Below are 72,089 nucleotides of genomic sequence, written 5' to 3'. Positions count from 1 at the left end.
TGAAAGAATTGAGGTCCTTAAAGTACTCATTCAACCCTACAATGTATTACCTACTTTCGCATCATTAGAAAAAGAAATCTCAGAAAAAATTGCCAAGAACACGGACTTTCTAATTAAGAAGAAACAAGGCAAACTACAAAGGGATTATGATTTTTACAAGTTTGGCATAACTAAGGGAAGGAGAAAGAAAGGCCAGGGGCCACAACGGAATGAAGATCCTACATCAAAATCCCACTCCGACATAGAGAGGAACAGAAAAGATGAGACAACACACGATAGACAAGATCAATCAACAACACGGAAAAATGGCGAAAGAAGCAGACACCATTTCAATCAGAGAAATAGATACAAACAATCAAACAGAAATGAACAGGAACAACGAAGATACCATCACCATTATGAACCACGAAGATACCCTCACCATTATGAACCAAATAGAAGGAATGAAAGAGAAAGATACACGGGTAGAACCTATAGAGAAGAGGAACAACAACAAAGAAATCATCATGTTTATGGAATAAACCAATGGAATCAAATGGAAAGAAACACTAGAAGAACGTATAGAGGAAGAGATCCTGACAATAAGGATAATAGAAGAACTGAACACAATACAGAAAACAGAGGATGAAGACACAACAGAATTGAACACCAATTCAAATCGACCTACAGAGATGATCATGAACAAGATGCCACTAGAAGAAGAAGATCCAGGACAAGAACGCATAGGGACTATTATCAAAGAAGAGAAGAAGAGAAGAATGATCATCAAAACAAAGCAACATCTCCTCACAGAGAAAAAAGAACATTGAGAACCAACGACAGTTGACTGAATGAAAAACCCTCAACATCAAACGTTAAAAACCCCACAACACTGACTTTTGAACAGAATCGTCATAAACAAAAAGGATGTCTAAAGAAGAGAGGACGTAGAGGGGGAAAGAAACAGAGAAAAGCCATTCCCAAAAAAAAGAATACCACTCAATCGAATATCACACAGACCAATACGTCTAATCATATATACAATCTGAGTAGACGCAAACTTACAGACCAAGAAACAAAAATTCTTCACAAAGGTTTGAAATATGCCCCCACCACATATATGGACGAATTTGAAAAATTTGTGGATATACAAAAATTCATCAGAAAAATCACTCTGAAAAAGTATTTCGCAACACACGGAAAAGAGAAAAGTTGCGTCTCTGGAGCAAACCAAACAACAGAACAAATACAAGAAGAAGACTCCACAGACACCCCTAAGAAAAGAAAGAAAAAATCCACATTTTACCCCACATACGTTAAGGGCAACTTTGTTGAAACTTTTGCAAAAGTAGTAACGGAAGAAATCAGTCTATTAAAGAAACCAAAAATCAAATTTAATCTAACTAAGGTAGAACGAAAGGTAATAAAAGATTTGAGTAATGACGAAAGTATTGTCATAAAACCTTGTGACAAAGGAGGGGGAATAGCCATCCTGAATCGAGAAGACTATATAGAGGAAATCAACAAACAGCTATCAGATACCAACACCTATCAAAAGTTGAAGACCGACCCATCAAATAGAATAAAAGAAAACTTTCTTAAACTGATCAACAAACACTTACAAACAGGGGGTCTGAAAAAGGACGAATATGACTATGTCAATATTGAACATTCCATTACTCCGACAATATACATTTTACCAAAGATTCACAAAAGTGCCACCAATCCCCCCGGCCGACCAATCATAGCAGGAACAGATAGCCTAACATCTAACTTGTCTTCACTAATTGACTCCATCCTTCAACCATTAGTAACTTCGAACAAGGCCTATCTTAAAGACACAGGAGATGCAATTATGAAACTGGAAAAAGTTGATTGGAAAGAAGGTATGTGCATGGCCTCGGCCGATGTCACATCTTTATACACATGTATTCACCATGATCAAGGTTTACAAGCCATCACTTGGTTTCTGGACAAAACAGAATATGATACAGAAAGAAAGAATTTCATACTAGAAGCTATCCAATTCATTTTGGCAAACAACTACTTTTTCTTCAACGGTGAATTCTTCATACAAAAAACAGGTACCGCTATGGGTACGAAATTTGCTCCGAGCTACGCAAATTTATTTATGAGCTATTGGGAGGAAAAGGAAATATTCAACAGCGTAGCTTGGGGAAACTCGCTCGTAAACTGGTACAGGTACATCGATGACGTTCTCATCATCTGGTCATCCACCGAAGAAGAACTTGCAACTTTTTTCACTCATCTCAACAATAACAATATGAACATTAAATTCACTTTATCCAGCAGCCTAATCGAAATTAATTTTCTCGACGTAACAATTTATTCAGAGAACCAAAAGTTAAACACCAAAATCTATCAAAAACCAACCGATGTCAACACATACATACCAGTGGACAGCCAACATCATGCATTATGGCTCAAAGGAGTTCCTAAAAGTCAATTCTTAAGAATAAAAAGAAATTGTAGCAATGAGGAGACCTCCAAAACCATGATACACCAAATGAAAAATGATTTCCTTGAAAAGGGATACAAAGAAGAAGATCTAGATAAAATCATAGCAAACACAGAACAAGTGGAAAGACAAGACCTGTTCAAATCCAAAACCAAAAATAACAAAAAGAATAATGAAAAAACCCAATGGGCACTAATTACACAATATGATTCACAACATAGACAAGTGGAAAAATAAATAAGAGAAACTGGCACTTACTAACCAGGGATCCGATACTACAAAACATCATTCCAGACAAACCTACTTTCATCTACCGAAAATCCAAAAATCTTAAAAATCAATTAGTGAGAAGCGCTCTACCCATGCCTGCAAAAAATATGATACGCACAAAGGGTTTCCACAGATGTGGACTCTGCGCTGGGTGTAAAAACATCCATGATACAACAAGTAAACATACTGACACAAACGTCAATGGAGTAAATTTCAAAATTAAAGATTTCATTACGTGCCATACTTCAAATGTCATATACCTAGTAGAATGCAAATGTGGACTATGCTACATTGGTCGAACTTCAAGACCATTGAAAATAAGAATTGCAGAACATTTAAGAAATATCAAAAAAGGCTTAGAAACACATCATCTATCAAACCACTTCAAATCCAAACATAATTGTTCAACTCAGGACATCAAAAGATTTATGGGATTAAAACATGTGAAATCCACGTGGCGAGATAAAAATATAGAAATAAATCTTGCCAAGACAGAAATGAGAATCATTTTTTCTCTAAAAACACTGATTCCAACTGGTCTGAATCAGGACTTTGAACTTAAGTGGTTTTTATAGTATTTTTTCTTTCTGTTTAATGCACAATGCACTCTCTTTTCTTGATAAAGTAAAACATAATCCTATCACCAGTCTTTCACTCATAAGGATAAATGTTTATAATTGCATTGATCATCATTTCCAAATAACCTTCTCTTTTTGTATGCAATACATCTGAAAACTACATTTCCCTATATCCCTAGAGTTCATCATCATGAGATCACTTCCTGGGAAACTTCTCCATATACTTAGAACTACAAGATCCATCTTCCCTAGCGGCGATATGACGACTTCCGGTCGCGGCAATGTGAATTCACGGCCACTTCCGGTCGCAACTACAGTGACGTTATTCTTAAGGAAGAACTTGGACTACATTGACCATCATCCCTAGCGCCGACCTTACCACTTCCGGTCCGGACACCATATCGGCGCTCACTTCCGGTCACGGAGACCGCAACTAACTCAGGATCCTTTAAAAACAGATTGACCAAGTTGAGACAGTATGCCAATACAACCAAGATCTCGTTCATACATAAGTTTGTTTATGTTTGAGAGACAGACAGATTTCAAAAGAACCCGGAACCGGAAGTGACATCATCATCAGTGATCACATATAAGGAACTCACATTCTCATACCCTCATGCCTTGAAAAAGAGTTTTTACTCGAAACGCGTTGGCTAAGGAGGCCTTGGTGCAGGTGGACTCTATGTGCTCCTCTGAGAAGGTAAGACCCCATTTTAAATTCATTTAAAATTCGACCCAGAGCAAGGAACCGGAACTTTGCTCTCCAAACAGAGGGTCCCCCTGTCAGATCTGCACACCTCCCCTGCTCAATGCTGGAATTTTTTACACATTTTTAATATCTTTTACTTGCTTGTATAATAAAATTTTTTGCTGGTTTTTTTATCGTGTTACCGGTGTGGTTGATGCAAAGATACCATGATATGAGGATCCACATACGTTCCACTGTGAGTAATGGTACACCTTATTACATATGACAAAGAAACCGCTATATACATCTACCGTCCTCTCACTGAGTAAGTGAGGTACGCTGTAATTAGCAGCCATATTCATATTGTTTACAACAGAGAAAGAATTATACCTTGATGTGCTTCCACTATTGAGATAAAGAAACTGCTATATGCATTTAATTTTCCTCTCACTGAGTAAGTGAGGTACACTGTGGTTGGACATCATATTTACACTTTTTCATATGAAAGATTGAATGTGCTACATAAAAGATACCTTGATGTGCTTCTACTCATTCCTCACTGTGTAAGTGAGGTACGCACATATTCCACCGCCGTCATCAGATAGATCTCCTAACCTAAAAATTACTCCAAAAATAGTTCCCAGAATTTATTCACGTTTTGTATAAGCTGAAAAGTGTTACCTTAAATTTATACACAAAGAACATCAATCAAAAACAATTCTACACATGTGTTTTCCCTTCATTTTTTCCATGTGTCTCATATCCATGTGTACATACCCTAAGATATAGAGAAGGAGCCACATCTGGGAAGAAAACCCCCCAGTTATAGAGATAAATATACCTCTGGGTTCCTCTTTCCACCATTTTTTCCATCCTCACAGACACAGTAGCGCCATCTTTTTCACAACTTCCATATTTTTCACTAGAATCATTTTTTACTAAATTGGGATAAGTCAAATCGTGAAGTAAAGAGGCTGCCACCGTGTCAATTGAAGCGCCAGTAATATTCCAAAACAAACCATTTTCCAGTTGTAATTTATCCCTACGGAAATTTATAGGCTGCATCATGTTTCACCATCGTGAGGAAAGAACAGCAAAAACAGAAGAAGTGTTCAAGATAAACTTTACAGAAGACAACATAGAAATGACAGAAGAAAATCTAGAAACGGCAATGGACCGCCTTGGGGAATGGTTACTTAAGGAGAATAGACTATGGTGGGAAATCGCCACTCTAGAAAAATATTCCAAAGAAGAAATTATACCTAAAGGACTGCGAATGAACAAACCCCCATCATTCCAAGACGGAACAGAAGAATTCCACAATAGATGGGAAAACATACTAGAAACATGTTCCTTCGCTTTAATGGCTCTCATCATTAAGGAAAGAAAAGAAAAACTTAAAGAAGTAAATGAAAGAATTGAGGTCCTTAAAGTACTCATTCAACCCTACAATGTATTACCTACTTTCGCATCATTAGAAAAAGAAATCTCAGAAAAAATTGCCAAGAACACGGACTTTCTAATTAAGAAGAAACAAGGCAAACTACAAAGGGATTATGATTTTTACAAGTTTGGCATAACTAAGGGAAGGAGAAAGAAAGGCCAGGGGCCACAACGGAATGAAGATCCTACATCAAAATCCCACTCCGACATAGAGAGGAACAGAAAAGATGAGACAACACACGATAGACAAGATCAATCAACAACACGGAAAAATGGCGAAAGAAGCAGACACCATTTCAATCAGAGAAATAGATGCAAACAATCAAACAGAAATGAACAGGAACAACGAAGATACCATCACCATTATGAACCACGAAGATACCCTCACCATTATGAACCAAATAGAAGGAATGAAAGAGAAAGATACACGGGTAGAACCTATAGAGAAGAGGAACAACAACAAAGAAATCATCATGTTTATGGAATAAACCAATGGAACCAAATGGAAAGAAACACTAGAAGAACGTATAGAGGAAGAGATCCTGACAATAAGGATAATAGAAGAACTGAACACAATACAGAAAACAGAGGATGGAGACACAACAGAATTGAACACCAATTCAAATCGACCTACAGAGATGATCATGAACAAGATGCCACTAGAAGAAGAAGATCCAGGACAAGAACGCATAGGGACTATTATCAAAGAAGAGAAGAAGAGAAGAATGATCATCAAAACAAAGCAACATCTCCTCACAGAGAAAAAAGAACATTGAGAACCAACGACAGTTGACTGAATGAAAAACCCTCAACATCAAACGTTAAAAACCCCACAACACTGACTTTTGAACAGAATCGTCATAAACAAAAAGGATGTCTAAAGAAGAGAGGACGTAGAGGGGGAAAGAAACAGAGAAAAGCCATTCCCAAAAAAAAGAATACCACTCAATCGAATATCACACAGACCAATACGTCTAATCATATATACAATCTGAGTAGACGCAAACTTACAGACCAAGAAACAAAAATTCTTCACAAAGGTTTGAAATATGCCCCCACCACATATATGGACGAATTTGAAAAATTTGTGGATATACAAAAATTCATCAGAAAAATCACTCTGAAAAAGTATTTCGCAACACACGGAAAAGAGAAAAGTTGCGTCTCTGGAGCAAACCAAACAACAGAACAAATACAAGAAGAAGACTCCACAGACACCCCTAAGAAAAGAAAGAAAAAATCCACATTTTACCCCACATACGTTAAGGGCAACTTTGTTGAAACTTTTGCAAAAGTAGTAACGGAAGAAATCAGTCTATTAAAGAAACCAAAAATCAAATTTAATCTAACTAAGGTAGAACGAAAGGTAATAAAAGATTTGAGTAATGACGAAAGTATTGTCATAAAACCTTGTGACAAAGGAGGGGGAATAGCCATCCTGAATCGAGAAGACTATATAGAGGAAATCAACAAACAGCTATCAGATACCAACACCTATCAAAAGTTGAAGACCGACCCATCAAATAGAATAAAAGAAAACTTTCTTAAACTGATCAACAAACACTTACAAACAGGGGGTCTGAAAAAGGACGAATATGACTATGTCAATATTGAACATTCCATTACTCCGACAATATACATTTTACCAAAGATTCACAAAAGTGCCACCAATCCCCCCGGCCGACCAATCATAGCAGGAACAGATAGCCTAACATCTAACTTGTCTTCACTAATTGACTCCATCCTTCAACCATTAGTAACTTCGAACAAGGCCTATCTTAAAGACACAGGAGATGCAATTATGAAACTGGAAAAAGTTGATTGGAAAGAAGGTATGTGCATGGCCTCGGCCGATGTCACATCTTTATACACATGTATTCACCATGATCAAGGTTTACAAGCCATCACTTGGTTTCTGGACAAAACAGAATATGATACAGAAAGAAAGAATTTCATACTAGAAGCTATCCAATTCATTTTGGCAAACAACTACTTTTTCTTCAACGGTGAATTCTTCATACAAAAAACAGGTACCGCTATGGGTACGAAATTTGCTCCGAGCTACGCAAATTTATTTATGAGCTATTGGGAGGAAAAGGAAATATTCAACAGCGTAGCTTGGGGAAACTCGCTCGTAAACTGGTACAGGTACATCGATGACGTTCTCATCATCTGGTCATCCACCGAAGAAGAACTTGCAACTTTTTTCACTCATCTCAACAATAACAATATGAACATTAAATTCACTTTATCCAGCAGCCTAATCGAAATTAATTTTCTCGACGTAACAATTTATTCAGAGAACCAAAAGTTAAACACCAAAATCTATCAAAAACCAACCGATGTCAACACATACATACCAGTGGACAGCCAACATCATGCATTATGGCTCAAAGGAGTTCCTAAAAGTCAATTCTTAAGAATAAAAAGAAATTGTAGCAATGAGGAGACCTCCAAAACCATGATACACCAAATGAAAAATGATTTCCTTGAAAAGGGATACAAAGAAGAAGATCTAGATAAAATCATAGCAAACACAGAACAAGTGGAAAGACAAGACCTGTTCAAATCCAAAACCAAAAATAACAAAAAGAATAATGAAAAAACCCAATGGGCACTAATTACACAATATGATTCACAACATAGACAAGTGGAAAAAATAATCAAGAGAAACTGGCACTTACTAACCAGGGATCCGATACTACAAAACATCATTCCAGACAAACCTACTTTCATCTACCGAAAATCCAAAAATCTTAAAAATCAATTAGTGAGAAGCGCTCTACCCATGCCTGCAAAAAATATGATACGCACAAAGGGTTTCCACAGATGTGGACTCTGCGCTGGGTGTAAAAACATCCATGATACAACAAGTAAACATACCGACACAAACGTCAATGGAGTAAATTTCAAAATTAAAGATTTCATTACGTGCCATACTTCAAATGTCATATACCTAGTAGAATGCAAATGTGGACTATGCTACATTGGTCGAACTTCAAGACCATTGAAAATAAGAATTGCAGAACATTTAAGAAATATCAAAAAAGGCTTAGAAACACATCATCTATCAAACCACTTCAAATCCAAACATAATTGTTCAACTCAGGACATCAAAAGATTTATGGGATTAAAACATGTGAAATCCACATGGCGAGATAAAAATATAGAAATAAATCTTGCCAAGACAGAAATGAGAATCATTTTTTCTCTAAAAACACTGATTCCAACTGGTCTGAATCAGGACTTTGAACTTAAGTGGTTTTTATAGTATTTTTTCTTTCTGTTTAATGCACAATGCACTCTCTTTTCTTGATAAAGTAAAACATAATCCTATCACCAGCTTTTCACTCATAAGGATAAATGTTTATAATTGCATTGATCATCATTTCCAAATAACCTTCTCTTTTTGTATGCAATACATCTGAAAACTACATTTCCCTATATCCCTAGAGTTCATCATCATGAGATCACTTCCTGGGAAACTTCTCCATATACTCAGAACTACAAGATCCATCTTCCCTAGCGGCGATATGACGACTTCCGGTCGCGGCAATGTGAATTCACGGCCACTTCCGGTCGCAACTACAGTGACGTTATTCTTAAGGAAGAACTTGGACTACATTGACCATCATCCCTAGCGCCGACCTTACCACTTCCGGTCCGGACACCATATCGGCGCTCACTTCCGGTCACGGAGACCGCAACTAACTCAGGATCCTTTAAAAACAGATTGACCAAGTTGAGACAGTATGCCAATACAACCAAGATCTCGTTCATACATAAGTTTGTTTATGTTTGAGAGACAGACAGATTTCAAAAGAACCCGGAACCGGAAGTGACATCATCATCAGTGATCACATATAAGGAACTCACATTCTCATACCCTCATGCCTTGAAAAAGAGTTTTTACTCGAAACGCGTTGGCTAAGGAGGCCTTGGTGCAGGTGGACTCTATGGGGTAAATTTACTAAGATTCGTAATTTCCGAAAAAAGGTCAAAGTTCAATCACGAATGACATCGACAGTGTAAAACTGCAACTTTTTGAATTGATTACGATGGATTTACTAAGCTGTCGTATTCGGGTTTTTCTTTTCTTCCGATGTCGATGTCATTCGTGGTTTTTTACCTATTTTTACGGCAGTGATTAGCAAAACACTGCCGACTTTTTTTACAATCAATCTCGGCCGGATCTGTGTGATCCGTGCTGGGGTTCTTATTTTTTTTTTTTTTAATTAAACAATGCAAAATCCCCCAAAAAAATGCGTGGGGTCCCCCCTCCTAAGCATAACCAGCCTCGGGCTCTTTGAGCCGATCCTGGTTGCAGAAATATGGGGGGGAAAATGACAGGGGTTCCCCCATATTTAAGCAACCAGCATCGGGCTCTGCGCCTGGTCCTGGTCCCAAAAATACGGTGGACAAAAAGAGTAGGGGTCCCCCGTATTTTTAAAACCAGCACCGGGCTCCACTAGCTGGACAGATAATGCCACAGCCGGGGGTCACTTTTATATAGTGCCCTGCGGCCGTGGCATCAAAAATCCAACTAGTCACCCCTGGCCGGGGTACCCTGGGGGAGTGGGGACCCCTTCAATCAAGGGGTCCCCCCCCCCAGCCACCCAAGGGCCAGGGGTGAAGCCCGAGGCTGTCCCCCCCCATCCAATGGGCTGCGGATGGGGAGGCTGATAGCCTTTGTTGTAAAAGAAAAGATATTGTTTTTAGTAGCAGTACTACAAGGCCCAGCAAGCCTCCCCCGCATGCTGGTACTTGGAGAACCACAAGTACCAGCATGCGACGGAAAAACGGGCCCGCTGGTACCTGTAGTACTACTACTAAAAAAATACCCAAAAAAAGACAAGACACACACACCGTGAAAGTATAATTTTATTACATACATACACACATACATACATACTTACCTTAAGTTCCCACGCAGGTCGGTCCTCTTCTCCAGTAGAATCCAAGGGGTACCTGTTGAAGAAATTATACTCACGAGATCCAGGGGTCCAGGCTCCTCGGGAAATCCAGGGGTAATCCACGTACTTGACAAAAAAAAACAAAACGGTGTCCCGACCACGAACTGAAAGGGGACCCATGTTTGCACATGGGTCACCTTTCCACGAATGCCAGAAAGCCACTTTGACTTCTGTCTAAGTGGGTTTCTTCAGCCAATCAGGGAGTGCCACGTTGTAGCACTCTCCTGATCAGCTGTGTGCTCCTGTCCTCACTGACAGGCGGCACACGGCAGTGTTACAATGTAGCGCCTATGCGCTACATTGTAACCAATGATGGGAACTTTCTGCCCTGCGGTTGACCTAAAGTGACGTCACCGCTGAGCTGAAAGTTCCCATCATTGGTTACAATGTAGCGCATAGGCGCTACATTGTAACACTGCCGTGTGCTGCCTGTCAGTGAGGACAGGACCACAAAGCTGATCAGGAGAGTGCTACAACGTGGCACTCCCTGATTGGCTGAAGAAACCCACTTAGCCAGAAGGCAAAGTGGGTTTCTTGCATTCGGGGAAAGGTGACCCATGTGCAAACATGGGTCCCCTTTCAGTTCGTGGTCGGGACACCGTTTTTTTATTTTTGGCAAGTACGTGGATTAACCCTGGATTTGCCGAGGAGCCTGGACCCCTGGATCTCGTGAGTATAATTTATTCAACAGGTACCCTTGGATTCTACTGGACAAGAGGACCGACCTGCGTGGGGCCATAGGTAAGTATGTATGTATGTGTGTATGTAAGTAATAAAATTATACTTTCACGGTGTGTGTGTCTTGTCTTTTTTTGGGTATTTTTTTAGTGGTAGTACTACAGGTACCAGCGGGCCCGTTTTTCCGCCGCATGCTGGTACTTGTGGTTCTCCAAGTACCAGCATGCGGGGGAGGCTTGCTGGGACTTGTAGTACTGCTACTAAAAACAATATCTTTTATTTTACAACAAAGGCTATCAGCCCTCCCATCCGCAGCCCATTGGATGGGGGGGGACAGCCTCGGGCTTCACCCCTGGCCCTTGGGTGGCTGGGGGGGGGACCCCTTGATTGAAGGGGTCCCCACTCCCCCAGGGTACCCCGGCCAGGGGTGACTAGTTGGATTTTTGATGCCACGGCCGCAGGGCGCTGTATAAAAGTGACCCCCGGCTGTGGCATTATCTGTCCAGCTAGTGGAGCCCGGTGCTGGTTTTAAAAATACGGGGGACCCCTACTCTTTTTGTCCCCCGTATTTTTGGGACCAGGACCAGGCGCAGAGCCCGATGCTGGTTGCTTAAATATGGGGGAACCCCTGTCATTTTTTTGCCCATATTTCTGCAACCAGGATCGGCTCAAAGAGCCCGAGGCTGGTTATGCTTAGGAGGGGGGACCCCACGCAATTTTTTTAGCAAAAATAAGCACTTTCACACCCCTTCCCACTGATATACATGCACGGATCTCATGGATCCCTGCATGCATCTCAAATCACGGATAAAAAAAGCAGGTCTGTTTTTTTTTAGGACTTTTTTACGAGTTGTAATTTTTCACGGCAGTGTTTTGTGTTTTTTTGCTTTGCACTTCTTAGTAAATGACCGAGATTCATACTTAAACAGCCGCGTTTTGACCGATGGTGTATTCATTCGTAATTTTTTACCTGAACTAGCAAAAAATTACGAATGCCCTCATCACTGCCGTGATTAGTGTTTAGTAAATGACCGAGATTTACCGAGATGACACTTTGATGAAAAAACGGCATCTCGGTCAAAATCGGGAGCTTAGTAAATATACCCCTATGTGCTCCTCTGAGAAGGTAAGACCCCATTTTAAATTCATTTAAAATTCGACCCAGAGCAAGGAACCGGAACTTTGCTCTCCAAACAGAGGGTCCCCCTGTCAGATCTGCACACCTCCCCTGCTCAATGCTGGAATTTTTTACACATTTTTAATATCTTTTACTTGCTTGTATAATAAATTTTTTTGCTGGTTTTAATATCGTGTTACCGGTGTGGTTGATGCAAAGATACCATGATATGAGGATCCACATACATTCCACTGTGAGTAATGGTACGCCTTATTACATATGACAAAGAAACCGCTATATACATCTACCGTCCTCTCACTGAGTAAGTGAGGTACGCTGTAATTAGCAGCCATATTCATATTGTTTACAACAGAGAAAGAATTATACCTTGATGTGCTTCCACTATTGAGATAAAGAAACTGCTATATGCATTTAATTTTCCTCTCACTGAGTAAGTGAGGTACGCTGTGGTTGGACATCATATTCACACTTTTTCATATGAAAGATTGAATGTGCTACATAAAAGATACCTTGATGTGCTTCTACTCATTCCTCACTGTGTAAGTGAGGTACGCACATATTCCACCGCCGTCATCAGATAGATCTCCTAACCTAAAAATTACTCCAAAAATAGTTCCCAGAATTTATTCACGTTTTGTATAAGCTGAAAAGTGTTACCTTAAATTTATACACAAAGAACATCAATCAAAAACAATTCTACACATGTGTTTTCCCTTCATTTTTTCCATGTGTCTCATATCCATGTGAACATACCCTAAGATCCAGAGAAGGAGCCACATCTGGGAAGAAAAAACCCCAGTTATAGAGATAAGTATACCTCTGGGTTCCTCTTTCCACCATTTTTTCCATCCTCACAGACACAGTAGCGCCATCTTCTTCACAACTTCCATATTTTTCACTAGAATCATTTTTGACTAAATTGGGATAAGTTAAATCGTGAAGTAAAGAGGCTGCCACCGTGTCAATTGAAGCGCCAGTAATATTCCAAAACAAACCATTTTCCAGAATGAAGGGCTCCATCCACAAGTCCTATATACTTTGCTGAATCACTCTGTCTTAGCGCCTCCTTCAATTTCTCTAGCTGCTTCTGCAAAATCCTGATGAGGGGAATGACCTGACTCAAGCTGGCAGTGTCTGAACTGACTTCACGTGTGGCAAGTTCGAAGTGTTGGAGAACCTTGAACAAGACGGAAATCATTCTCCACTGCGCTTGAGTCAGGTGCATTCTCAATTCTTTGCCTATATCGTAGATGGATGTATAGGCTTGAATGGACTTTTGCTGCTCCTCCATCCTCTGAAACATATAAAGTGTTAAATTCCACCTCGTTACCACCTCTTGCTTCAGCTGATGGCAGGGCAGGTTCAGGAGTGTTTGATGGTGCTCCAGTCTTCGGCACGCGGTGGCTGAATGTCGAAAGTGACCCACACTTTTTCGGGCCACCGACAGCATCTCCTGCATGCCCCTGTAATTTTTCAGAAAATTCTGCACCACCAAATTAATTGTATGTGCAAAACATGAGACGTGCTGGAATTTGCCCAGATGTAATACACACACAATATTGGTGGCGTTGTCTGATATCACAAATCCCCAGGAGAGTTTAATTGGGGTAAGCCATTGTGCGATGATGTCCCTCAGTTTCCATAAGAGGTTGTCAGCGGTGTGCCTCTTATGGAAAGCGGTGATACATAGTGTAGCCTGCCTAGGAACGAGTTGGCGTTTTCGAGATGCTGCTACTGGTGCCACTGCTGTTGTTGATCCGGGAGGCAATACATCTACCCAGTGGGCTGTCACAATCATATAGTCCTTAGTCTGCCCTGTTCCACTTGTCCACATGTCCGTGGTTAAGTTGATAGTGGGTACAACTGCATTTTTGAGGACACCGAGGACACTTTTTCTGACGTCTCTGTACATTCTCAGTATCGCCTCCCTAGTGAAGTGGAATCTAGATGGGATTTGGAAGTAGTACAAGTGATACGGCAGTACCACTGGAATTATACGACACTATCACTGGAATTATATGGCAGTACCACTGGAATTATATGGCAGCATCACTGGAATTATACGGCAGTACCACTGGATTTATACGGCAGTATCACTGGACATATACGGCAGTATCACTGGAATAATATGGCAGTATCACTGGACATATACGGCAGTATCACTGGAATTATACGGCAGTACCACTGGATTTATACGCAGTACCACTGGATTTATACGGCAGTACCACTGGACTGGATTTATATGGCAGTATCACTGGACTTATACGGCATTATCACTGGAATTATACGTCAGTATCACTGGAATTATATGGCAGTGCCACTTGACTGGATTTATATGGCAGTACCACTGGACTTATACACTAGTACCCCTGGAATTATACGGCAGTACCACTGGACTTATACAGCAGTACCACTGGACTGGATTTATACGGCAGTATCACTGTATTTATATGCCAGTACCACTGGAATTATACAGAAGTATCACTGGAATTATATGGCAGTACCACTGAACTTATACAGCTGTACCACTGGACTGGAGTTATACGGCATTATCAGTGGATTTATATGCCAGTACCACTGGACATATACGGCAGTATCACTGGAATTATACAGCAGTACCACTGTACTTATACAGCAGTACTACTGGACTGGATTTATATGGCAGTATCACTTGACTTATACACCAGTACCACTGGAATTATACGGCAGTATCATTGGAATTATACGCAATTACCATTGGACTTACACGGAAGTACCACTGGACTGGATTTATACGGCAGTATCACTGGAATTATACTGCAGTATCACTGGAATTATACGGCAGTACCACTGGACTTATACACCAGCTCACTGGATTTATATGGCAGTACCACTGGACATACACGGAAGTATGACTGGAATTATATGGCAGTACCACTGGACATATACGGCAGTATCACTGGATTTATACGGCAGTACCAATGGACATATACGCCAGTATCACTGGAATTATATGGCAGTACCACTGGACATATACACCAGTATCACTGGATTTATACGGCAGTACCACTAGACTTATACAGCAGCACAGGGACACCACCACTGGACTGATGCAGGACAACACAGCACCACTGCAATGGACTGGACTTATACAGCAGCACTGGACATATGGCAGCAGAGGACACCACCACTGTGACTGGACTGATGCAGCACAACACACCACCACTGGACTGATGCAGCACAACACAGCACCACTGGACTGGACTTATACAGCAGCACTGGACATATGGCAGCAGAGGACACCACCACTGTGACTTGACTGATGCAGCACAAGACACCACCACTGGAGTGATACAGCACAACACAGCACCACTGGACTGGACTTATACAGCAGCGCTGGACATATGGCAGCAGAGGACATCACCACTGTGACTGGACTGATGCAGCACAATACACTACCAGTGAGGACACTGAGGATGGAGAAACGTCCTCTCTCTACACTCTCCAATGCCAGATGGCGGGGACGCGCGGCTCCTTATATGGAATCCAAACCATGCAAGAATCTGTCAGCGGGATGATGACGTCTTGCCTCGTTCTGGTTTCCGAGTCAGGCGGTAAAACCCGAGCCTGACTCGGATCCGGACTCGGGTAGTGAAGTTCGTGGGGGTTCGGTTCTCTGAGAACCGAACACGCTCATCTCTAGCAGTAAGACTCTCGGCTCAAACTTTCCATTTAAAGGAAGAAAAAAAATAACAATATGAGATTACTTCTGTAAAGCAGGAATCAAGTAAACCCACCTAAAAGCTATGTATCCCCATTGAAATCCAAAATGATAATCTCTTATACCCCTTTCACACCAGCCTATTTTCCCGGGTTGACCCAGGGAACAACCCAGGTGTAGCGCTGGTGTGAATGGGTCCAGGGCCAAAATCCCGGGAACCATGCCCCGGCATTTCAACCCTGCTATGTAGTAGGGTTGCTCTCGGGATCTTTCCGGGGGTCCTTGACAGTGTGAACGGTGCAGGGACATGTCCCACCTTCCCAGGTTGCCTCTGCTGATGTTGATTGGCTATGCAGGGCAGCTTCCTGGTGTTGTGATTTTTCAGAGCCATGCAGAGGCGTCACACAGCATGGAGGCAGGTACTTGTAAGTTCTGTGGCACAGCAGAACCCTGCAGCACTTTTTAACCCCTGCAATGTCTTGAACAAATGAGGAGGTGAGGGAGATTTTAAGCATTAGAGGGGAAGAGGAGATCCGGCGCCAGATCACAGGCACTGTAAAGGATGCCCAGATATAACACAACATAGCGAAGATCCTGGCCTCACGGGGCATCATCCGTAGCAAACAACAAGTGGTGAATACGCTGAAAGGGCTCAAAAACAGTTTAACCGCATCCATGACCACAACCAGAACAAAAGTGGGTCTGCAAGGCACGACTGGATATTTTATGAGCAATGTGCATCAGTTTTTGACAACACTGCACTCAGTGACCCCATCAGTCTGCCACTCCCTCACCCTTTGTGGTTGCTGCTGAGAGTGAGTCCAGCATGGAAAGTACCCAATGTGGGCCATCAACATCATCCCAGATGACCCTATCCACCCCGATCTGGTCTCATCCGCTAACCCGATTGATGACAGTATACCCACCAACAGTGTGGACGCTGTGACTGTTCAAGAAACAGATGTGGGCACGGCACTCCAGGCAAATCCCCCTGTGATGTGCACCAATAGTAAGTATTTGTCTTTGCTTAGCATAATTTCTGTTCAAAACACCTGCATTCCAATAAACATGAATTCTGCACTATACGCAACCATAACCGCCCGCCATAAAGTTTACTGTCGCAGAGTGTATCTAGTGCAGGTAGGAGGAGACCACAAACATGTACGATCACACCACTGCTTTTTCTTATATGTCCTTTTTTCCTTCTTTTACTCCCCTTGCAGTATATACAGTTCCCAAGAGGAAACGCAAAGTCACCAAAGTGGAGCTTGCTGCACGGGCAATGACCAATGTGCTGGTTGAAGAACTGCACGACATGGACAACAACATGCTGCCACAAGAGGATGCCCGCCAACTCCGTTTTATAGAGGCGGAAAGAGAGCTGCAGCAATCCTATATAACGCAGATAATGGGACACCAAGAACGCATCTTGTGTGACTACCAAGACCGGCAATTTCAGTTCTTGGAACGCATCTCGCCCCGCATTCAGGGTACCCATATGTACCTAGCTATCCAGGCTCCCCCTGTTCCTGAGCACAGTTACCCCCCCGTATTCCAGAGGTCCCTACTATGACCCCCCTAACCCTAATCCATCATCTCCTGATTACAAAGTATATAGGCGATTGCCATAGGCAGTCTTTGCCTTGGACTGTGTATTTAACTTTGATAGTTTTGGGCTGTTATAAGGTCACAATTTTCATGTTTGTGGGGGGGAGGTTGGGTTTGTTTTTTTTGTGTTTTATATTAATATGTTTGCTATGTGTTCCCCGCATGTTATCACTGTCTGCCAAGTTTTACTCTATATATGCCTGTGCAGTTAGCAGGTTAGTTTTGTACAATTAAAACAAACGATAAAACAGTGCAAACTTTTTGTTTATGTAAAATTGTTACCATTAATAATCATTTAACATCTCACTAACGTGGGTACAAATTGTTTCCCTAATGAGTTTGGCACTAGAGGAATGTTGCCCATCAAAGGCCTCTGAATGTACACTAGAGTGTGTCACTTCAGAGTCCTGCACAGTCCACTCCTCTGGAAACTGTTCCTTCTGCAGCTCACATATGTTGTGAAGAATACAGCAGGCCACTACTACATGGGGCATAAATTTGAGGTCAACATCATTCCTCTTCATGAGGCAGTGCCAGCGTCCTTTTAGGTGGCCAAAGGCATTCTCCACCACCATCCTTGCCGAACTCAGAGTGTGGGTGTATGCCACTTCGATGCGAGACAGCTGCAAATGCTGGGTGTACCCCTTTATTAGCGAGTGCCGCAAATGGTAGGCTGCATCCCCGAAAATGTGGACACAGATGTACACTAGAGATGAGCGGATTCGGTTTTACTCGGTTTTACTCGGTTCTCAAAACCGAATCTTATTGGCTATCCAAAACACTAGAGATGAGCGGGTTCGGTTTCTCTGAATCCGAACCCGCCAGAACTTCATGTTTTTTTTCACGGGTCCGAGCGACTCGGATCTTCCCGCCTTGCTCGGTTAACCCGAGCGCGCCCGAACGTCATCATGACGCTGTCGGATTCTCGCGAGGCTCGGATTCTATCGCGAGACTCGGATTCTATATAAGGAGCCGCGCGTCGCCGCCATTTTCACACGTGCATTGAGATTGATAGGGAGAGGACGTGGCTGGCGTCCTCTCCATTTAGATTATAAGAGACTGAGAGAGATTTACTGGAGCTGACTAGGAGGAGTACTGTTACTGTAGAAGTGTAGAGACTGAGTGGAGAGAGTTTACTAGTGAGGACAGTGCAGTTTACTTTATAATCCGTTCTCTGCCTGAAAAAAGCGATACACAGCACACAGTGACTCAGTCACATACCATATCTGTGTGCACTGCTCAGGCTCAGGCCAGTGTGCTGCATCATCTATTATCTATATATAATATTATATATATCTGTCTGACTGCTCAGCTCACACAGCTTATAATTGTGGGGGAGACTGGGGAGCACTACTGCAGTGCCAGTTATAGGTTATAGCAGGAGCCAGGAGTACATAATATATTATATAGTGAGTGACCACCAGACACACAGTGCAGTTTATTTAATATATCCGTTCTCTGCCTGAAAAAAGCGATACACACAGTGACTCAGTCAGTCACATACCATATCTGTGTGCACTGCTCAGGCTCAGGCCAGTGTGCTGCATCATCTATTATCTATATATAATATTATATATATCTGTCTGACTGCTCAGCTCACACAGCTTATAATTGTGGGGGAGACTGGGGAGCACTACTGCAGTGCCAGTTATAGGTTATAGCAGGAGCCAGGAGTACATAATATATTATATAGTGAGTGACCACCAGACACACAGTGCAGTTTATTTAATATATCCGTTCTCTGCCTGAAAAAAGCGATACACACAGTGACTCAGTCAGTCACATACCATATCTGTGTGCACTGCTCAGGCTCAGGCCAGTGTGCTGCATCATCTATATATATTATATATCTGTCTGACTGCTCAGCTCACACAGCTTATAATTGTGGGGGAGACTGGGGAGCACTACTGCAGTGCCAGTTATAGGTTATAGCAGGAGCCAGGAGTACATATTATATTAAAATTAAACAGTGCACACTTTTGCTGCAGGAGTGCCACTGCCAGTGTGACTGACCAGTGACCTGACCACACTGACCACCAGTATAGTTAGTAGTATACTTATATTGTGATTGCCTGAAAAAGTTAAACACTCGTCGTGTGACTTCACTTGTGTGTTTTTTTTTTTTTTATTCTATAAAAATAAAACTCATTCTGCTGACAGACAGTGTCCAGCAGGTCCGTCATTATATAATATATAATATATACCTGTCCGGCTGCAGTAGTGATATATATATATTTTTTATATCATTTATCATCCAGTCGCAGCAGACACAGTACGGTAGTTCACGGCTGTGGCTACCTCTGTGTCTCTGCACTCGGCAGGCAGTCCGTCCATAATTGTAATACCACCTAACCGTGGATTTTTTTCATTCTTCTTTATACATACATAGTTACATAGACATCTTCTCTTTATCAACCAGTCTATATTAGCTGCAGACACAGTACAGTACGGTAGTTCACGGCTGTGGCTACCTCTGTGTCTGCACTCGGCAGGCAGTCCGTCCATAATTGTATACCACCTAACCGTGGTTTTTTTTCATTCTTCTTTATACATACATAGTTACATAGACATCTTCTCTTTATCAACCAGTCTATATTAGCTGCAGACACAGTACAGTACGGTAGTTCACGGCTGTGGCTACCTCTGTGTCTGCACTCGGCAGGCAGTCCGTCCATAATTGTATACCACCTAACCGTGGATTTTTTATCAGTCTTCTTTATACATACATAGTTACATAGACATCTTCTCTTTATCAACCAGTCTATATTAGCTGCAGACACAGTACAGTACGGTAGTTCACGGCTGTGGCTACCTCTGTGTCTGCAGTCGGCAGGCAGTCCATAATTGTATACTAGTATCCATCTCCATTGTTTACCTGAGGTGCCTTTTAGTTGTGCCTATTAAAATATGGAGAACAAAAATGTTGAGGTTCCAAAATTAGGGAAAGATCAAGATCCACTTCCACCTCGTGCTGAAGCTGCTGCCACTAGTCATGGCCGAGACGATGAAATGCCAGCAACGTCGTCTGCCAAGGCCGATGCCCAATGTCATAGTACAGAGCATGTCAAATCCAAAACACCAAATATCAGAAAAAAAAGGACTCCAAAACCTAAAATAAAATTGTCGGAGGAGAAGCGTAAACTTGCCAATATGCCATTTACCACACGGAGTGGCAAGGAACGGCTGAGGCCCTGGCCTATGTTCATGGCTAGTGGTTCAGCTTCACATGAGGATGGAAGCACTCAGCCTCTCGCTAGAAAAATGAAAAGACTCAAGCTGGCAAAAGCAGCACAGCAAAGAACTGTGCATTCTTCGAAATCCCAAATCCACAAGGAGAGTCCAATTGTGTCGGTTGCGATGCCTGACCTTCCCAACACTGGACGTGAAGAGCATGCGCCTTCCACCATTTGCACGCCCCCTGCAAGTGCTGGAAGGAGCACCCGCAGTCCAGTTCCTGATAGTCAGATTGAAGATGTCAGTGTTGAAGTACACCAGGATGAGGAGGATATGGGTGTTGCTGGCGCTGGGGAGGAAATTGACCAGGAGGATTCTGATGGTGAGGTGGTTTGTTTAAGTCAGGCACCCGGGGAGACACCTGTTGTCCGTGGGGGGAATATGGCCGTTGACATGCCAGGTGAAAATACCAAAAAAATCAGCTCTTCGGTGTGGAGGTATTTCACCAGAAATGCGGACAACAGGTGTCAAGCCGTGTGTTCCCTTTGTCAAGCTGTAATAAGTAGGGGTAAGGACGTTAACCACCTCGGAACATCCTCCCTTATACGTCACCTGCAGCGCATTCATAATAAGTCAGTGACAAGTTCAAAAACTTTGGGTGACAGCGGAAGCAGTCCACTGACCAGTAAATCCCTTCCTCTTGTAACCAAGCTCACGCAAACCACCCCACCAACTCCCTCAGTGTCAATTTCCTCCTTCCCCAGGAATGCCAATAGTCCTGCAGGCCATGTCACTGGCAATTCTGACGAGTCCTCTCCTGCCTGGGATTCCTCCGATGCATCCTTGCGTGTAACGCCTACTGCTGCTGGCGCTGCTGTTGTTGCCACTGGGAGTCGATGGTCATCCCAGAGGGGAAGTCGTAAGCCCACTTGTACTACTTCCAGTAAGCAATTGACTGTTCAACAGTCCTTTGCGAGGAAGATGAAATATCACAGCAGTCATCCTACTGCAAAGCGGATAACTGAGGCCTTGACAACTATGTTGGTGTTAGACGTGCGTCCGGTATCCGCCGTTAGTTCACAGGGAACTAGACAATTTATTGAGGCAGTGTGCCCCCGTTACCAAATACCATCTAGGTTCCACTTCTCTAGGCAGGCGATACCGAGAATGTACACGGACGTCAGAAAAAGACTCACCAGTGTCCTAAAAAATGCAGTTGTACCCAATGTCCACTTAACCACGGACATGTGGACAAGTGGAGCAGGGCAGGGTCAGGACTATATGACTGTGACAGCCCACTGGGTAGATGTATGGACTCCCGCCGCAAGAACAGCAGCGGCGGCACCAGTAGCAGCATCTCGCAAACGCCAACTCTTTCCTAGGCAGGCTACGCTTTGTATCACCGCTTTCCAGAATACGCACACAGCTGAAAACCTCTTACGGCAACTGAGGAAGATCATCGCGGAATGGCTTACCCCAATTGGACTCTCCTGTGGATTTGTGGCATCGGACAACGCCAGCAATATTGTGTGTGCATTAAATATGGGCAAATTCCAGCACGTCCCATGTTTTGCACATACCTTGAATTTGGTGGTGCAGAATTTTTTAAAAAACGACAGGGGCGTGCAAGAGATGCTGTCGGTGGCCAGAAGAATTGCGGGACACTTTCGGCGTACAGGCACCACGTACAGAAGACTGGAGCACCACCAAAAACTACTGAACCTGCCCTGCCATCATCTGAAGCAAGAAGTGGTAACGAGGTGGAATTCAACCCTCTATATGCTTCAGAGGTTGGAGGAGCAGCAAAAGGCCATTCAAGCCTATACAATTGAGCACGATATAGGAGGTGGAATGCACCTGTCTCAAGTGCAGTGGAGAATGATTTCAACGTTGTGCAAGGTTCTGATGCCCTTTGAACTTGCCACACGTGAAGTCAGTTCAGACACTGCCAGCCTGAGTCAGGTCATTCCCCTCATCAGGCTTTTGCAGAAGAAGCTGGAGGCATTGAAGAAGGAGCTAAAAGGGAGCGATTCCGCTAGGCATGTGGGACTTGTGGATGCAGCCCTTAATTCGCTTAACAAGGATTCACGGGAGGTCAATCTGTTGAAATCAGAGCACTACATTTTGGCCACCGTGCTCGATCCTAGATTTAAAGCCTACCTTGGATCTCTCTTTCCGGCAGACACAAGTCTGCTGGGGTTGAAAGACCTGCTGGTGACAAAATTGTCAAGTCAAGCGGAACGCGACCTGTCAACATCTCCTCCTTCACATTCTCCCGCAACTGGGGGTGCGAGGAAAAGGCTCAGAATTCCGAGCCCACTCGCTGGCGGTGATGCAGGGCAGTCTGGAGCGACTGCTGATGCTGACATCTGGTCCGGACTGAAGGACCTGACAACGATTACGGACATGTCGTCTACTGTCACTGCATATGATTCTCTCAACATTGATAGAATGGTGGAGGATTATATGAGTGACCGCATCCAAGTAGGCACGTCACACAGTCCGTACTTATACTGGCAGGAAAAAGAGGCAATTTGGAGGCCCTTGCACAAACTGGCTTTATTCTACCTAAGTTGCCCTCCCACAAGTGTGTACTCCGAAAGAGTGTTTAGTGCCGCCGCTCACCTTGTCAGCAATCGGCGTACGAGGTTACATCCAGAAAATGTGGAGAAGATGATGTTCATTAAAATGAATTATAATCAATTCCTCCGCGGAGACATTGACCAGCAGCAATTGCCTCCACAAAGTACACAGGGAGCTGAGATGGTGGATTCCAGTGGGGACGAATTGATAATCTGTGAGGAGGGGGATGTACACGGTGATATATCGGAGGGTGAAGATGAGGTGGACATCTTGCCTCTGTAGAGCCAGTTTGTGCAAGGAGAGATTAATTGCTTCTTTTTTGGGGGGGGTCCAAACCAACCCGTCATATCAGTCACAGTCGTGTGGCAGACCCTGTCACTGAAATGATGGGTTGGTTAAAGTGTGCATGTCCTGTTTTGTTTATACAACATAAGGGTGGGTGGGAGGGCCCAAGGACAATTCCATCTTGCACCTCTTTTTTCTTTTCTTTTTCTTTGCATCATGTGCTGATTGGGGAGGGTTTTTTGGAAGGGACATCCTGCGTGACACTGCAGTGCCACTCCTAGATGGGCCCGGTGTTTGTGTCGGCCACTAGGGTCGCTAATCTTACTCACACAGTCAGCTACCTCATTGCGCCTCTTTTTTTCTTTGCGTCATGTGCTGTTTGGGGAGGGTTTTTTGGAAGGGACATCCTGCGTGACACTGCAGTGCCACTCCTAGATGGGCCCGGTGTTTGTGTCGGCCACTAGGGTCGCTAATCTTACTCACACAGCTACCTCATTGCGCCTCTTTTTTTCTTTGCGTCATGTGCTGTTTGGGGAGGGTTTTTTGGAAGGGACATCCTGCGTGACACTGCAGTGCCACTCCTAGATGGGCCCGGTGTTTGTGTCGGCCACTAGGGTCGCTAATCTTACTCACACAGCTACCTCATTGCGCCTCTTTTTTTCTTTGCGTCATGTGCTGTTTGGGGAGGGTTTTTTGGAAGGGCCATCCTGCGTGACACTGCAGTGCCACTCCTAGATGGGCCCGGTGTTTGTGTCGGCCACTAGGGTCGCTAATCTTACTCACACAGCTACCTCATTGCGCCTCTTTTTTTCTTTGCGTCATGTGCTGTTTGGGGAGGGTTTTTTGGAAGGGACATCCTGCGTGACACTGCAGTGCCACTCCTAGATGGGCCCGGTGTTTGTGTCGGCCACTAGGGTCGCTTATCTTACTCACACAGCGACCTCGGTGCAAATTTTAGGACTAAAAATAATATTGTGAGGTGTGAGGTATTCAGAATAGACTGAAAATGAGTGTAAATTATGGTTTTTGAGGTTAATAATACTTTGGGATCAAAATGACCCCCAAATTCTATGATTTAAGCTGTTTTTTAGTGTTTTTTGAAAAAAACACCCGAATCCAAAACACACCCGAATCCGACAAAAAAAATTCGGTGAGGTTTTGCCAAAACGCGTTCGAACCCAAAACACGGCCGCGGAACCGAACCCAAAACCAAAACACAAAACCCGAAAAATTTCAGGCGCTCATCTCTACAAAACACGTGACATCCGTGAGCCAATAAGATTCGGTTTTGAGAACCGAGTAAAACCGAGTAAAACCGAATCCGCTCATCTCTAATGTACACCCCATCTACAGTCTTCGATTTCTGTAAAGAAATACAAGAGTATGAGTATCACTTGATTGCTGAAACAGGTATGGGGGTGAAGCAGGTGACAGCAATCTACACTATAGGCAACACATATTCCATCACAACTGACAACCAAAAGGGAAATCTGCAAACCATTTAAAGAAACATTTTGGGGGGGGGGGGGGATAAATATATATATATATATATATATATATATATATATGTATATATATATATATATTATTTTTTTTTACCTCTCTGGGAAAAAGCCATCTGCCCTGCTTGTCCACCGCAATCTAGTACAAATCGGAGATGGCAAGAACACGAGCGTCATGTGCTCGCCCAGGCCAGCCAATATATACATCAGTGAAGCTAAAAGAAACTTTTGAACAATTTTTAGAACAATGAAAGGTACACTGCATTTTTAAAAACAAAAACAAATTTGCTTACCAGTATTTATGATCAGCCACAACCTGTAAGACAATGGAATGCCATCCCTTGCGGTTATAATAATCCGCCGGGTTGTCATGGGGGCAATGATGGGGATATGGGTCCCATCGATGGCACCGGCACACTGAGGGTACCCACGCCACACAAAGCCTAGGTGCTGCCCTTGCGGTAAGCAGATAAACCTTTTATATATGGTATCCAGTATAGCCTTCGTCACCTGGTGTAGATCCCAACACCGAACAAACAGGAGATTGTGCGGTATTCTCCTGGCATAGCATACCACCACAGCGCAATCACCAGTCTCCTCCTTGGCTGGATGGGTGCCCGGTAGTTGGTGGCCAGCATACTAAGTGCTGGGGTGAGTAGGTCCAGTAGGTATTGGAACGTAGCTCGCGACATGCAAAAGTGGGTCATCCACTGCTCATCTTGAAAAGCCTCCACAGTCTCCATGAAAACATCACCATGAGGGCGGTCTCTGGCCCACATTCTTCACTCAGTCACAGTACTCATTTGCATAACAGAAGCCAGGGTCTGCGAAATCACAGTTCTCCTCCTGCACAAATACTGGTGCTGAGTCCTGGCCCTCTCTGCCAAAAATAAAGCTCTCCTCCTCCAAGTATAACTCTGCACTATAGAGCACAGAGTCAGAAGCTGCATCAGACTCTCACTTGCTGGGTCAAACAGCAGTAAAGCCCAAACAATCAGGAACACAGGTATACACAGTGGTACTCCGTCGGCCATGATTGCCCTCCCTTCCTCTCTCCCTCCCTCTCTCTAATGACCTCATCTTTGTGGGCCTAAAAAAGGCCATTTCTAATAACAAAATGCAGGGCAGTGCCGGGTTCAGTATGAATGGTGCCCACCCGGTACGTCCCGGCTCCAAATGCTGGTGTAAACGTGGCCCAACCCGGGAATGTCCCTGCATGATCCCGGGACCGTATTCCTGGGTAAGTCCCTGCATTTTTTATATAAAAGGGGTATTATATAGTTATACTACAGTATATGAACTACAGATAAGATGAGTTTGCAGCAACAATATTAACCCAGCATAGAAAGCCGAATCTATTGTTTCGAGGTACGGTACAAAGCCACATGATTAGGAAAAGCTGGGGGCTGAAAATTGTGCTGCAGACTTAACAGAATTACAATATCTAATTTACTTAGCACATCTGCATGCAATTACACTCATGGTTTTTCTTTAGCAATTAAAAAAAAAAACAAGTCAAAGTTTTCTTCCACTTTAAGGATTATATTAAATTAGAACAAAAATGCACTTTTCCTTAATAGATTGGCTGCTTTTTTTTATAGGGATTCAATATGTTTTACAATAATGTGATTATTTATTTATTCTCTCAATACATGCACTAGTATGTATAGTGATCAACTGAATTTATTTTTGTTGTGTGATCAATGAGATCTAGTCTAAATATATTCCTAAAATCAATGTAACACCAGCATTGTTCATGGCTGTGGTTTCCTGTACACGCATATATCCAGTATTCAGTAACACCAGAGCAAATATGCTTTTAAAATGCCACCTGCTGCCCTTTGACAAATATAACAGTGTGATGTCAACGGGGATACAGTGTTCCCAATTTAATGCTACCAAGGATGCCATTATTGGGGAGGATGTAGCAGGCAGAGGTGTAGCTACTAGCTAGGTGCCATGGTGCCCGGAGCAAGGGTATTTTTTGGCTCCTCCCTCCCCTGTACTGAATTGGGGGCCTAGTCAACATGTGGTGGCATGTTACATTTGAAAAGAAACAATATTTAAAAATCCTAAATTGGTGACAGGGCCAGTTGTATACCTTGTGGAGCTCAGGGGGAAAGTTTTATTTGAGTACCCCCCATGTTTAAAATAGGATCAGTGCGTGCCGAAGACTTGCAACAACAATATAGGGGCTTGGTAGTTTGGATGATGTAATGGTCACAGCACTGAGGTCATGGGTTAGATTCCCAACATAGCCCTATCTGTGCGGAATTTGTATATTCTCCCCATGCTTGTGTGGGTTTCCACTGGGTACTCCAGTTCCCTCCCACAATACAAAAATATACTGGTAGGTTAATTGGATGCTAACAAAAATTAACATCCCATGGGGCAGAGATGGAATGGCAAAATCTTCTCTCTAAACTGCTGCATAATATGTGTGCGCTATATAAATAACTGGTAATAATAAATAATTGCTTCATTGGGAAGGTGCATGGCCACAGATTAGTACCAATTCACATTACGCCGCACAGTAGTGTCCATTATTCACATTTCACCACACAGTAGTACCACTTATACACGTTATAATACACAGTAGAGCCCCTTATACACATTACGCCAGACAGTGGAGCTCCTTATACACGCTACACTATATTTTTCAATACATTACACCATGGTAGAGCCTCTATGGAATAGCTATATTTAACTATTTACTTGTTTATTTCAAATATATTAAAAACACTTTATATGCCCCGACTGACCTTACCTCACAATCCCCTATTTACTCAATGAAAATAAAGCCCCAAATGTGACCCCACCAGAGACCTGATAACACCCCCAATCTCTGAATGAAAATAATACCCCAAAACCGACCCTCCCAGATATGATAATCTCTCAATGCCTCAATGAAAATAATGCCCTAAATGTGCCCCCCTTCCATTTTGATAATCCACCAATGCCTCAATGAAAATAATAGCGCGCGCTCTAACATTTTGGGCGCCCGGAGCTTGCGCTCCACCGGAGCCACCCTCGCTACACCCCTGGTAGCAGGTAGAAATTACCTGGGACTGTGCCTCTGTATACAGTGAACCATTTCCCCAAGGTGACAAAGTCTGCCACCTTCATCAGCCACATCTCCCAACACTCTTTACTAACCAAAGTCTTGGTGGCCATGAATTATACTCTGATACCGCTTTCAGTGCAACATCCAACCTGGGTTATTGAACATGGTTTCACAGCTGCTTGAAACCATGTACACACTGCAGGCTGGACGTGGGTTGAGTTGTCTCATTGCTGGTGCTTGGAGATGATATCATCTCCAAGTACCAGTAATCTGTCTCTCTGCAAACATTTAGCATGACCTGGGTTAGATGTTGCACCGTTTATACCACAGGCTACCCGGGTCAGTGCCAGGTTCGACCCCCGCTTGCAACCAGGATCGCATTCCCAGGTAACACAACCCAGGTTGACCCAGCCACACCAACCAGGACCTGAGCTGCCCTAGTGAATATCCCGAGTAAGAGGCTCAATATGAAAGGGGCTTTATTGAGAAGATCCAAGCTTTTGAATGCTAGTATATTGGTGAAAAATAGTTTTACAGTATTACTCATTTTATGTATAACATTTGACACCATATCTTTGAGCTGAAAACTGTCCCATACAAGCAGAGCTGGGCCTAGGCATAGGCAAACTAGGCAAAGGCATAGGGCATTTGGAATGCCATGGGGCACAAGCAGATTCTGCAGATTAAAATGATATGCGGCATGCCTATATTCTGTGTGTGACAGCGGCTTTATCTGCATACGAAATGCTACGTTACAGTGTATTTCTGGAAATCACTGTAACATAGCATTTCATATGCAGATACAGCCACAGACACACACAGAATATACTCATGCTAACTATTATTTTAAGCAGCAGAGGCTGCTTGTGTGTCCTAGTCACATAAGATGCATTTTCTGCACAAAAAGGCGCCCAATATTAGCAGAGCTGGATAGGAGCTGCATGGCACATTGAGGCAAGATATATGAGGACATATCTGTATCCAAGCAGAGGCAGAGGTCACAGTGCTAGTGGCCGTGTGAGTGCTGTGTGCATGTGGGTTGGTTGTGCAATAGTTTTCAGCATATATGTAAGGGGCATTATGTGTGTCGTGTATAAATGCATTAAAAATGTGCAACATATGTGTAAGAGGCATTATGTGTGTTATTATGTGTATAAGGACATTAATAAAGGTTGCATAATGTGTAAAGTGCATTATGTTTATAAGGACATTAATAATGTGTGTCATATGTGTAAGGGGCATTATTGTGTGGTATTATGTGTATAAAGGCATAATGTATAGAAAAGGCATTATTGTGAGGCCTAATGTGAATATAGAGCAAAAGGTGTGGTGTAATGTAAATAAAGATCAATTCAGTGTGATGTAAGGTGAATAAGGGGCTCTACTGTGAGGAGTAATGTTTATTAGGTAAAGTAATACTGCTGTGGGATGTAATATGAATTATGGACACTATCGCATGATCAAATGTGAATAAAGTTGCAGTACTGTGTGGCGTAATTGGAATTAGGGTTACTATTGTGTGGCCATGCCCCGTGCCAGCAAAAACACACCAATTTTTGGGCTGTGTGCCAAATGTGCGAACTGTTCCTATTTAAAATATAGGGGGTACAAACACCAAAATAAGGACTGCTATGGGTGAGGTGTAATGTAAATAAAGATCAATTCAGTGTGATGTAATGTGAATAAGGGACACTACTGTGATTAGTAATGTATATAAGTTAAAGTGGTACTACTGTGTGATGTAATGTGGAGAAGGGACACTATTGCATGATATAATGTGAATAAAGTTGCACTACAGTGTGGCGTAATTTGAATTGGGGGTAATATTGTGTGGCAATGCCCTTCCCAGCAAGAACACGCCCCTTTTTGGGCTGCACGCCAAACGTGCGCATTGTTCTGATTTAAAATATAGGGGGTAGGAGCAACAAAATGAGGACTGCTATGACTGAGGGGTGATGATGATGGGAAAGGGGTGCAGGATCAGAGGCGGAACTAGCAGCGGTGCTAGGGGGCACCAGTCAAAATCTTGCCTAGGGCATCATATTGATTAGGGCTGGCTCTGCATACAAGTAGATGTAGATAATAATAATAATAATAATAATAATAATAATGTTGGGGTTTGTAGTGTACACAAAGGTGAAACAAGAGTTTTTGACGTCTCTGTTCTTTAAAATTTAGGCTGAATTTGTATGTTGGTACTCAAATAAACACAAACTGAAAACACAATTTAGAAAAAGGCAAGGGCAAGGCAAAATATCAGTTCAACAATTACCACATGTGCACATAGGCACACCCACACTGCTGTGGAATGGACATTTTAAGAGAACGTCGGGGACCTGGGGGCCTTCTAACTTTAGGAATTTCCTTAGCTTCTGTCCCCAGCTGAAACTCAAATGTTAGGTCACTTATAAAAAAATTAGTGATGAGCGGGTTCGGTTCCTCGAGATCCAAACCCCCCCGAACTTCACCCATTTTACACGGTTCCGAGACAGACCCGGATCTTCCCGCCTTGCTCGGTTAACCAGAGCGCGCCCGAACGTCATCATCCCACTTTCGTATTTTCGCGAGATTCGTATTCTATATAAGGAGCCGCGCATCGCCGCCATTTTCACTCGTGCTTTGGAGATGATAGCGAGAGAACGTGGCTGCGTTCTCTCAGTTTCTGTGTTCAGTGTGCTGCAAATATCTGTGCTCAGTATGCTACAAATATCTGTGCTCAGTGTGCTTGCAAATATATGTGCTCAGTGTGCTGAAAATATCTACGTTCTCTGCCTGAAAAACGCTCCATATCTGTGCTGCATTGTAGTATATAGTAGGAGGACAGTGCAGAATTTTGCTGTGGCCACCAGTATATATAGCAGTACGGTACAGTAGTCCACTGCTTTACCTCTGTGTCGTCAAGTATACTATCTATCCATACCTGTGCTGCATTTTTGTTGTGTGCAGTATATAGTAGGAGGACAGTGCAGAATTTTGCTGTGACCACCAGTATATATATAGCAGTACGGTACAGTAGTCCACTGCTCTACCTCTGTGTCGTCAAGTATACTATCCATCCATACCTGTGCTGCATTTTAGTTGTGCGTAGTATATAGTAGGAGGACAGTGCAGAATTTTTGCTGTGACCACCAGTATATATATAGCAGTACGGTACAGTAGTCCACTGCTCTACCTCTGTGTCGTCGAGTATAATATCCATCCATACCTGTGCTGCATTTTAGTTGTGCGCAGTATATAGTAGGAGGACAGTGCAGAATTTTGCTGACCACCAATATATATATATATATATATATATAGCAGTACGGTACAGTAGACCATTGCTATTGATATATTACTGGCATATAATTCCACACATTAAAAAATGGAGAAGAAAAATGTGGAGGGTAAAATAGGGAAAGATCAACATCCACTTCCACCTCGTGCAGAAGCTGCTGCCACTAGTCATGGCCGAGACGATGAAATGCCATCAACGTCGTCTGCCAAGGTCGATGCCCAATGTCATAGTAGAGAGCATGTAAAATAAAAAAAAACAAAAGTTCAGTAAAATGACCCAAAAATCAAAATTAAAAGCATCTGATGAGAAGCGTAAACTTGCCAATATGCCATTTACGACATGGCAAGGAATGGCTGAGGCCCTGGCCTATGTTCATGGCTAGTGGTTCTGATTCACATGAGGATGGAAGCACTCATCCTCTCGCTAGAAAAATGAAAAGACTTAAGCTGGCAAAAGCACAGCAAAAAAACTGTGCGTTCTTCTAAATCACAAATCCCCATGGAGAGTCCAATTGTGTCGGTTGCGATGCCTGCGCTTCCCAACACTGGACGGGAAGAGGTGGCGCCTTCCACCATTTGCACGCCCCCTGCAAGTGCTGGAAGGAGTAACCCGCAGTCCAGTTCCTGATAGTCAAATTGAAGATGTCACTGTTGAAGTACACCAGGATGAGGATATGGGTGTTGCTGGCGCTGAGGAGGAAATTGACAAGGAGGATTCTGATGGTGAGTTGGTTTGTTTAAGTCAGGCACCCGGGGAGACACCTGTTGACCATGGGACGAATATGGCCATTGACATGCCTGGTCAAATTACAAAAAAAAATCACCTCTTCGGTGTGGAATTATTTTAACAGAAATGCTGACAACAGGTGTCAAGCCGTGTGTTGCCTTTGTCAAGCTGTAATAAGTAGGGGTAAGGACATTAACCAACTAGGAACATCCTCCCATATACGTCACGAGTGCATTCATCAGAAGTCATTGACAAGTTCAAAAACTTTGGGCGACAGCGGAAGCAGTCCACTGACAACTAAATCCTTTCCTCTTGTACCTAAGCTCTTGCAAACCACACCACCAACTCCCTCAGTGTCAATTTCCTCCTTAGACAGAAAAGCCAATAGTCCTGCAGGCCATGTCACTGTCAAGTCTGACGAGTCCTCTCCTGCCTGGGATTCCTCCGATGCATCCTTCAGTGTAACGCCTACTGCTGCTGGCGCTGCTGTTGTTGCTGCTGGGAGTCGATCGTCATCCCAGAGGGGAAGTCGGAAGACCACTTGTACTACTTCCAGTAAGCAATTGACTGTCCAACAGTCCTTTGCGAGGAAGATTAAATATCACAGCAGTCATCCTGCTGCAAAGCAGATGACTCAGGCCTTGGCAGCCTGGGTGGTGTCAAACGTGTGTCCGGTATCCACCGTTAATTCACAGGGAATTAGAGAATTTATTGAGTTAGTGTGTCCCCGGTACCAAATACCATCTAGGTTCCACTTCTCTAGGCAGGCGATACCGAGAATGTACACAGACCTCAGAAAAAGAGTCACCAGTGTCCTAAAAAATACAGTTGTACCCAATGTCCACTTAACCACGGACATGTGGACAAGTGGACAAGTGGAGCAGGGCAGACTCAGGACTATATGACTGTGACAGCCCACTGGGTAGATGTATTGCCTCCCGCAGCAAGAACAGCTGCGGCGGCACCAGTAGCAGCATCTCGCAAATGCCAACTCGTTCCTAGGCAGGCTACGCTTTGTATCACCGCTTTCCATAAGAGGCACACAGCTGACAACCTCTTACGGAAACTGAGGAACATCATCGCAGAACGGCTTACCCCAATTGGACTCTCCTGGGGATTTGTGACATCAGACAATGCCACCAATATTGTGCGTGCATTACATGTGGGCAAATTCCAACACGTCCTATGTTTTGCACATACATTGAATTTGGTGAATTTTTTTTAAAACGACAGGGGCGTGCAAGAGATGCTGTCGGTGGCCCGAAGAATTGCGGGCCACTTTCGGCATTTAGCCTCCGCGTGCCGAAGACTGGAGCACCAGCAAACACTCCTGAACCTGCCCCGCCATCATCTTAAGCAAGAGGTGGTAACGAGGTGGAATTCAACCCTCTATATGCTTCAGAGGATGGAGGAGCAGCAAAAGGCCATTCAAGCCTATACTGTACATGTGCGTACGATATAGGCAAAGGAGGGGGAATGCACCTGACTCAAGTGCAGTGGAGAATGATTTCAACGTTGTTCAAGGTTCTCCAACCACACGTGAAGTCAGTTCAGACACTGCTAACCTGAGTCAGGTCAATATACACTGGGGCCTGGTGGGACATATACGCTTGTGTTGGAGGGGCTGGAGACATACACTGGTGACTAGGGTGAGGGGGGTTGTGGTGACATAGATACACTGCTGAACTGATGAGCCCCTGCTAGCCGTGGTCCTGCTAGCCTTCTTCCGACAGTGCTCGTCCACCTTTCCCCACAGGCCCTCCCGGCAGCCGCACTGCTCAGAGAGGAGGGGCGGAGCCTCAGGAGGAACATTAGAAGCACATTGGTGGCTGATCCCAGGGGTGGGAGCGGCCACCATGCTGGAGGAAGTGGGCGGGCGTCAAGCACTGCTGCTGTGCTGCTCACACAAGTCTGCAGTTACGGGCAGTCAGCAGCTGGTGTGTGCGGGGGCGGCTACTGCGGCTTATTAGATTTATGGACGCCGCCATTGGTACAGTGCATATATCGTCAATGCCGCCCTCCTCAGTGCTGCTGCTGTCTGCTGGAGGGGATCGCTGCGGAGGGGGTACTGGTTGAAGTTTTTTGCCCCCCTCATTGCGGCGCCCGGAGCACGTGACACCTTAGCCCCCCCACTAGTTACGGCCCTGCCAAACCAACCAGTCATTTCAGTCACAGTCGTGTGGCAGACCCTGTCGCTGAAATAATGGGTTTGTTAAAGTGTGCACGTCCTGTTTATACAACATAAGGGTGGGTAGGAGGGCCCAAGGACAATTCCGTCTTGCACCTCTTTTTTCTTTAATTTATCTTTGCATCATGTGCTGTTTGGGGACTATTTTTTTGACGTGCCATCCTGTCTGACACTGCAGTGCCACTCCTAGATGGGCCAGGTGTTTGTGTCGGCCACTTGGGTCACTTAGCTTAGCCATCCAGCGACCTTGGTGCACCTCTTTTTTTCTTTGCATCATGTGCTGTTTGGGGACTATTTTTGAAGTGCCATCCTGTCTGACACTGCAGTGCCACTCCTAGATGGGCCAGGTGTTTGTGTCGGACACTTGGGTCGCTTAGCTTAGTCATCCAGCGACCCTGGTGCAAATTTTACGACTAAAAATAATATTGTGAGGTGTGAGGTGTTCAGAATAGACTGGAAATGAATGGAAATTATGGTTATTGAGGTTAATAATACTATGGGATCAAAATAATACTATGGGCAGGGCTGTTTCTAGCCAATTTGGCTCCCAGTGCGAGATTTAAAAATGCGCCCCCCATGACATAAAAAAATGTGCCCCCCCACACACATACCTAGATAAAAAAAACAAAAACTTGTGCGCGCACCCGGCAAGGGGGTGTGGCCTTATCTAAATGGGTGTGGCCTCGTTTAAATGGGCATGGCCAGTTTTTGACCCTGCTCCAACAGATCACGACCACCACAGGAAAAACAAAAATTCTACAATATTAATCCCCACACAGTAATGCCCGCTGCACAATATTATGCCACACACCGCAATGCCCTTAATACATTAAATCCCCACACTACAGCAGGCAAGAGTCCCCATTTCACACATTAAGGCAGGTGTCCCCATTTTACACATTGAGAGAGAGAGAGAATACTTACAGAGGCGATTACCGCTCTTCGGCCCACCTCACCAGTCGCTCCTCGCGCCGGCCTTTACCTCTTCCTAACTTGGATACCCCTCTGTACTCCGCTCGGGGGGGAGTTTCGCGAAGTGACGGGGTTGCGTCGTGACCTAACGACGCAACCGCGTCATTCCGTGAAACTCCCCCCCCCGAGCGGGTTACTCAGGGAGAAATAGGAGGGGGAAGCAGGGAGCCACAGTTAGTGCTGCGGCGGGCGCCCAGTGCGGTTGTACTGCTCGCCTGCCCCAAGAAACGGCCCTGACTATGGGTTGCTATGGGATCAAAATAACCCCCAAGTTCTATGATTTAAGCAGTTTTTGAGGGGTTTTTGTAAAAAAACATCCGAATCCAAAACACACCCGAATCCGACAAAAAAATTTCAGGGAGGTTTTGCCAAAACGCGTCCGAATCCAAAACACGGCCGCGGAACCGAATCCAAAACCAAAACACAAAACCCGAAAAATTTCCGGTGCACATCACTAAAAAAAATATATATCTGTTGTAGATTCATTTGTCTCTGCCTCACTCACTCACTCACTCACTCACTCACTCCTCACTCACTCACTCACTCACTCACTTTATTAGCATTTTTACTGACATCATAATATTGAAATGTGACCAAAATTGTTAGAGGCTATACAATACCTCGGGGCATAGGAATTGTAAGTAAGCGGTTCAGTGGCATTACATGCAACTGAGATCTCTCCACAATTCCTCCTGGAACTGAGTGGTGGCAGTATAGCAGCAGCAATATAAGTTTTAATACAATTTAAAAAAAATTGTCATTAAAAAGCAGGTTGCTGTGGGCCCTCTGAGCAGTCTGGACCCCTTACAGACCTTCCTGATGGCTGCCCTGGAGCTATACATGAAGGGAAGTGTAGAATCTTGGTACATGGCACACTCATGTTTTTGCATCCTGGGCCCGTCCCTCCCGTGTCTCTATAGCCTCATCCTCGCCTGTGACGCTCTAACTTCATCAGAAAATACTGTTCTGCAGCAGTGGCGTGTCTGTGTTGGAGGTGATGAGTCTAGTTCGCATGTGTGGCTCCATGAGGTGTATGAGTAAAGATGCTGCCTCCAGATACTGCTGCCAGTCCGTCTAAGTTAGTTCCATGCTACAGTCATTGGTCCTGCGTATAAGAGAGGACTGAGGGGGTCATTCCGAGTTGATTGCTAGCTACTTTTTGCTGCGCTGAGATCAGATAGTCGCTGCCTAAAGGGGAGTGTACATTCGCTTTGCAAGTGTGTGAACGCCTGTGCAGCCGAGCTCTGCAAAAACATTTTGTGCAGTTTCTGAGTAGGTCTGAACTTACTCAGCCCTTGTGATCAATTCAGCCTGTCCGGTTCCGGAATTGACGTCAGACACCCGTCCTGCAAACGCTTTGACACGCCTACGTTTTTCCAAACACTCCCAGAAGACGGATAGTTGCCACCCATAAATGCCTTCTTCCTGTCAATTTTCTTGTAATCGGCTGTGCTAATAGATTCGTTAAACCCATTGCTCAGCAACGATCCGCTTTGTACCCGAAAGACGCGCCTGCGCATTGCGGTGCAAACGCAGTAGTGACCTGATCGCTGCGCTGCGAAAAACGGCAGCATGCGATCAGGTCGGAATGACCCCCTGAGAATCTAAGCCTGAGAGCTTTCTGCAATCAGGAGGCAGGGTGAGACTGTGACCTGTCCTGGACCGTCCTGGAGAACTTGTGGCAGCCGGTCAGCCTGAGCCACCCGCGGGTGATGAGACATTGCCTCCTCTGCAGAACTGACAGATGTTAAAAATAAAAAAGTTTCAGCCTGGAAATTACAGGTAAGAAACATACTGCAGTTACACTTCCTAGGGAATCAGAGCTAATAACAATATTTGGAATAACTGTATGCAAAGGAATTAAGCTAAATCTAGGCTGATAACAAAAGATTACACAAAATAAAACAATCTTCCTGTAAAGAATTTTTTTTGATCATGAGGTAAAGTTTGTATGCTGAGTTGTGACTCTCATTATATACAGTACATATATCACCAGTGGGATATACCTGCTGTGTTAGTAATGAAAGCTATTATTTTTTTCAGCTAAGCCACTCTATCCAGTGTTTTATTATACTGGTTGGTGTGGTTTGCTTTGCTTCTCATAGGAACCCCCCCCCCCCATAGTACATCAAAACCAAAAAAGGACTACCTTGGGGGCTTATTAATGCTCAAGGGTGCCCGTGTGCAGTGGATCCCCTCCTCAGATCAATTTCCCCCCGGCCCTACATCTTAACCTGTAATAACATGCAGGTCCCTCCTCTGCGGCTCCATATTCCCAGTTATACTCCAGAAGATGGTACATGCGCCCAAGGGAGCAAAGACTCTCACATCACAGCGCCATCTTCCAGATGATGTCACCGGGAAGACGGTACCATGGAGGAGGGGTGATCCACTTTCCGTCACAAAGTAAGTGTACTCTGGGTGCAGGGTTTGAGGTCAGGTGTCTCAGGGGCATATTTATTATAGAAATTTTGCGGGAAATCTTGTGAAAGTGGACACAAAATGTAAGTATTCCCAAGGTGTATGTAAGGGATATCTGTTGTTATGACCTCATGACCTCATGCCCCCATTTCCCATCACAATAGCAGCCCCCATAGCTTTCTATGGGGACTGCTATATTGTGTCTCCAGTAGATTACGCCTATGGGCTACACATCAGAACATTTACCAGGAGAGATCTCTTCCTACCAACTGCCACTTGTGTGGTCTGATAGCTACTAACAGTATGCACAGTAGTGCAGCTGGCCCCCAAACCAGAGAGTAATGTAATTGCATTAGCAACTACTTTGCTTTTATTCATCGCAGGGATGGGCTCCTATCTAAGCCCCTGTCTCTGCATATATTTTTTAATAGATCTGGGTGAACCTTAATTACTCATTGCCCCAATGATCAGCGATAGGAAATCAAAATGATCTGGTTTAAAACCTAATAATTAATAACAGGGACCCTTATATTCTGCACTGTCATCTCATCACTGCCCATCAGACCCTTTGTTTTTCAAAGTACCTATTGGCTAATTTTAGCAAAATGATGAATTTATGTTAATTACTTGAACATACAGTATCAGTCAAATAATATATGCAAGGATTTTGCATGTAAAGCATATTAGATAAATGTTGGCATAACTATTAGAAGCTGCCTGCAGTTATAATATTTTATGTGTTGTAATGTATTTATACTGTATTACTAGGTAACCGCTATGAGTGTGTAGTAACTTTTGAGTGCAAATACTTTCATTGTTTAGAAAAAAGGGGGGCGCCAGTTGCTTCACTTTGCTAGGGGCTCCCAGACCCCTAGATACTGCCACTCGTGACCACATTTGGCAACTAACTTTTGAACAAGTTGTTTCGTGGATGTGGAAGGGTCCTAATTTTGTTTTATTAAGAACTGTTCACAAAATACATTTCTTTATTTGTGACAAGTCAGCAAATTACTCCATAACTTAGTTGTAACATGTGGCTTTTAATTATGTGACTGCCATATGTAGTTATTGAACTCAAAGAGGAAAATTGAAGACATTCTGAATAAAAGATGTGGCCTAAATCAAATAAATATGACTTCAAAGAATTAGGCTTCTTCAAAGTGTTTATATTAAAGCATCATTCAAATTACAGAGAGGGGAAATGTCTATACTTATGTGCATATATTGAACCATGGTGGCTTTTGGTTGGGTCAAAAAAGATCAATTGACATTTCCAAAAACGGAACCCGGAAGTGAACAAGCCCTACGGGTGAAACGCGTTTTCTGCGGGGGGTGGTCCGCTCACACAGTCCTCTAATGGCACCATCTCTGTACCTGAGGAAAATTTGACCTGCTCACCTGGCTCTCTGGAGAGATTGGAGATTCGTAAGCCCCCTCTATCTTGTGGTCATGTTCCACAAATAGCAACACTTTAATTAAGGAAATTATTTAACCCTATTTGTATCCATCATATATCATTGTGATTTGTGTGTATAGGGGCTTCTCTCTAATATGGGCCAAAATCTCTTTTTAAACAGAGCATTATTCCCTATACCATATATATTTCTCAGAATTATCGGTAGATAACATGGCATCAAAATCATTATAGATAGATGATTCTATTTCTAACACAGGCAATTCTTTCTGCATCTTCCCCACATTTATATTGCGACAAACATTTTTGGTTTATACTCATTGTCTGATTGTTGTACACCCTTCAACCGTTTATAGGCACCAATTTATAGGCACTATACTGTTGCGTATCTCAAATATTCTATATCTACTCATGGTGTTTAAGGCATGCTCTCCCTGATGCTGTGAGAACCTGTTCACAGTTTGAATTCTGTTATTTATAACTATATTTTGTTATCATACATGGTGATATGCCTCCTTCTGAATAATATTCTCCTCGTGAGATATAACATATTTTTCAGTTACACTAGAATAAAGGGTGAGACGCCAGGGAGTCCTTCCCTATACCAATAGGACTTTCAGTCCCTTGTGATAATAATTTTTTGTGGCCGTCGAGCCGCCCTATTACCTTGTTGAAGCAATCAGCTCGTCAGATCAGTCCCTTCTTTGAGGAAACTTCCTATCCTATATTTCTCTATTCACTCATTTTCGTGGACTCTCACCCACGATTCTCGGAGCATTGTACCACATTTGTGGGAATCTCTGAACCGTGTCTAACGTGGAAAGCAGATCCACGTATTTTCACCCCTTTTTATTCAGTCATTTTTCTCTCCTGTATCTTTTCCTAAACTCATACTCCTCAATTTCTTATATAGGTGCACTCTCATTGGTGTACACATAAATCTCTACAACCATACCACGCTGCCAGCGCCCGAACTCGTCCGATCTTGGAAGCTAAACAGCGTTGGGCCGGGTCAGTATCAGGAGAGGAGACTGCCTGCGAATACCTGGTGTTGTAGAGCAGGAATTAATTTCCTTTTCATGTGATATGAGACACCAACAGCAGTATCACCACTAATTCTATCTGGTATTTCTCCATTACTGTGTCCATATTCTTGATTGCAGTTTGATGCCTCTAATTCTGTCTATTAAAATAGTATTTGTACTTAATTCCAGTATTCAATCCATAGCGTGGTGACCAATGATTACCATTCTACCTAATTTAAGTTAAGTTATTTGACTTTTCCATAAAATTCTGTTTTTGACCACCCCCCGGTCCCATCAATACAGAAACCCTGTACTGGTCAGGGGAAATGGGGGTATGTCAATCCAGTGTCTACAACCTTTCCGAACACTCTTTGTAATAAAGAGACCAGAACATTTTAACATTTCCCACAAATCTTTATTATTTTTTCACGGTTCTCAGGGATGAGTAATTTTGATTTAATATTATCAGTAAAAGTTATGTTTTAAGCATTTTCTAATTTACACATTGTATCAACTTCTTTGTAAGAGTGCGCCCACATAAGAGCCTTCTTTTTCCTCCCATTGTAAGTCTCATTTCCAAAAACAGATCATATTTATTTGACTTCAGGTAGTGAAGGGACTTCATCACTATAACTCTAACAGTTGTAACGTCAGAAAATCATGCAAGTTATGAAATCACTAAGTGCAGGGAAAGTCCCTGAGCAGAGACAACAAATAAGATAAAACAAATTCTTCACTGCTATTCATCTCAGTTCTATAATATTGGGGGTCATTCCGAGTTGATCGCACGCTGCAACTTTTTGCAGCCCATGCGATCAGATAATCGCCACCTATGGGGGCGTGTATTTTAGCTGTGCAAGTGTGCGAATGCTTGTGCAGTTTCTGAGTAGCTCTGAACTTACGCAGCCACTGTGATCACTTCAGTCTGTCAGGTCCCAGAATTGACATCAGACACCCGCCCTGCAAATGCCTGGACACGCCTGCATTTTCCTCTCCACTAACAGAAAGCGGTCAGTTGCCACCCCGGAACGCCTTCCTGCTGTCAGTTACCTTGCGATCGCCGCTGCGATCGAAATCTTTGTTAGAACATTCGCTGCCTGGCATTCCCCGTCGCCGGGCAGCGACGCACCTGCACATTGCGGCCGCAGCGCATGTGCATTCTGGACCTGATCGCATGGCTGCGAAAAACTGCAGCGTGCGATCGGGTCGGAATGACCCACATTGTCCTAGTGTATTGCAGTGATCATCATCATGTTACCTTCTCTTTTAGAACCCAATTCAGCCACAACTGCATATTTGCACAGAGCATGACTGTGACTTTAAGCTAATGACGCAAGCAATGGGCTTCCTACTGAGATGTCCAATGGCTCCATTGCTAATCTGACACTTTGCGTAAAAAGACACACCATTGGTCGCGCATCAGTTGCATCAGCAAACATTGCACCAACACTATGAAGGCGCAGAATGTCTGTCGAAACGTAGCTCCTGGTGCCAGTGCAACTGGTCTTTAGTCACAGTCGTTGGCAGTGACACACTCGCCTTTGGCTAGCCACCTCCCTGTTTCACCCCAAGAACGCCGGTCGAAATTGTCTATCTCTGCCACTAAATTCAGTCAGCGTCCCCCAGTGGTAACCTTCGAAATACATGCACAGTGCGGTTCGGATGCATGCGCAGGCTAAAAACATGGGCCACTTGCATCTGACATCACCGCCATATCCACCTCTGAATCCATATACTGTATGTTGCTGTAGCGTTCATTTATCTTTTTTATTGGGTAGACATGTAGGTATTGTACAGTGTGGTTGCACAGCATCAAAGATACTGACAAACAAGGGTTAAAGAGAGCCAAAACGGGGTGGATCTGCGTTCTGTCAGTAACATTTGGAGACTAGTTCCGCCTCCTCTGGCCCACCTAACCCTTGATTGTCAGCATGGCATGCAGGAAGATGCTGGGCGCCCGCTGAGATTTTGTTACCAGCGAGCGCCCGACTCCTTACCCGCAGCAGCAGCTGGAGGCAGGAGTTCACTCCCGAGTGTGCACTATGAGAGAGACATCATGACGTCTCTCCTATAGTTCTGAGGAGCAGGGGGCCAGATGGACAGCAATGGTCGGACACTGGAGCAGGTAAGTATTGTGGTTTTTTTGTGTGTTTAAGGGGCACTACCATTGTGGGCACTACACCTGGGGGCAAAACTACAGGGGGCCCTACTACAGGGGGAATTACTACAGGGGGCATTACTACTAGGGGCATTACTACTGGTGCACTACTAATGGTGGCACTACTAATGGGGGCAATACTACATGGGCCACTACTACAGGGGGCATTACTACTGGGGGCAGTACTACAGGGGGCATTACTACTGTGGGCACTACTAATGGGGGCAATACTACAGGGGGCATTATCACTGGGGGCTCTACTATAGGGGGCATTACTACTGGGGCACTACTACAGGGGGCATTACTACCGAGGGCACTACTACAGGGGGCATTACTACTGGGGGCACTACTAATAGGGGCATTGCATAGGGGGCACTGCAGAAGGGGCATTACTCCTGGGGGCATAAGGGGCACCACTACTATGGGCTCATCATAAGGGGCACTACCAATGTGGGCATTGCATAAAGGGCACTACCACTACAGTGGGGCATTGAATACTGGACACTGCTGCTGTTGGCATTGAATAAGGGGCACTACTGCCATGGGCATGATGTGTATTAGTGGCACTACTTTTGTGGGTATTGTGTATAAGGGGCACTAATGTGTGTCATAACATTAATAAGGGACACCACTATGTGGTGTAATGTAAACTAGACTGTGCTACCGTGCAGCGTAATTTGAAGTGGGGATACTATTGCGTGACCACAGCCCTTTATTTTTTGAGGCCACGCCCCCTATTTAAGACCACACCCCTTTTTGTGACATGCTCCCGCGGGGCATGCATTCTCTTTACCTAATAGGTGCTGGGGAGGGGGGGGTGAGTTCCACCACCTCTCTAGGGCCACTTTAAGCACTGCTGACAATAATATTAATTTAGAATGTAGTTACTAGTGATGAGCACCGGAAATTTTTCGGGTTTTGTGTTTTGGTTTTGGGTTCGGTTCCGCGGCCGTGTTTTGGGTTCGAACGCGTTTTGGCAAAACCTCACCAAATTTTTTTTGTCGGATTCGGGTGTGTTTTGGATTCGGGTGTTTTTTTCAAAAAAACCCTAAAAAACAGCTTAAATCATAGAATTTGGGGGTCATTTTGATCCCAAAGTATTATTAACCTCAATAACCATAATTTCCACTCATTTTCAGTCTATTCTGAACACCCCACACCTCACAATATTATTTTTAGTCCTAAAAATTTGCACCGAGGTCGCTGGATGGCTAAGCTAAGCGACCCAAGTGGCCGACACAAACACCTGGCCCATCTAGGAGTGGCACTGCAGTGTCACGCAGGATGGCCCTTCCAAAAAACACTCCCCAAACAGCACATGACGCAAAGAAAAAAAGAGGCGCAATGAGGTAGCTGTGTGAGTAAGCTAAGCGACCCTAGTGGCCGACACAAACACCTGGCCCATCTAGGAGTGGCACTGCAGTGTCACGCAGGATGGCCCTTCCAAAAAACACTCCCCAAACAGCACATGACGCAAAGAAAAAAGAGGCGCAATGAGGTAGCTGTGTGAGTAAGCTAAGCAACCCTAGTGGCTGACACAAACACCTGGCCCATCTAGGAGTGGCACTGCAGTGTCACGCAGGATGGCCCTTCCAAAAAACACCCCCCAAACAGCACATGACGCAAAGAAAAATGAAAGAAAAAAGAGGTGCAAGATGGAATTGTCCTTGGGCCCTCCCACCCACCCTTATGTTGTATAAACAGGACATGCACACTTTAACCAACCCATCATTTCAGTGACAGGGTCTGCCACACGACTGTGACTGAAATGACGGGTTGGTTTGGACCCCCACCAAAAAAGAAGCAATTAATCTCTCCTTGCACAAACTGGCTCTACAGAGGCAAGATGTCCACCTCATCATCATCCTCCGATATATCACCGTGTACATCCCCCTCCTCACAGATTATCAATTCGTCCCCACTGGAATCCACCATCTCAGCTCCCTGTGTACTTTGTGGAGGCAATTGCTGCTGGTGAATGTCTCCACGGAGGAATTGATTATAATTCATTTTAATGAACATCATCTTCTCCACATTTTCTGGATGTAACCTCGTACGCCGATTGCTGACAAGGTGAGTGGCGGCACTAAACACTCTTTCGGAGTACACACTTGTGGGAGGGCAACTTAGGTAGAATAAAGCCAGTTTGTGCAAGGGCCTCCAAATTGCCTCTTTTTCCTGCCAGTATAAGTACGGACTGTCTGACATGCCTACTTGGATGCGGTCACTCATATAATCCTCCACCATTCTTTCAATGGGGAGAGAATCATATGCAGTGACAGTAGACGACATGTCCGTAATCGTTGTCTGGTCCTTCAGTCCGGACCAGATGTCAGCATCAGCAGTCGCTCCAGACTGCCCTGCATCACCGCCAGCGGGTGGGCTCGGAATTCTGAGCCTTTTCCTCGCACCCCCAGTTGCGGGAGAATGTGAAGGAGGAGATGTTGACAGGTCGCGTTCCGCTTGACTTGACAATTTTGTCACCAGCAGTTCTTTGAACCCCAGCAGACTTGTGTCTGCCGGAAAGAGAGATCCAAGGTAGGTTTTAAATCTAGGATCGAGCACGGTGGCCAAAATGTAGTGCTCTGATTTCAACAGATTGACCACCCGTGAATCCTTGTTAAGCGAATTAAGGGCTCCATCCACAAGTCCCACATGCCTAGCGGAATCGCTCTGTGTTAGCTCCTCCTTCAATGTCTCCAGCTTCTTCTGCAAAAGCCTGATGAGGGGAATGACCTGACTCAGGCTGGCAGTGTCTGAACTGACTTCACGTGTGGCAAGTTCAAAAGGTTGCAGAACCTTGCACAACGTTGAAATCATTCTCCACTGCGCTTGAGACAGGTGCATTCCCCCTCCTATATCGTGCTCAGTTGTATAGGCTTGAATGGCCTTTTGCTGCTCCTCCAACCTCTGAAGCATATAGAGGGTTGAATTCCACCTCGTTACCACTTCTTGCTTCAGATGATGGCAGGGCAGGTTCAGGCGTTTTTGGTGGTGCTCCAGTCTTCTGTACGTGGTGCCTGTACGCCGAAAGTGTCCCGCAATTCTTCTGGCCACCGACAGCATCTCTTGCACGCCCCTCTCGTTTTTTAAATAATTCTGCACCACCAAATTCAAGGTATGTGCAAAACATAAGACGTGCTGGAATTTGCCCAGATTTAATGCACACACAATATTGCTGGCGTTGTCCGATGCCACAAATCCACAGGAGAGTCCAATTGGGGTAAGCCATTCTGCGATGATCTTCCTCAGTTGCCGTAAGAGGTTTTTAGCTGTGTGCGTATTCTGGAAAGCGGTGATACAAAGCGTAGCCTGCCTAGGAAAGAGTTGGCATTTGCGAGATGCTGCTACTGGTGCCGCCGCTGCTGTTCTTGCGGCGGGAGTCCATACATCTACCCAGTGGGCTGTCACAGTCATATAGTCCTAAGCCTGCCCTGCTCCACTTGTCCACATGTCCGTGGTTAAGTGGACATTGGGTACAACTGCATTTTTTAGGACACTGGTGAGTCTTTTTCTGAGGTCTGTGTACATTTTCGGTATCGCCTGCCTAGAGAAATGGAACCTAGATGGTATTTGGTACCGGGGACACAGTACCTCCAACAAGTCTCTAGTTGCCTCTGCAGTAATGATGGATACCGGAACCACGTTTCTCACCGCCCAGGATGCCAAGGCCTCAGTTATCCGCTTTGCAGCAGGATGACTGCTGTGATATTTCATCTTCCTCGCAAAGGACTGTTGGACAGTCAATTGCTTGGTGGAAGTAGTAAAAGTGGTCTTACGAGTACGACTTCCCCTCTGGGATGACCATCGACTCCCAGCAGCAACAACAGCAGCGCCAGCAGCAGTAGGCGTTACATGCAAGGATGCATCGGAGGAATCCCAGGCAGGAGAGGACTCGTCATAATTGCCAGTGACATGGCCTGCAGGACTATTGGCATTCCTGGGGAAGGAGGAAATTGACACTGAGGGAGTTGGTGGGGTGGTTTGCGTGAGCTTGGTTACAAGAGGAAGGGATTTACTGGTCAGTGGACTGCTTCCGCTGTCGCCCAAAGTTTTTGAACTTGTCACTGACTTATGATGAATGCGCTGCAGGTGACGTATAAGGGAGGATGTTCCGAGGTGGTTAACGTCCTTACCCCTACTTATTACAGCTTGACAAAGGCAACACACGGCTTGACAAATGTTGTCCGCATTTCTGTTGAAATACTTCCACACCGAAGAGCTGATTTTTTTGGTATTTTCACCAGGCATGTCAATGGCCCTATTTCTCCCACGGACAACAGGTGTCTCCCCGGGTGCCTGACTTAAACAAACCACCTCACCATCAGAATCCTCCTGGTCAATTTCCTCCCCAGCGCCAGCAACACCCATATCCTCCTCATCCTGGTGTACTTCAACACTGACATCTTCAATCTGACTATCAGGAACTGGACTGCGGGTGCTCCTTCCAGCACTTGCAGGGGGCGTGCAAATGGTGGAAGGCGCATGCTCTTCACGTCCAGTGTTGGGAAGGTCAGGCATCGCAAACGACACAATTGGACTCTCCTTGTGGATTTGTGATTTCGAAGAACGCACAGTTCTTTGCTGTGCTTTTGCCAGCTTGAGTCTTTTCATTTTTCTAGCGAGAGGCTGAGTGCTTCCATCCTCATGTGAAGCTGAACCACTAGCCATGAACATAGGCCAGGGCCTCAGCCGTTCCTTGCCACCCCGTGTGGCATATTGGCAAGTTTACGCTTCTCCTCCGACAATTTTATTTTAGATTTTTGAGTCCTTTTTTTACTGATATTTGGTGTTTTGGATTTTACATGCTCTGTACTATGACATTGGGCATCGGCCTTGGCAGACGACGTTGCTGGCATTTCATCGTCTCGGCCATGACTAGTGGCAGCAGCTTCAGCACGAGGTGGAAGTCGATCTTGATCTTTCCCTATTTTTGGAACCTCAACATTTTTGTTCTCCATATTTTAATAGGGACAACTAAAAGGCACCTCAGGTAAACAATGGAGATGGATGGATACTAGTATACTTATGGATGGACGAGCGACTGCCGACACAGAGGTAGCTACAGCCGTGGACTACCGTACTGCGTCTGCTGCTAATATAGACTGGATGATAATGATATAAAAAATATATATATATATCACTACTGCAGCCGGACAGGTATATATTATATAATGACGGACCTGCTGGACACTGTCAGCTCAGCACTGCAGACTCCTAAAGTAAGCTACTAGTATCAAGAAGATAGGGAAAAAAAAAAAACCACAGGTAGGTGGTATACAATTATGGATGGACGAGCGACTGCCGACACAGAGGTAGCTACAGCCGTGGACTACCGTACTGCGTCTGCTGCTAATATAGACTGGATGATAATGATATAAAAAATATATATATATATCACTACTGCAGCCGGACAGGTATATATTATATAATGACGGACCTGCTGGACACTGTCAGCTCAGCACTGCAGACTCCTAAAGTAAGCTACTAGTATCAAGAAGATAGAAAAAAAAAAAACACCACGGGTAGGTGGTATACAATTATGGATGGACGAGCGACTGCCGACACAGAGGTAGCTATAGCCGTGGACTACCGTACTGCGTCTGCTGCTAAAATAGACTGGATGATAATGAGATATAAAATATATATATATCACTACTGCAGCCGGACAGGTATATATTATATAATGACGGACCTGCTGGACACTGTCAGCTCAGCACTGCAGACTCCTAAAGTAAGCTACTAGTAGTATCAAGAAGATAGAAAAAAAAAAACACCACAGGTAGGTGGTATACAATTATGGATGGACGAGCGACTGCCGACACAGAGGTAGCTACAGCCGTGGACTACCGTACTGCGTCTGCTGCTAATATAGACTGGATGATAATGAGATATAAAATATATATATATCACTACCGCAGCCGGACAGGTATATATTATATAATGACGGACCTGCTGGACACTGTCAGCTCAGCACTGCAGACTCCTAAAGTAAGCTACTAGTATCAAGAAGATAGAAAAAAAAAAAAACACCACGGGTAGGTGGTATACAATTATGGATGGACGTGCGACTGCCGACACAGAGGTAGCTACAGCCGTGGACTACCGTACTGCGTCTGCTGCTAATATAGACTGGATGATAATGAGATATAAAATATATATATATCACTACTGCAGCCGGACAGGTATATATTATATAATGACGGACCTGCTGGACACTGTCAGCTCAGCACTGCAGACTCCTAAAGTAAGCTACTAGTATCAAGAAGATAGAAAAAAAAAAAAACACCACGGGTAGGTGGTATACAATTATGGATGGACGAGCGACTGCCGACACAGAGGTAGCTACAGCCGTGGACTACCGTACTGCGTCTGCTGCAGTGCTAATATAGACTGGATGATAATGATATAAAAAATATATATATATCACTACTGCAGCCGGACAGGTATATATTATATAATGACGGACCTGCTGGACACTGTCAGCAGAATGCGTTTATAGAATAAAAACACCACACGACGAGTGTTTAACTTTTTCAGGCAGACAATCACAATATACTGGTGGTCAGTGGTCACTGGTCAGTCACACTGGCAGTGGCACTCTGGCAGCAAAAGTGTGCACTGTTAAAATATGTACTCCTGCTATAACTGCTCCCCAGTCTCCCCCACAATTAAGCTGTGTGAGCAGTGAGCACTCAGCACAGTCAGATATACAGTATTACATAGATGATGCAGCACACTGAGGGCACACTGAGGCTGAGCACAGATATGGTATGTGACTGTGTCACACTGTGTATCATTTTTTTTCAGGCAGAGAACGGATTAATTAAACTGGTGGTCACTGGTCACACTATCAGCAAGTAGTACTCCTAATATGCTCCCCAAAATTAGTAAATCAAGTGTCTCTACTACTCTCTAGTCTACTCTAAACGGAGAGGACGCCAGCCACGTCCTCTCCCTATCAATCTCAATGCACGTGTGAAAATGGCGGCGACGCGCGGCTCCTTATATAGAATCCGAGTCTCGCGATAGAATCCGAGCCTCGCGAGAATCCGACAGCGGGATGATGACGTTCGGGCGCGCTCGGGTTAGCCGAGCAAGGCGGGAAGATCCGAGTCTGCCTCGGACCCGTGTAAAAAGCGTGAAGTTCGGGGGGGTTCGGTTTCTGAGAAACCGAACCCGCTCATCACTAGTAGTTACTACGCACCATCGGGTTTGCGTACATCTCTGAATGAGGACCACAGCTGCTTGCATTGGTACGCTCGTGACACTCCCATAATACGCCCCCTAAAATTTCCATTTCTGCATGCACTACTAGCCACCTCTCAGTCACCACCCAGGAACGTACATCACTTTTCCGCCACCTGTCTGATACCATCTAAATCGATCACAACAGCAGAATGAAGACTTATGGGTAAGGGGACTTCACGCCTAACATGAGTGTAGCAAGTAATGTCATTTATGTCCATGAAGGTGCTGTAATATTTAGTCCTTGGGAAAAGATTTAGCAAATCCCATCAGTAAGGGGCCTCCCAAAACCAGGCCATTTTGATTTTAGGGTTTAGGGATTTCTCTTTATGAGAAGATCTAAACGTATAACTCATGCACATACGACATTATTCTTTGGTATATGTGATTGAGGGCCTGATTTAAGACACAGTGCCGATGTTTGCACATTTGAATGACATTGGGAATGGCGAGGCAAAACCATGTGCATTCCCGAGTGGTGACTGGGAGCAGAGCTGTACCTAGCATGGTGTGACCTGGACTACCACCCGAGTGCAAGGCCTGGGGGATTGTAGTCACCTAGGCTGCCCACTATTGTCCGGGTGTGGCCACTTCAGGTGTAAAGTTGCTGGTCCCAGCTCACGGCTCCACACAGTAATTGCTATGCTAATCCCCTGCAGAATACTTCCTGATGCTGAATTACTGTATGTCATGTGACTGCAACAGTCACATGTTTTTTTTCAGTAAACAAATGCACGGCGGGCTGGCTGTTTTACAGATCTCCTGGTCCTCCTGTAGCTGAGCGTGAGCTGCTGCTGCTGCTGTTTTAGGTCCATGTGAAAGACTGCTGACAGAGCATGTCAGGAAAACCAGATAAGTGTAACATGGGGACTAATGTGGTGTTTGACAATACTTGGTGTGCAGAGGGGCATGTTTGTAAAAAGAACGGCTGAGTAGGGGAAAGCATGTTTCACAAAAGTTGGGGGGGCATACTGTAGTTCACTAAAGCTGCTGAGTGGGGTTTGGCCATGCATGTTTGTTAAAAGCTGCTGAGTCGGAGGGGAATGTTTGAGAAAAGTTAGTGAGCTGGGGGGAGAGAAGTGGTGGGGGGAGACAAACACTGGCGTATTTATAATGGTTGCAGTGTGTGCAGTGGCGTAAGTTCGTCACAGTTGCCCGGATGCAAGATAAATATTGGTGCCCCCTATTTCCTATATTAAGATAAATATATGTATGTATGTATGTATGTGTGTGTGCGCGTGCGTGCGTGCGTGCGTGTGTGTGTGTGTGTGTGTATGGAGTATTCTGAAAAAAAATTATATACTGTATTTATACATTTAATTGTCTTTTATTTTAAATCACACATTTCTTAGCAGTCATACCCAGGATTAGAACCCATGACCTGTTACACTAACAGCAGACACTTTACTGATGGAGTTATTTGCTCCTGTAGAGGAAGCATGAGAATTCTAACTAGGGGCCTAATTCTGAGTTGATCGCAGCAGCAAATTTGTTAGCAGTTGGGCAAAACTTGATGCTGCGATCAACTCTGAATTACCCCCTATATGAAGTTACGTGTAATTGTCAGAGAAGTATCTTCATATAGTTAATATTCTCATATTTCCTATACAGGAGCAAACAGCTTCATCAGGAAGGTGTCTGCTTCCAGTGTAATAGGTCATGGTCTCTAATCCTGGGTGTGATACTTGTAAAATGTGTATCTACAGTATAATAAAATGGGTGTGATTTGTAAGGTGCAGGGACCAGTGAGGAAGTCGGCTACTGAATAGATAGCGACAGCTATCAATTAACTTAATTCAATGGTGTCACAGAATGGGAGGAGTGGTGCCCCCCTTCAGAGCAGGAGCCCGGCGGCAGGTGACTCCGTTGCCTCCCAGAGTTCTGCCTCTGAGTGTGTGTGTAAGTATGTGATAAGCTGGTGAGCACAGATGCATGTGTGTCGTAAGCTGGTGGGCAGAGGCAGGGGCGGACTGGGCCACCGGGATCCCAGTGACACTGCCAGTCGGCCAGGGCCGACACAGTCTCTGCTGTCCTATGCCTGTCTAAATCAAAAAGTTTTTAAAAAGTTAAATATATTTTTTGTACAACCTTTGTGCACTGTTCACCAGTGCGGTTACAAAATTATAAGTGGTGGTGGTGGTGTGACTACACAGTGTCAGTTGTCATTTGCTGTGAATAAAGTAAAAAAAACTTTTAAAAAAATAAGATTTTTTAGTACAAATTGTTGTGTGTGCTGTACCCCAAAGTGGAGCAGGGCAGACTCAGGACTTTATGACTGTGACAGCCCACTGGGTAGATGTATTGCCTCCCGCAGCAAGAACAGCAGCGGCGGCACCAGTAGCAGCATCTCTCAAACGCCAACTCGTTCCTAGGCAGGCTACGCTTTGTATCACCGCTTTCCATAAGAGGCACACAGCTGACAACCTCTTACGGAAACTGAGGAACATCATCGCAGAACGGCTTACCCCAATTGGACTCTCCTGGGGATTTGTGACATCAGACAACGCCACCAATATTGTGCGTGCATTACATGTGGGCAAATTCCAACATGTCCCATGTTTTGCACATACATTGAATTTGGTGGTGCAGAATTTTTTAAAAAATGACAAGGGAGTGCAAGAGATGCTGTCGGTGGCCCGAAGAATTGCGGGCCACTTTCGGCATTCAGCCTCCGCGTGCCGAAGACTGGAGCACCAGCAAACACTCCTGAACCTGCCCCGCCATCATCTTAAGCAAGAGGTGGTAACGGGGTGGAATTCAACCCTCTATATGCTTCAGAGGATGGAGGAGCAGCAAAAGGCCATTCAAGCCTATACATCTGACTACGATATAGGCAAAGGAGGGGGAATGCACCTGACTCAAGTGCAGTGGAGAATGATTTCAACCTTGTGCAAGGTTCTCCAACCACACGTGAAGTCAGTTCTCCAACCTGAGTCAGGTCATTCCCCTCATCAGGCTTTTGCAGAAGAAGCTGGAGAGATTGAAGGAGGAGCTAAAACGTAGCGATTCCGTTAGGCATGTGGGACTTGTGGATGGAGCCCTTAATACGCTTAACCAGGATTCACGGGTGGTCAATCTGTTGAAATCAGAGCACTACATTTTGGCCACCGTGCTCGATCCTAGGTTTAAAGCCTACGTTGTATCTCTCTTTCCGGCAGACACAAGTCTGCAGAGGTGCAAAGACCTGCTGTTGAGACACTTGTCTACTGTCACTGCATATGATTCTGTCACCATTGAAAGAATGGTGGAGGATTATATGAGTGACAGCATCCAAGTAGGCAAGTCAGACAGTCCGTACGTATACTGGCAGGAAAAAGAGGCAATTTGGAGGCCCTTGCAGAAACTGGCTTTATTTTACATAAGTTGCTCCCCCTCCACTGTGTACTCCGAAAGAGTGTTTAGTGCAGCCGCTCACCTTGTCAGCAATCGGCGTACAAGGTTACTTCCAGAAAATGTGGAGAAGATGATGTTCATCAAAATGAATTATAATCAATTCCTCCATGAAGACATTTACCAGCAATTGCCTCCAGAAAGTACACAGGGATCTGAGATGATGGATTCCAGTGGGGACGAATTAATACTCTGTGAGGAGGGGATGTACACAGTGAAAGGGGTGAGGAATCGGAGGATGAGGAGGAGGTGGACATCTTGCCTCTGTAGAGCCAGTTTGTGCAAGGAGAGATTGATTGCTTCTTTTTTGGTGGGGGCCCAAACCCAGGGCCGAAACTAGGATTTTCAGTACCCGGGGCAAGTCAGTAATATGGCAAACCCCCCCCCCCCCCCCCCCAAATAAAAAAAGAAATTAAATAAAATAAAAATGTGTATATATATATATATATATATATATATATATACATATATATATATATATAAACAAATTAATGAGAATTAAAAAACATGACAAAAAGTAATAGGTAAATAAAAAAATAAACGAAATAAATTCAAGCTTCGCCACGCAGTAGTGCAACCTTAGTCTCATTACACTGAGATTGGTGTGCGCCCTGCCGTGAGAGAAATACAATAGAATAGGTTCTATAAAAAAAAAAATAAACACTTTAATATTCTCTATGTAATTATATTGGTAGCATATTATTAGAGTTTAAAGTAGCAAAATATATGATATAGGGTTTGACATTTTAAACTGTAAGGAATATTAAGCTACCAATATAATGAAATAATTGAGAATATTAAAGTGTTTATTATTGTAAAGAACCTATTTTTTATAGAAAATTTTTCAAAATACTCACCATCAGCTGCTATCACTGTCTATCTCCCATAGCGGTGGCATCCTTCTCCTCACTCCTGGACGGTGGTGCTGCTGTGTACTGCTGTTCCTCTCTCTCTACGTCTGGCCCCGACGTGACGTCATGACATCAGGTCCCAGTTTACACTGCTCTTGCCAAGAGGCGGATCTGTTTGACAGCCGACAGTACCTTGTTGCTTCTGTTAGTAGGTCAGTGGGATTCCATCGCCTTCAGCAGAAAAGGAGGAAAGGTAAGGCGGTGAGGAAGAGACAAGTGGAAGAAAAAAGGGGGTGGCTGGAGGAGGTGCAGGGCAAGAGGAAGGGGGGGGGCCATATAGACCTACACACTGCAGCTGGAGGAGGTACATGGAGACATACATTCTGGTTACTGGGGGAAGGGGAAAGACACACGTCAGCCGGACGGGGGATATAGAGACATAGTGACTGGTGGTGGTGGGGGGTGATGAACATAGTGGTGACTGGGCTGGGGAAAGGGGGACATGGAGACTTACACATTGGTGACTGGGGGGAGACGTAAAAACTGGTGACAGGGAGGAGGGGGCATGGAGACATACACATTGGTGACTACGGGAGGGGATAAGGGGACATATAAATGTACCACACTGGTGACTGGGGGAGAGGGAAGGGGGACATGGAGATGATGGAGGAGCACATAGTGACATACACACTGGTGACTGGGGGAGGGGGGACATGGATAAATACACACTACGACCAAAAGGGGAACATGGAGAAATATACACTGGGGCCTGGTGGGACATATACGCTTGTGTTGGGGGGGCTGGAGACATACACTGGTGACTAGGGTGAGGGGGGTTGTGGTGACATAGATACACTGCTGAACTGATGAGCCCCTGCTAGCCGCGGTCCTGCTAGCCTTCTTCCGACAGTGCTCGTCCACCTTTCCCAACAGGCCCACCCGGCAGCCGCACTGCTCAGAGAGGAGGGGCGGAGCCTCAGGAGGAACATTAGAAACACATTGGTGGCTGATCCCGGGGGTGGGAGCGGCCACCATGCTGGAGGAAGTGGGCAGGCATCAGGCACTGCTGCTGTGCTGCTCACACAAGTCTGCAGTTACGGGCAGTCAGCAGCTGGTGTGTGCGGGGGCGGCTACTGCGGCTTATTTGATTTATGGACGCCGCCATTGGTACAGTGCATATATCGTCAATGCCGCCCTCCTCAGTGCTGCTGCTGGCTGTGGGAGGGGATCGCTGCGGTGGGGGTACTGGTTGGAGTTTTTTTCCCCCCTCACTATGGCGCCCGGGGCACGTGACCCCTTAGCCCCCTGCAGTGCCACTCCTAGATGGGCCAGGTGTTTGTGTCGGCCACTTGGGTCGCTTAGCTTAGCCATCCAGCGACCTTGGTGCACCTCTTTTTTTCTTTGCATCATGTGCTGTTTGGGGACTATTTTTTGAAGTGCCATCCTGTCTGACACTGCAGTGCCACTCCTAGATGGGCCAGGTGTTTGTGTCGGCCACTTGGGTCGCTTAGCTTAGTCATCCAGCGACCTCGGTGCAAATTTTAGAACTAAAAATAATATTGTGAGGTGTGAGGTGTTCAGAATAGACTGGAAATGAATGGAAATTATGGTTATTGAGGTTAATGGGATCAATGGGATCAAAATAATACTATGGGCAGGGCTGTTTCTAGCCAATTTGGCTCCCAGTGCGAGATTTAAAAATGCGCCCCCATGACATTAAAAAATGTGCCCCCCCCCACACACACACCTAGATAAAAAAACAAAAACTTGTGTGCGCACCCGGCAAGCGGGCGTGGCCTCATCTAAATGGGTGTGGCCTCATTTAAATGGGCATGGCCTCGTCTGAAAAGACTACCTCACAATCCAGTTTTTGACCCTGCTCCAACAGATCACGACCACCACAGGAAAAAAATAATTCTACAATATTAATCCCCACACAGTCATACCCGCTGCACCATATTATGCCACACACCGCAATGCCCTTAATACATTAAATCCCCACACTACGGCAGGCAAGAGTCCCATTTCACACATTAAGGCAGGTGTCCCCATTTTACACATTGAGAGAGAGAGAGAGAGAATACTTACAGAGGCGATTACCGCTCTTCGGCCCACCTCACCAGTCGCTCCTCGCGCCAGCCTTTCCCTCTTCCTAACTTGTATCCCCCTCTGTACTCCGCTCGGGGGGGGGGCGGGGAGTTTCGCGGAGTGACGGGGTTGCGTCGTGACGTAACGACGCAACCGCATCATTCCGTGAAACTCCGCCCCCGAGCGGGTTACTCAGGGAGAAATAGGAGGGGGAAGCAGGGAGCCACAGTTAGTGCTGTGGCGGGCGCCCAGTGCGGTTGCACTGCTCGCCTGCCCCAAGAAACGGCCCTGACTATGGGATGCTATGGGATCAAAATAACCCCCAAGTTCTATGATTTAAGCGGTTTTTGAGGGTTTTTGTAAAAAAACACCCGCATCCAAAACACACCCGAATCCGACAAAAAAAATTCAGGGAGGTTTTGCCAAAATGCGTCCGAATCCAAAACACGGCCGCGGAACCGAATCCAAAACCAAAACACAAAACCCGAAAAATTTCCGGTGCACATCACTAAAAAAAATATATATCTGTTGTAGATTTATTTGTCTCTGCCTCACTCACTCACTCACTCACTCACTCCTCACTCACTCACTCACTCACTCACTCACTTTATTAGCATTTTTACTGACATCATAATATTGAAATGTGACCAAAATTGTTAGAGGCTATACAACACCTCGGGCATAGGAATTGTAAGTAAGCGGTTCAGTGGCATTACATGCAACTGAGATCTCTCCACAATTCCTCCTGGAACTGGGTGGTGGCAGTATAGCAGCAGCAATATAAGTTTTAATACAATTTTTAAAAAATTGTCATTAAAAAGCAGGTTGCTGTGGGCCCTCTGAGCAGTCTGGACCCCTTACAGACCCTCCTGATGGCTGCCCTGGAGCTATACATGAAGGGAAGTGTAGAATCTTGGTACATGGCACACTCATGTTTTTGCATCCTGGGCCCGTCCCTCCCGTGTCTCTATAGCCTCATCCTCGCCTGTGACGCTCTAACTTCATCAGAAAATACTGTTCTGCAGCAGTGGCGTGTCTGTGTTGGAGGTGATGAGTCTAGTGCGCATGTGTGGCTCCATGAGGTGTATGAGTAAAGATGCTGCCTCCAGATACTGCTGCCAGTCCGTCCAAGTTAGTTCCATGCTACAGTCATTGGTCCTGCGTATAAGAGAGGACTGAGGGGGTCATTCCGAGTTGATTGCTCGCTAGCTACTTTTTGCAGCGGTGCGATCAGATAGTCGCCGCCTATAGGGGAGCGTATTTTAGCTTTGCAAGTGTGTGAACGCCTGTGCAGCTGAGCTCTGCAAAAACATTTTGTGCAGTTTCTGAGTAGGACTGAATTTACTCAGCCCTTGTGATCACTTCAGCCTGTCCGGTCCCGGAATTGACGTCAGACACCCGTCCTGCAAACGCTTCGACACGCCTACGTTTTTCCAAACACTCCCAGAAGACGGATAGTTGCCACCCATAAATGCCTTCTTCCTGTCAATCTTCTTGTGATCGGCTGTGCTAATAGATTCGTTAAACCCATTGCTCAGCAACGATCCGCTTTGTACCCGTAAGACGCGCCTGCGCATTGCGGTGCAAACGCAGTAGTGACCTGATTGCTGCGCTGCGAAAAACGGCAGCATGCGATCAGGTCGGAATGACCCCCTGAGAATCTTAACCTGTAATAACATGCAGGTCCCTCCTCTGCGGCTCCATATTCCCAGTTATACTCCAGAAGATGGTACATGCGCCCAAGGGTGCAAAGACTCTCACATCACAGCGCCATCTTCCAGATGATGTCACTGGGAAGATGGTACCATGGAGGAGGGGTGATCCACTTTCCGTCACAAAGTAAGTGTACTCTGGGTGCAGGGTTTGAGGTCAGGTGTCTCAGGGGCATATTTATTATAGAAATTTTGCGGGAAATCTTGTGAAAGTGGACACAAAATGTAAGTATTCCCAAGGTGTATGTAAGGGATATCTGTTGTTATGACCTCATGACCTCATGCCCCCATTTCCCATCACAATAGCAGCCCCCATAGCTTTCTATGGGGACTGCTATATTGTGTCTCCGGTAGATTACGCCTATGGGCTACACATCAGAACATTTACCAGGAGAGATCTCTTCCTACCAACTGCCACTTGTGTGGTCTGATAGCTACTAACAGTATGCACAGTAGTGCAGCTGGCCCCCAAACCAGAGAGTAATGTAATTGCATTAGCAACTACTTTGCTTTTACTCATCGCAGGGATGGGCTCCTATCTAAGCCCCTGTCTCTGCATATATTTTTTAATACATCTGGGTGAACCTTAATTACTCATTGCCCCGATGATCAGCGAAAGGAAATCAAAACTATCTGGTTTAAAACCTAATAATTAATAAAAGGGACCCTCATATTCTGCACTGTCATCTCATCACTGCCCATCAGACCCTTTGTTTTTCAAAGTACCTGTTGGCTAATTTTAGCAAAATGATGAATTTATGTTAATTACTTGAACATACAGTAACAGTCAAATAATATATGCAAGGATTTTGCATGTAAAGCATATTAGATAAATGTTGGCATAACTATTAGAAGCTGCCTGCAGTTATAATATTTTATGTGTTGTAATGTATTTATACTGTATTACTAGGCAACCGCTATGAGTGTGTAGTAACTTTTGAGTGCAAATACTTTCATTGTTTAGAAAAAAGGGGGGCGCCAGTTGCTTCACTTTGCCAGGGGCTCCCAGACCCCTAGATACTGCCACTCGTGACCACATTTGGCAACTAACTTTTGAACAAGTTGTTTCGTGGATGTGGAAGGGTCCTAATTTTGTTTTATTAAGAACTGTTCACAAAATACATTTCTTTATTTGTGACATTGCATGTAGCTGAAACAAGTTTACACAAGTCAGCAAATTACTCCATAACTTAGTTGTAACATGTGGCTTTTAATGATGTGACTGCCATATGTAGTTATTAAACTCAAAGAGGAAAATTGAAGACTTTCTGAATAAAAGATGTGGCCTAAATCAAATAAATATGACTTCAAAGAATTAGGCTTCTTCAAAGTGTTTATATTCAAGCATCATTCAAATTACAGAGAGGGGAAATGTCTATACTTATGTGCATATATTGAACCATGGTGGCTTTTGGTTGGGTCAAAAAAGATCAATTGACATTTCCAAAAACAGAACCCGGAACCCGGAAGTGAACAAGCCCTACGGGCAAAACGCGTTTTCTGTGGGGGGTGGTCCGCTCACACAGTCCTCTAATGGCACCATCTCTGTACCTGAGGAAAATTTGACCTGCTCACCTGGCTCTCTGGAGAGATTGGAGATTCGTAAGCCCCCTCTATCTTGTGGTCATGTTCCACAAATAGCAACACTTTAATTAAGGAAATTGTTTAACCCTATTTGTATCCATCATATATCATTGTGATTTGTGTGTATAGGGGCTTCTCTCTAATATGGGCCAAAATCTCAGTTTTTAAACAGAGCATTATTCCCTATACCATATATATTTCTCATAATTGTCGGTAGATAACATGGCATCAAAATCATTATAGATAGATGATTCTATTTCTAACACAGGCAATCCTTTCTGCATCTTCCCCACATTTATATTGCGACAAACATTTTTGGTTTATACTCATTGTCTGATTGTTGTACACCCTTCAACCGTGCAATCAATTTATAGGCACTATACTGTTGCGTATCTCAAATATTCTATATCTACTCATGGTGTTTAAGGCATGCTCTCCCTGATGCTGTGAGAACCTGTTCACAGTTTGAATTCTGTTATTTATAACTATATTTTGTTATCATACATGGTGATATGCCTCCTTCGGAATAATATTCTCCTCGGTGAGATATAACATATTTGTCAGTTACACTAGAATAAAGGGTGAGACGCCAGGGAGTCCTTCCCTATACCAATAGGACTTTCAGTCCCTTGTGATAATAATTTTTTGTGGCCGTCGAGCCGCCCTATTACCTTGTTGAAGCAATCAGCCCGTCAGATCAGTCCCTTCTTTGAGGAAACTTCCTATCCTATATTTCTCTATTCACTCATTTTCGTGGACTCTCACCCACGATTCTCGTAGCATTGTACCACATTTGTGGGAATCTCTGAACCGTGTCTAACGTGGAAAGCAGATCCACGTATTTTCACCCCTTTTTATTCAGTCATTTTTCTCTCCTGTATCTTTTCCTAAACTCATACTCCTCAATTTCTTATATAGGTGCACTCTCATTGGTGTACACATAAATCTCTACAACCATACCACGCTGCCAGCGCCCGATCTCGTCCGATCTTGGAAGCTAAACAGCGTTGGGCCGGGTCAGTATCAGGAGAGGAGACTACCTGCGAATACCTGGTGTTGTAGAGCAGAAATTAATTTCCTTTTCATGTGATATGAGACACCAACAGCAGTATCGCCACTAATTCTATCTGGTATTTCTCCATTACTGTGTCCATATTCTTGATTGCAGTTTGATGCCTCTAATTCTGTCTATAAAAATGGTACAGGTTGAGTATCCCTTATCCAAAATGCTTGGGACCAGAAGTATTTTGGATATGGGATTTTTACGTATTTTGGAATAATTGCATACCATAATGAGATATCATGGTGATGGGACCTAAATCTAAGCACAGAATGCATTTATGTTTCATATACACCATATATACACAGTCTGAAGGTAATTTTAGCCAATATTTTTTATAACTTTGTGCATTAAACAAAGTGTGTCTACATTCACACAATTCATTTATGTTTCATATATACCTAATATACACAGCCTGAAGGTCATTTAATACAATATTTTTAATAACTTTGAGTATTAAACAAAGTTTGTGTACATTGAGCCATCAAAAAACAAAGGTTTCACTATCTCACTCTCACTCAAAAAAGTCCGTATTTCGGAATATTCCGTATTTCGGAATATTTGGATATGGGATACTCAACCTGTATTTGTACTTAATTCAAGTATTCAATCCATAGTGTGGTGACCAATGATTACCATTCTGTTACGATCCTGATGCTCAGGACAGGGGAGATCTTATGTAGTGAGTCTTGAGCACCAAGACGGAATGCTGGGATTGGGAAATGGGAAGGAAATAGCCCCTAGCACCCTACCTCTGTTGTCTTACCCGTGTTATCAATTCACGCCTGAACGACTATGGCTTCTTGGGCCCATGGCAGCCGCGTTTGAAGGGCGGATTAGGTCTGCCCAACTCCGATGCCCTTTCAAGTCTTAAAGAGAGACAAGGCGTGAACTGAGACAGGGTAATAACAAGGGGACCTCTAACTGAAACAACCACGCTAGGGGATATAAACTACCTAAAAACTAAACGTATGTGCGGCACTCCGCCAAAGGAAAAAGAACTACAAAGAAACCACTGTCCACTCCCCTACACGGCACCGCCGAGTTCCGGGGAGGACAGTGAAAGCGGAAACCTCCGCAAATGCACCAATTCACAGTAAAGTAAACACTAAGCGGCATAGGCCGCAACACGCAGCAGAAGCCGCTACTCACGAAACCGGGCGAGAACCTCAGATGACAAACAGGTTCGCAAGGACTAGAAGGATTCCCAGGACCGGCTTCGGACCTCCAAAGTACCAAAGGGCAGGGAGCAAGATCCACCAAACACGGCTGACAGGAACAGAGTTCTGCAAGGCAGGAACAGCATACAAGAAGCTATCACCGGCGGGGCTGCAGTGTGCTGGCTCACATAAAAAGGCCCTGCTGGCCAATAACAGGAGGGCCAGCAGGACCAGCCCCCAGACCCTAATTACTAGTTGCCGTGCAGCACCCCCCTGTCCCATCAATACAGAAACCCTGTACTGGTCAGGGGAAATGGGGGTATGTCAATCCAGTGTCTACAACCTTTCCGAACACTCTTTGTAATAAAGAGACCAGAACATTTTAACATTTCCCACAAATCTTTATTATTTTTTCACGGTTCTCAGGGATGAGTAATTTTGGTTTAATATTATCAATAAAAGTTATGTTTTAAGCATTTTCTAATTTACACATTGTATCAACTTCTTTGTAAGAGTGCGCCCACACAAGAGCCTTCTTTTTCCTCCCATTGTAAGTCTCATTTCCAAAAACAGATCATATTTATTTGACTTCAGGTAGTGAAGGGACTTCATCACTATAACTCTAACAGTTGTAACGTCAGAAAATCATGCAAGTTATGAAATCACTAAGTGCAGGGAAAGTCCCTGAGCAGAGACAACAAATAAGATAAAACAAATTCTTCACTGCTATTCATCTCAGTTCCATAGGTGTGCGCACAGGGGGTTCCTGGTGCGCACAGGCACCGCCTAATCATGTCCAGACCCCACCTCACATGCAGATCGATCTCGCACACGTCCGTTCTGAATTTGGTGTTGGCTGCCAGCCAATTAGAGCTCGTGGACCGGCCGTGGTGGCTCTTGATTGGCTGCCGGACCGCGAGCTTTGTTTCAAATGGTTGCTGCTGCAGGAGGGCTTCGGTCAGTGAGGAGCGGGATTTAGAAATAGGAGAGATGCCCCCTAAATCTCCCATACTTTACAGATTGGCCCACTCAAAAACAGGGTGTAGATGCTGGGGGGTGGGGGTTGGGGGGGATAAGGGGTGTGTGTAGGGGGGTGCATATGCACCTCGGCTCACCACTTGCAACTAGTTCCGCCACTGGGTCAGGGATAGGTTGGGGAAGTGTAAGCAGCGATACGATGCAGTGGCAGCTAGAGCTCAGGGTTATGGCATAGTAGATAGAAAGTACTGGCTGGTTTCATTTTATTTCTCTGGGGTGTATTATATCTTCGTTATCATTAGGAACCAGAGAGAAATTAGATTAAGCTATGTGATTTTACTGAGAGACTGTAAAATAGTGCTAGACACGCCCAAAAGGCGATTCTAGACACGCTCCTCCTGCAGTGCACCCCCTAATAAATTAGCTGCACACGCCTATGCTCAGTTCTATAACATTGGGGGTCATTCCGAGTTGATCGCACGCTGCAACTTTTTGCAGCCCATGCGATCAGATAATCGCCACCTATGGGGGAGTGTATTTTAGCTGTGCAAGTGTGCGAATGCTTGTGCAGTTTTTGAGTAGCTCTGAACTTACTCAGCCACTGCGATCACTTCAGTCTGTCAGGTCCCGGAATTGACATCAGACACCCGCCCTGCAAATGCCTGGACACGCCTGCATTTTCCTCTCCACTAACAGAAAGCGGTCAGTTGCCACCCCGGAACGCCTTCCTGCTGTCAGTTACCTTGCGATCGCCGCTGCGATCGAAATCTTTGTTAGAACATTCGCTGCCTGGCGTTCCCGTCGCCGGGCAGCGATGCACCTGCACATTGCGGCCGCAGCGCATGTGCATTCTGGACCTGATCGCATGGCTGCGAAAAACTGCAGCGTGCGATCGGGTCGGAATGACCACCATTTTCCTAGTGTATTGCAGTGATCAGGATCGTGTTACCTTCTCTTTCAGAACCCAATTCAGCCACAACTGCATCTTTGCACAGAGCATGACTGTGACTTTAAGCTAATGACTCAAACAATGGGCTTCCTACTGAGATGTCCAATGGCTCCATTGCTAATCTGACACTTTGCGTAAAAAGACACACCATTGGTCGCGCATCAGTTGCATCAGCAAACATTGCACCAACACTATGAAGGCGCAGAATGTCTGTCGAAACATGGCTCCTGGTGCCAGTGCAACTGGTCTTTAGTCACAGTCGTTGGCAGTGACACACTCGCATTTGGCTAGCCACCCCCCGTTTCACCCCAAGAACGCCGGTCAAAATTGTCTATCTCTGCCACTAAATTCAGTCTGCGTCCCCCAGTGGTAACCTTCGAAATACATGCACAGTGCGGTACGGATGCATGCGCAGGCTAAAAGCATGGACCACTTGCATCTGACATCACCGCCATATCCACCTCTGAATCCATGGCCCTCATTCCGAGTTGTTCGCTCGGTAATTTTCTTCGCATCGCATCGATTTTCCGCTAATTGTGCATGCGCAATGTTCGCACTGCGACTGCGCCAAGTAAATTTGCTAAGAAGTTTGGTATTTTACTCACGGCATTACGAGGTTTTTTCTTCGTTCTGGTGATCGTAATATGATTGACAGGAAGTGGGTGTTTCTGGGCGGAAACTGGCCGTTTTATGGGAGTGTGTGAAAAAACGCTGCCGTTTCTGGGAAAAACGCGGGAGTGTCTGGGCGAACGCTGGGTGTGTTTGTGACGTCAAACCAGGAACAAAACTGACTGAACTGATCGCAGTGGCAGAGTAAGTCCCGAGCTACTCAGAATCTGCTAAGAAATTTCTATTCGCAATTTTGAGAATCTTTCGTTCGCAATTTTGCTAAGCTAAGATTTACTCCCAGTAGGCGGCGGCTTAGCGTGTGCAATGCTGCTAAAAGCAGCTTGCGAGCGAACAACTCGGAATGAGGGCCCATATACTGTATGTTGCTGTAGCGTTCATTTATCTTTTTTATTGGGTAGACATGTAGGTATTGTACAGTGTGGTTGCACAGCATCAAAGATACTGACAATCAAGGGTTAAAGAGAGCCAAAACGGGGTGGATCTGCGTTCTGTCAGTAACATTTGGAGACTAGTTCCGCCTCCTCTGGCCCACCTAACCCTTGATTGTCAGCATGGCATGCAGGAAGATGCTGGGCGCCCGCTGAGATTGTGTTACCAGCGAGCGCCCGACTCCTTACCCGCAGCAGCAGCTGGAGGCAGGAGTTCACTCCCGAGTGTGCACTATGAGAGAGACATCATGACGTCTCTCCTATAGTTCTGAGGAGCAGGGGGCCAGATGGACAGCAATGGTCGGACACTGGAGCAGGTAAGTATTGTGTTTTTTTTTGTGTGTTTAAGGGGCACTACCATTGTGGGCACTACAACTGGGGGCAAAACTACAGGGGGCCCTACTACAGGGGGAATTACTACAGGGGGCATTACTACTGGTGCACTACTAATGGTGGCACTACTAATGGGGGCAATACTACATGGGCCACTACTACAGGGGGCATTACTACTGGGGGCAGTACTACAGGGGGCATTACTACTGTGGGCACTACTAATGGGGCAATACTACAGGGGGCATTATCACTGGGGGCTCTACTATAGGGGACATTACTACTGGGGCACTACTACAGGGGGCATTACTACCAAGGGCACTACTACAGGGGGCATTACTACCAAGGGCACTACTAATAGAGGCATTACATAGGGGGCACTGCAGAAGGGGCATTACTCCTGGGGGCATAAGGGGCACCACTACTATGGGCTCATCATAAGGGGCACTACCAATGTGGGCATTGCATAAAGGGCACTACCACTACAGTGGGGCATTGAATACTGGACACTGCTGCTGTTGGCATTGAATAAGGGGCACTACTGCCATGGGCATGATGTGTATTAGTGGCACTACTTTTGTGGGTATTGTGTATAAGGGGCACTAATGTGTGTCATAACATTAATAAGGGACACCACTATGTGGTGTAATGTAAACTAGACTGTGCTACCGTGCAGCGTAATTTTAAGTGGGGATACTATTGCGTGACCACAGCCCTTTATTTTTGAGGCCACGCCCCCTATTTAAGACCACACCCCTTTTTGTGTCATGCTCCCGCGGGGCATGCATTCTCTTTACCTAACAGGCGCTGGGGAGGGGGGGGGGTGAGTTCCACCACCTCTCTAGGGCCACTTTAAGCACTGCTGACAATAATATTAATTTACAATGTAGTTACTACCCACCATCGGGTTTGCGTACATCTCTGAATGAGGACCACAGCTGCTTGCATTGGTACGCTCGTGACACTCCCATAATACGCCCCCTAAAATTTCCATTTCTGCATGCACTAGCCACCTCTCAGTCACCACCCAGGAATGTACATCACTTTTCCGCCACCTGTCTGATACCATCTAAATCGATCACAACAGCAGAATGAAGACTTATGGGTAAGGGGACTTCACGCCTAACATGAGTGTAGCAAGTAATGTCATTTATGTCCATGAAGGTGCTGTAATATTTAGTCCTTGGGAATAGATTTAGCAAATCCCATCAGTAAGGGGCCTCCCAAAACCAGGCCATTTTGATTTTAGGGTTTAGGGATTAAATGGGCCTGTTCTCTTTATGAGAAGATCTAAACGTATAACTCATGCACATACGACATTATTCTTTGGTATATGTGATTGAGGGCCTGATTTAAGACACAGTGCCGATGTTTGCACATTTGAATGACATTGGGAATGGCGAGGCAAAACCATGTGCATTCCTGAGTGGTGACTGGGAGCAGAGCTGTACCTAGCATGGTGTGACCTGGACTACCACCCGAGTGCAAGGCCTGGGGGATTGTAGTCACCTTGGCTGCCCACTATTGTCCTGGTGTGGCCACTTCAGGTGTAAAGTTGCTGGTCCCAGCTCACGGCTCCGCACAGTAATTGCTATGCTAATCCCCTACAGAATACTTCCTGATGCTGAATTACTGTATGTCATGTGACTGCAACAGTCACATGTTTTTTTTCAGTAAACAAATGCACTGCGGGCTGGCTGTTTTACAGATCTCCTGGTCCTCCTGTAGCTGAGCGTGAGCTGCTGCTGCTGCTGTTCCAGGTCCATGTGAAAGACCGCTGACAGAGCACGTCAGGAAAACCAGATAAGTGTAACATGGGGACTAATGTGGTGTTTGACAATACTTGGTGTGCAGAGGGGCATGTTTGTAAAAAAATGACTGAGTAGGGGAAAGCATGTTTCACAAAAGTTGGGGGGCATACTGTAGTTCACTAAAGCTGCTGAGTGGGGTTTGGCCAGAGCCGGCCCTAACCAATATGATGCCCTAGGCAAGATTTTGGCTGGTGCCCCCTAGCACCACCGCTGGTTCCGCCTCTGACCTTGCACCTCTTTCCTAGCACCATCACCCCTCACCCATAGCAGTCCTTATTTTGGTGTTTGTACCCCCTATATTTTAAATAGGAACAGTTCGCACATTTGGCACACAGCCCAAAAATTGGTGTGTTTTTGCTGGCACGGGGCATGGCCACACAATAGTAACCCTAATTCCAATTACGCCACACAGTACTGCAACTTTATTCACATTTGATCATGCGATAGTGTCCATAATTCATATTACATCCCACAGCAGTATTACTTTACCTTATAAACATTACTCCTCACAGTAGAGCCCCTTATTCACCTTACATCACACTGAATTGCTCCTTATTCACATTACACCACACCCTATTGCTCTTTATTCATATTAGACGACACAGTAGTGCCCTTTCTATACGCAATGCCACATAGTAGAGCACCTTATACACATAATGCCACACATTAGTAATGCATTTATACACAATTCCACACAGTAATGCCCCTTACACATATGAGACACATTATGAATGTCCTTATAAACATAATGTGCCTTACACATTATGACAACTTTTATTAATGCCCTTTTACACATAGTGTCCCTTACACATATGCCGCACATTATTAATGCTCTTATACACATAATGACACACATAGTGTCCCCTGCACATTTGCTGCACATTATTAGTGCCCTATACACATAATGACACACATACAGTAGTACCTTGTTACACATATGCCGCACATTATTCATGCCCTTATACACATAATGACACACACAGTGCCCCTTACACATATGTTGCACATTATTAATGCATTTTTACATGACAAACATAATGCTCCTTACACATATTCCGAACACTACTGCACAACCAACCCACTCACATGCACACAGCACTCACACTGCCACTTACACTGTGACCTCTGCCTCTGCTTGGATACAGATGTGTCCTCATAAATCTTGCCTCAATGCTAACGTCGGGCACCTTTTTTTATGAAAATGCATCTTATTTGCATTGCTATGTGGCTAGGATGCACAAGCAGTTTCTGCTGATTAAAATGATATGCAGCATGCCTATATATTGTGTGAGACTGTGGCTGTATCTGCATAAGAAATGCTATACACAGAATATAGGCATGCCGCATATCATTTTAATCAGCAGAAGCTGCTGATGCCCCTAGGCATATCAAATGCCCTAGGCAATTGCCTAGTTTGCCTATGCCTATGACCGGCTCTGGGTTTGGCCATGCATGTTTGTTAAAAGCTGCTGAGTCGGAGGGGAATGTTTGAGAAAAGTTAGTGAGCTGGGGGGAGAGAAGTGGTGGGGGGAGACAAGCACTGGCGTATTTATAATGGGTGCAGTGTGTGCAGTGGCGTAAGTTCGTCACAGTTGCCCGGAGGCAAGATAAATATTGGTGCCCCCTATTTCCTATATTAAGATAAATATATGTATGTATGTGTGCGTGCGTGCGTGTGCGTGTGTGTGTGTGCGTGCGTGCGTGTGTGTGTGTGTATGGAGTATTCTGAAAAAAAATTATATACTGTATTTATACATTTAATTGTCTTTTATTTTAAATTACACATTTCTTAGCAGTCATACCCAGGATTAGAACCCATGACCTGTTACACTAACAGCAGACACTTTACTGATGGAGTTAGGCCCTCATTCCGAGTTGTTCGCTCGCAAGCTGCTTTAAGCAGCATTGCACACGCTAAGCCGCCGCCTACTGGGAGTGAATCTTAGCTTCTTAAAATTGCGAACGAAAGATTTTCAAAATTGCGACTACACACTTCTTAGCAGTTTCTGAGTAGCTCCAGACTTACTCGGCATCTGCGATCAGTTCAGTGCTTGTCGTTCCTGGTTTGACGTCACAAACACACCCAGCGTTCGCCCAGACACTCCTCCGTTTCTCCAGCCACTCCCGCGTTTTTCCCAGAAACGGTAGCGTTTTTTCCCACACGCCCATAAAACAGCCTGTTTCCGCCCAGAAACACCCACTTCCTGTCAATCACACTCCGATCGCCTGAACAAAGAAAAAGCCGTGAGTAAAATACCTAACTGTATAGCAAATTTACTTGGCGCAGTCGCAGTGCGAACATTGCGCATGCGCACTAAGCGGAAAATCGCTGCGATGCGAAGAAATTTACAGAGCGAACAACTCGGAATGAGGGCCGAGTTATTTGCTCCTGTAGAGGAAGCATGAGAATTCTAACTAGGGGCCTAATTCTGAGTTGATCGCAGCAGCAAATTTGTTAGCAGTTGGGCATAACTTGATGCTACGATCAACTCTGAATTACCCCCTATATGAAGTTACGTGTAATTGTCAGAGAAGTATCTTCATATAGTTAATATTCTCATATTTCCTATACAGGAGCAAACAGCTTCATCAGGAAGGTGTCTGCTTCCAGTGTAATAGGTCATGGTTTCTAATCCTGGGTGTGATACTTGTAAAATGTGTATCTACAGTATAATAAAATGGGTGTGATGTAAGGTGCAGGGACCAGTGAGGAAGTCGGCTACTGAAAAGATAGCGACAGCTATCAATTAACTTAATTCAATGGTGTCACAGAATGGGAGGAGTGGTGCCCCCCCTCAGAGCAGGAGCCCGGCGGCAGGTGACTCCGTTGCCTCCCAGAGTTCTGCCTCTGAGTGTGTGTGTAAGTATGTGATAAGCTGGTGAGCACAGACGCATGTGTGTCGTAAGCTGGTGGGCAGAGGCAGGGGCGGACTGGGCCACCGGGATCCCAGTGACACTGCCAGTCGGCCAGGGCCGACACAGTCTCTGCTGTCCTATGCCTGTCTAAATCAAAAAGTTTTTAAAAAGTTAAATATATTTTTTGTACAAACTTTGTGCACTGTTCACCAGTGAGGTTACAAAATTATAAGTGGTGGTGGTGGTGTGACTACACAGTGTCAGTTGTCATTTGCTGTGAATAAAGTAAAAAAAAAACTTTAAAAAAAAATAAGATTTTTTAGTACAAATTGTTGTGTGTGCTGTACCCCAATGTTTTTGTTTATGTACATTTAAAAGTGCTGTGACTCCACGCAGTGTGAGCTGAACTGTGAATTAAAAATATATATATATATATTGTTCCATTGTTTGTACTTCTTCTGTGTGCTGTACCCAAGTGTGTTTATTTGTTAGTTTACGTACATATAATAATAATAATAATAATAATAATTTTATTTATATAGCGCTCTTTCTCCAATAGGAGTCAATGCGCTTAACAGATACATAGCATAATATAGTACAGAAAATAATGAAGTACAGAACAGCTTTTATAAAATACAGAAGTATGGAGATACTAAAGGGACAATTATGGGAATGCTTGAGTAAAAAGGAAAGTCTTGAGTCTACTTTTGAAGGATTCTATAGTTGGGGCCTCTTGCACTGTGCGGGGAAGTGAGTTCCATAGAGTCGGAGCCGCATGACTAAAAGCTCGACCTCCAGATGAATTACGATAGATTCTAGGTACTGCTAAAAGTCCTTCATCTACAGATCGCAGTAATCGAGTGGGGCAGTATGGGGTCAGAAGCTGCTTTAGGTACCTTGGGCCCTGGTCATGTAGGGCTTTGAAACTCAGTAAGCCAATCTTGAAGATGATTCGCCATCTTACAGGCAGCCAGTGAAGGGAGTAGAGGATGGGTGTTATGTGGCTAGAACGGGGCTGGTTGGTTCACAGCCTGGCAGCTGTGTTTTGCACCAGCTGTAAGCGGTGCAAAGCGGTGACTCCACGCAGTGTGAGCTGAGTTGGAAATGAAAAAAAAAAGTTAAAAAAATATTGATCTAATCAATGATATGGATAATGATCAGTTGAGAAAGACACCGGAGCAGCAAGCAAATACTAGCGGTGCAGCTGTTGCCACCACTCATATTAGTCCTTCAATGTCATCTTCTAAAGGCAATAAGGATTTAAGTGAGGGCATCTGAAGTCAAACATCCAATATTAAAAAAGCAGCTCTAATAAAGGGGAAGTTTACTGCAGAAAAACATAATATTGCAACATGCCATTCACCACACGCAGTGGCAAGGAAAGGCTCAGACCTTGGCCTATATTTAGGAGTAGTGATTGTGATTCTGCAACTGTTAGTGAGGCATCTTCTTCTGCTTCACATGACAATGCAAGCCCTTCTCACTCAAAGGGCCTAATTCAGACCTGATCGCTGTGCTGCAAATTTGCAGAGGTCTGCGATCAGATTGTCGTTGCCCAGGTAGAGTGAAAACCCACTTAATACCCACAATTGTCCTCTTCCTGTCAATCACCTTGCGAATGCCTTGCGATCAATATTTTCACACCATCCTGTGCTGTTTGGGCTCACATGTGTGCACTGCGGTGCATGCACATGCGCAGTCATTCGATAATCAGCCACTGTGCAAATTCGCACAACAGTGATCAGGTATGAATCTGGCCTAAAGTGTAGAAGAGAATTCAAAATGAAAACTGGGAAATCAGTGCTGAAAAAAAAACCACTGAGACAGCAGAAAACTATGTTCAGAAACATCACAAATCCACGAGGAGAATCATGGGGGTATATTTACTAAAAGTCGATTTGTGTCAATTTTTGGATGATGTTTGGTCAATCTTTGGTCGATTTTGTGGTTCAGGGTCTAAAGCACACATTTACTAACAGATGATTTTTGACATATATTTTTTTTAAGGATGTTAGACATCATCAGTTAGTAAATGTGTGTTTAGACCCTAAAATCGAACAAACATTGACCAAAAATGTATCAAAATCAACCCAAATCAATTTTTAGTAAATATACCCCTAAGGGGTATATTTACAAATAGTCAAATTTGGTTTTCAGTCGATTTTGTGTGACAGGTATTTACTAATGCTACGATTACTAATGCTATGTCAGCTGATATATTCTCTCTAGTCAGAATGCACCTGGTGTCAGCTGACATAAACTATCAGTCTGCATTCCAGGTGCGGAACTCCCAGAGGCAACAGAGTCTGTTGCCACTGGGCTCCAGCCCTGAAGTGGGCACCTGGCTCCTCCATTGTATCTTAACCCTGCCCTTCTTGCTTCAATAGAAGATCCACCAAGCAGATGGGGAGCGCCAATTAGCATCAATGGGGCGCTCCCCTTCTGGGACGTGGATACTCAGTGGGGGTGAAGAGGTCACTAAAAGAACCCTCTTGAGAGACTCGAAAGCATAGGAGACATGAGACAATGGAACCATGCTGGTGTGCATTCAACAACATACCAGGAACCACGGACCTGAGAGCGAGGACACATAAAAGGAGGGCTGTGGAATACGCAAGATATGGGGAGGCGGAAACAAAAGCGGGAGGAGCAGAGCGGATACTGGGGACATAGAGGAGTAGCTGCCACCACGAC

At 44.7% G+C, this 72,089-nt stretch overlaps 2 pseudogenes; both read left to right on the top strand.

Moving 5' to 3' along the window:
- The first annotated feature begins 40,078 nt into the window (after window positions 1-40,078).
- On the top strand, window positions 40,079-40,197 carry LOC134912406 (5S ribosomal RNA; annotated as a pseudogene).
- A 19,942-nt stretch (window positions 40,198-60,139) lies between these two features.
- Window positions 60,140-60,258, top strand: LOC134913486 (5S ribosomal RNA; annotated as a pseudogene).
- The last annotated feature ends 11,831 nt before the right edge of the window (window positions 60,259-72,089 follow it).

Source organism: Pseudophryne corroboree, chromosome 4 (genome assembly GCF_028390025.1).
Source record: "Pseudophryne corroboree isolate aPseCor3 chromosome 4, aPseCor3.hap2, whole genome shotgun sequence".
In the NCBI taxonomy this organism is placed as follows: Eukaryota; Metazoa; Chordata; class Amphibia; order Anura; family Myobatrachidae; genus Pseudophryne; species Pseudophryne corroboree.
This window is presented reverse-complemented; position numbering and strand designations above follow the sequence as displayed.